The following is a 71216-nucleotide window of genomic DNA, read 5'->3' as shown; positions in this document are numbered from 1 at the left end:
CAGTGGTTAGAGCGCTCGCCTCGCAAGCGATAGGACCCGGGTTCGATTCCTGGGCAAGGCAAAACCTTAAGCAAGTTTCCTTACTCCACACACCTCCGTTTACCTAACAGTAAGTAGGACCCTGGTTGTTAGTTAATTGATGGATCACTTTCTAGGGGTAATAATCCCTTCAAAATAAGCAAATAAATACATAATAATTTGGTCACTCAATACCTACTACCCACAAAATGCAGTGTATTCTGTGAAGCGCTTTGAGATGTCTTGACAATGTGATCAGTTGCTATATCAAATGCAAGGATTGTTGTTATAAATTCAAACTTCTAGTAGTTTATCGGATATTGTCGGTCGTGATTAGTTGGTAAATTTGATCATATAATAAGTTTCTCTCGCCCGGTGTCCTGACCAACAATCCCCCAGGTACGATTGGTCACTCACGCAATGTGGCTGAATGTGGGACCTTGCTGTGCCTACAAAGACACAGTCACTACACTTTACTGTAAACCCTGTGAAGCTCTTTGAGTTGTTTCCATGACGCGATAAGTCTCTGTATGTATCAACGGTAATGATTATTATTATGAAGATACTTTTACATTTTCATGCATAATACTAACCGAATCTTAATAATTGTGCCTCCGAGGAGTAAACACATGACGCTATACTTGGAAAAAGAGAACTTTCTTTTTGCAATGGATCTTTTGTGCCCAATAATCGTACCGAACACTGTCAGTTACAGACATTGTTAAAGGCTGATTGTGAGTGAACAGTCAGTCACTGCGTGCCAGGATATGGGGAGAGGGGGAAGTCAGCTGGCCCCATTATTTTACAATAAATAATCCTGAAAATAGCCAGCGTTTAGCTGATGGTGGTGGTGCGTGCGGGGGGGGGGGGGGGGGGAGTGGGGGAGAGAACGTGCTAAACAGTGAGCTGCCCTTTTGTGAAGTCTGATGAGGATCAACGTAAGTGTCTGCTGGAAAGTTTTTATGAAATATATGTGATAATAATAATATTTTGGTCACTCAATCCACGGCTGCTTGTGGGGACGCTGCTGTGCGCAGTCGGCTGCCGCGTTTCGCCCACAAAATACTCAGTCAATTCACTTTACAGTATGTTCTGTGAAGCGCTTTGAGACGTCCCGGTGATGTGATGAGGCGCTGTATCGAATGCAAAGATCATTGTTATTACAACACACGCAATGCGGTCGCTTTAGTCCCAGACTTTGTTGGTGTTGAAGAAACTGAGATTGCGAGTGGCCAAACAGTGACTTTGCTGGAGCGCGAGAGAGCGCGACAGACAGCAAATGGGAGTGAGTGTGGTGTAGAGTGATGTCCCTCTCCAGCCCCCCCTCTGCTCCCCCCTCGGTGAAGTTTCGATGTGATTTTCCGTCCAGTTTTCAGGCGCTTTTATAAAACCTTCCCCAAGCTGCTCTGGTGGTTGCTGTGGTTTCAAGTGAAGAGGTTCATTTCCTGCATTTTTGTCATTCCCTGGGGTGGGGAGGGAGGGAAGAGGGGGGGGGGGGGGGGGGGGGGGGGGGGGGGGGGGGGGGGGGGGGGGGGGGGGGAGAGGAACAGTCATTAAACAGTCCAGCAACAAATCCTGAAAGGAAGGGGGTGGCACCAGAGAGTGAGAGAGAGAGAGAGAGAGAGAGAGGAACGAGAGGAGAAAAATGTGATTTGTTGTTTTTTTTGTGTGAGTGTGTGTGTGACTGTGAGTGTCTACTTGAAGTCGGTTCGGATCGCGGTGGGTGACTTCGCAGATAAAAAGGAATCGTCCAGAGTGAGTGAGTGAGTGAGTGAGTGAAATCGGATCGTGGGAAGGAGGGAGGGAGGGAGGGAAGAGAAAAAGAAAGAAAAGAGGGAGCGAAGTCAGCTCGGAGGAAGAAAGAGAGAGAGAGAAAGAAGAGAGAGAAAGAGAGAGAGAGGGGAGGAGTGACCCCCCCCCCCCCGCCCCCCCCCTCACTCCCTCACTGTTCCCCTCCACTTCTCAGCGCCGAGTGAGAAAAGAAGGAAAAGGCGTCGGGATTTGTGCGCAACATTGTAACTCCCCGAACAGAGGGGAAACGATACACTGTTGCGATGTGGGAACAGGAGAGTGACCGCCGGTGAAACGGTTACATTGTAACAAAGAGAAGCGGTTTACATTGACGCGAGAAACCGTGAAGGCGATACATTGTTACAAAGGCGGCGACTGATGTGCGCTCTCGACGTGGCGACGGCGATGTGGGTGGAATGATGTCTCCCCCCGATCCACACACCCACACACACACCCACACACACACCCCCCACCCCCCACACCCTCCAAAACCGGTCGATCGCTGAGGAGCCTCTGTCGTGGGTGAGTCTCCCGATTCTTCATTGCTGTCACCGGGGAGAGGAGGAGGAGGAGGAGGAGGAGAGGAGGACTCTTACCGGCGTCTGTCTCTCTCTTTCTCTGTCTCTCAGTCACTCACTCAGTCATTCACTCGCTCTCAGTCTCTCACTCTCAGTCACTCAGTCTCTCACTCTCAGTCTCTCACTCACTCTCAGTCTCTCACTTTCAGTCTCTCACTCGCTCTCAGTCACTCACTCGCTCTCAGTCTCTCACTCACTCTCAGTCACTCACTCGCTCTCAGTCTCTCACAGTCACTCACTCGCTCTCAGTCTCTCACTCTCAGTCACTCACTCGCTCTCAGTCTCTCACTCTCAGTCACTCACTCGCTCTCAGTCTCTCACTCTCAGTCACTCACTCGCTCTCAGTCTCTCACTCTCAGTCACTCACTCGCTCTCAGTCTCTCACTCTCAGTCACTCACTCGCTCTCAGTCACTCACTCGCTCTCAGTCTCTCACTCTCAGTCACTCACTCGCTCTCAGTCTCTCACTCTCAGTCACTCACTTGCTCTCCTGTCTTTTGTTTGCCTTTCATTAAGTTGCACAGACATATTCAACAGTGACTTGGATATTTTCAGCACAGAAGGGAAGGAGCCTATTCTGCTGCCGCTGTGTCAATAATTCCTGAGCAACAATCCCCAACTAACATTGGTCATCACCCAATGGCTTTTTGTGCACAATTGTTGCTGCACCGTTTGCCTACAAATACACAGTCACTCCATTTCACAGTAACATCCTGCGAAGCGCTTTGAGACGTCCTTCTGACACGATGAGGCGCTAAACCAAATGCAAAGTCTCCTGAATCCCACTGTCTCGCTCCTTCCTCACTTTCCATTCATCCATTTACTTTTCTCCTCAATCATCTCTTCCCACCGTGAGGTTCCAGTTTTACCGCCTATCGTGGAGGGTTTATTGTGTGCGTGTGTGTGTGTTGGTGGGTGGGGGGGGACACTCTGGTGCCCCTCATTGCCCACAAAACACAGTCACTACACTATACATTAGTATATTCTGTCAAGTGCTTTGAAACGTCTCAATGACATGATCAGGTGCTATATCAAAGACAAGGATTATTATTATCATCAAAGGCAATTTACCTTTTGTCCCCAATCAAAGGGAGTTGGGGTTGAGTTTCAAGGCTATAATATGTTAGTTAAAGTCTCTTGATTGTTATTCCAAACCACAGCGACGAGGTTGAGTAGATTGACAGAAGTTTGAGATCAAGTTACCCTCTTCAGTAATCCTTGCAATAATAATCCTTGCATTTGCCTTATCACGTCATTGAGACGTCTCAAAACGCTTTGCAGGATACATTATAAAGTGGAGTGACTGTATTTTGTGAGCGAAAAGCAGCAGACAATTGCGCACAGCAGTGTCTCGCGACCAGTTTAATGCTGGTATTTTGGAATTTACTTGCTTTTCATTTCTTATATTAATAAAATAAGAACTTGATAGAATAAGACTAAAACTTCTGGAAATTTGGGTGCTTTTGGGGAGCGACATGGTCGCGAAGCACTGAGAATACACAGACGCCTTCACTGACGCTGTCAGAGTTCAATGGGAGAGTAAATTTTGAGGACGATTTACAGGGAAATACACTCTGCTCACGCGCCTTTGGTAAATGGGATGGAAGTCCATGTGCCCAGCCGCCAATCTGATACAACCTTGTAAACTGCTGTCAGATAAGCTCCTGTGATTTGGGTTCATAGTTTAAAAATAATATGTGCTGTTCTTGTGAATGTTTTTTTAATACGTAGGTATGAGAGGATGGCTGCAGCCTTGTGTGTGAGATAATTATTATAATAATAATCCTTGCACCTTTTCGTCTCGTTGAAAGGTCCCAAAAGCGCTTCACAGAATACACTGTACAGTGTAGTGACTGTGTATTTTGTGGGCGAAAGGCGGCAGCCAATTGCGCACAGCAGCGTCTCACAAGCAGTTGAGGATTAGAGTAACCGATTTGATTTGGGGGGAGTGTTGGCCTGGACTCCAGGGGAGAGAGAAGCTCTCTTCGAAGAGCATCGCGGGATTTTTAACGTCCTCGGTTTAACATCTCAATCGAAAGGCAGCACCTCTGACAATGCAACACACCCACCCACCCCCACCCCATCAACCAGCGCTGTATTGGAGCGTCATCTTAGGTCTACGTGATTCCAAGTCCCAATGTGGGGCTTGAACCCAGAACCTTTTTGACTCAGAGGCGCGAGCTCCCACTGCGCCAAGCCGACACAATAAAAAGAAATTGGCAGCTCGGTGCGGGAAATAACACCCTGTGATGCATCATCGTCCAGACAATTTACACATGGAACGGGAGTCAGGAGATGGGATATTGAAGGTGTCGGAGCTCATGAGAAAATGAATCAGTAACACGCGGGGAGGGTGGGTTGGGAACGGATACTGACAGACGTTTAGTATTCAGGGAGCGCTCTGGTGATGACAGAGGGAGGGGTGCGCGGGTAATGTCCTTAGCGCAGACTGGTTAGGACACGGTTACATGACTGATTGATTCCACACCTGGTGCCCTTCATTATAATAGAAATAACATACATCAATCATTGTCATCAATGGTCGGGCCTTCAGCCTCTCTACCCCCACCCTTTGGAGCTCTATCCCGCATTCCCTTCGCCTCGCTCCCTTCCTTGCCTCCTTCAAGGCCCGACTCAAGAGCCTCCTCTTCAACCGCGTCGTCGCCCACCCTCCTACATCCCCCCCACCCCACCCTGCCCTTCCTCCACCCCTCGTGATCCCAATTCCCTGCTCGGGTCCAAATGCCCGACTGTCCAGGGCCTCGGGATGCCCTCCCCACGTGAATGGCGCCGTGTGACTGTCATTTGTTGTAGTTGTAGTTGTCATTGGGATTCTCCAGTAGGATGTCACCAAGGCAGGAGAGAGGTGGGGACATTCTTGTCTCTGGGCCAAGAGGGTGTCATGTCTAGGCTGACACTCCAATGTGATGCTGAGGGTGGGGTGGGGGAGCGCTTTGTTGTCAAAGATGCCGTCCTGCGGATGAGATGTTAAGCCCCGGTCCCATCTGTACTTGTTCAGACAGACGCTAAACATCTCGTATTCCGATTAGAAGCGAGAAGGGAGTTTCACACAGTGGTCCTGACTGTGATAAACTGAGTGTTTGTGAGATGTTGCTGCGCAGAAATTGTTAGCCTCCAAAAACAACAGCCGCCACCTCAGCGGTAATGGCCTGCAATAATAATAGCAACAATAATCCTTTCATTTGATATTGTGCCTTATCACGTCGATAAAACAGCAACTGGAGTCCTGTAGCATAGTGGTTAGATCGCTCGCCTCCCAAGCGAGAGGACCCGGGTTGGATCTTAGACAAGTTTCCTTACTCCACACGCCTCTGTTTACCTACAGTAAGTAGCAACCCGGTTGTTAGTTGATTGGTAGATCGCTTTCTGGGAGTAATAATCCCTTCAGTCACTCAATCCATGACTGTTTGTGGGACACTGCTGTACGCAATTGGATGCTGAGTTTCGCCCACAAAACATACAGTCAATTCATTTCACAGTGTATTCTCAACACCGTGATAAAGTGCTACATCAAAAGCAAGGATCAATATTGTTATTGAGATTATTATTAAGTTCTCTCTAAACTGTATTCCATACTGACTGTGGTAAGCACTGGGAGCTGTTAGACCAGTCACCTTCAGGGAGATTGGCTCAGGGACTTTTGGTTAGACAATGGCCAACTCAGATGATCCAATTTCTTTGGTATGTTTGCCTCTTTGTTGTATAATTTACATACCTGCCAAAGTTTACACTGAGGTCTGTGAAAGAAGTTAAACCTGTTGATCACACTGTCTCTTTCTCTCTTTCTTCCCCCCCCACACCCTTCACATTTGTTTAGAGTGGCATTTGCATCGGGAGTCGATCCTGCCTGGAATCGCTTGTGTGACTGAGCAGACAGACTTGTGTGTAGGGGAGCAGAGCCAGGCTCTACACAGGCATGCCCTATCCACAATAGCCGAGGAGGAAGGCACGAGGAGCCTCGCTGAGCCAGGTACCTAATCCCATCACTTGCCAAACCCTGAATCTCAGACAGGTCAGGCTGGGCTCTTCAGTGTTTTCTTTGATGCTGGTGCAAAAATTTGCTTAAAAACCAAATTGCTCTCCTTGCCAACCTTGCTAGCTCCACCTGCCCTAAGCTCCGTCTCATACTAAAGTCATTTCCCCCTCACCTCTCTCCTCTCAGCTCCATGATCCCAATTGGCATTGAAGTGTTTCTGGGGATGATTATCCAGTCAACGATGCTGACGTTATTATTGAGCACCTATATTACTATGTAGATGTGGAGTCCGGTAGCGTATTGGTTAGAGCACTTCCCTCACGAGCGAGAGGACCCAGGTTCTGATTCCTGAGCAGGGTGTAACCTAAGGCAAGTTTCCTTACTCCACACACACTTCCTTACTGTTTACCCAGCAATAAGTAGGAACCTGGCTGTGAGTCGGTTAGCAGATCACTTACCAGGATTAATAATCCCTTCAAAAAAGAATGTGGTCACTCAATGCACGACTGTTTGTGGGACGCTGCTGTGTGCAATTGGCTGTCGCATTTCTCCCACAAAATGCACAGTTACTACACTTCACAGTATATTCTGTGAAGTGCTTTGAGGTGTCTCAACGACGTGATAAGGCGCTGTATCAAATGCCAGGACTATTATTATTTTCTTTGAATCTTTAGTTGGGTTAGTCGCTGTGTCTGGCCAATTGCAACACAACACTCTCTCTCTGGTCTATTGCAGTGAAGCTCTGTCTGTCTCTCTCACTTTGTGAGGTAGGATCCTGTACCCTTGATGTGGGTTAATAACACCCAGTGATTCATGTGATGTTAACAGCAGATCAGAGAGATCCTGTAATGACACTGTGAATCAGAGCGCAGTGGCTGGATGTGATTTTGAACGAGCCACGTGGTAACCGAGGGGTTTGGTTTGCCAACAGGGCGGGATAGGGATGGGTTTTTTTTGTAGGAAGGCGGATCTCTCCTCTGTTAACATTTCGCCGCCTAGAATAAACATCTCCCTTAAATTCTTCCAGAGGTGGAACCGCATTCCTTAATAAAGTTGCTCCGGGGCTGTTTGTGCGGGTGCTGGCGGCTGCATTCGTCCACAAAACACAGTCGAAAACTAATTGACAGTATATTTCTGTGAAGCGCTTTGAGACGTCTCAACAATGCGATGAGGCGCAATGTCGAGCGCAAGGCGTGTTATTATTGTGGAAGCTGCTAATCTTGTGCAACTTCTCTTTTCTCTACCCCCCCCCCCCCCACCCTGGTGTGCAACGGAAGACAGAGCCCAGGACGAGTTTGACCCCGATGTGCGCGGCCATCGAGATTCTCGCTGGTGGCCAGGGCTGGAGATGAGAAACGCGGATGAGGGAGCGAGCGGGACGGTTCTCCAGCGCCTCCTACAGGAGCAGCTACGCTATGGCAACCCCACGGTGGGCTTCCACCAAGCCGGCCCCGGCAACACTCTGCCCTTCGGCGCCAGCGGGAGCTCGGGACCCCTTTCTCCCCCGCCCGGCAGCGAGAGTCTGAGCCAGGATGAGCGTCAGGTGGTGATGGTGGTTCCTCACCAAGCTCGGCAGGAACCTCAGGGCCAGGAGCTGCAGGTGGACAGCACCGTGATGGAGACCCAGCTGCACGTCCCGACCGGCGAGGACCTCCCCACCTACGAGGAGGCCAAGGTCCAGTCGCAGTTTTTCCGTGGACAGCAGCACCCGGGGGCCGGCACGGCCTACTTTGTGACTGGGATAAACCACAGCCAGAAAGCCAGGACGGAGGGACGTCCGGTGGTGCAGAGGGTCAGCGCGGGGAAGGTCCATCAGGACGAGGGGCTCCGTGAGCTCAAACAGGGCCACGTGCGCTCGCTCAGCGAGAGGCTGATGCAGCTTTCACTCTCCACCAACGGCGTCCAGTCCCGATCTCCCGCCGTGAGCGTCGGCCCTGGGGGAACCTCGCCCCAGCCAGCCGGGGGCTTCTATACCGTGACCCGCGTCCCCTCAAAAGGGGCCGACCCCCGCGGACCCCCGCCCGAGTACCCCTACAAGAGCCTGGCCTTGCCGGCCCCCAAGCCCGCCCTCGCGGACCACGGGCGCTTTTACAACGAGATGCGGCTGGGACCGGCAGCGAACTCCGTCAAACCGACCCCGACCAACTGTCAGCAGCATCACCGCCCGGAACCCCCCGCCCTGAGGTACCAGCTGCCCCCGGAGTATGGAGCCGTGAGGTAAGCCGTGAGAAGCCATGGGCCCAGGGGAACCTCGCCCCAGCCGGCCAGGGGCTTCTACACCGTGTGGGGAGGTGGGGGGTGTTGGTGTTGGAGAGACAGAGGAAATTTCTACTCTATGGGGGTATTGTGGAGTCCTGTAGCTCAGCGGTTACAGCACTCGCCTGGCGAGCCAGAGGAGGGTGAAACATTGGGCAAGTTTCCGTACTCCACACTCACGCCTCTGGTTACCGGCAGTCAGTAGGAACCCGGTTGTTAGTCGATTGGCGGATCACTTTCCGGGGTAACAATCCCTCCGAGAAACTGCTGTTTGTGGGGACGCTGCTGTGGGCAATTGGCTGCTGCGTTTCGCCCACAAAATACACAGTCACTCCACTTTACAGTATTTTCTGTGCTTTGAGACGCTTTTGAGAAGTCTCGAAGACGTGATAATAACAATACTTGATCGCATCACGTCGTCGAGACGTCTCAAAGAACTTTGCAGGATTTTTGTGACGTGTAGTTACTGCATTTGTGATAAAAGGCGGCAGCCAATTTGCACACACACAGCAATGGCCCCATAGACAGTCATGAAGTGAATGATTAATTTTTTATCTTGTGTATAAAAATATAATTATTCACCTCCTTGCCGAGGTGACGTGATGTCTCGGCATGTCTAGTCTGGCTGGGAAAAAGCGTCTCCCTCTCTTTCTGTCTCTGTCTCTGTCTCTCTCTCTAGGTCTCTCTCTCTCTAGGTGTTTCTCTCTCTCTCTCCCTCTCTCGGTTTTTCTCCTTCCTTCCTGTAGGGAAGCATCTGGCTCCCCACTCAGAGCCTGTCCTCAATGACCAGTCTGGAATCAGGAAATCCGAGACAATATTTAAAGGCAACTTTTTTTCTTCATCGTTGTTTATATCGCCCTTCCACATCCTCCTTGTCCGCATCTGAGACGAGCGGAGTTCAGTCCTGGCCCCCACACCCCCCACTGAGCTGTCCTGGGAATGGGCTCCCTAAGCCTTCCTTCAAAACCACCCACCCCCTCTCTCCCGCCCCCCCTCCCCAGTGCAGGAAGTAAAGCCAGAACCGTGGGAATCCTGTAACTGAGTACGAGACAGAATAGTCCTGGCTGCGTGGGTAACATTCCTCCAGAGCTCTGTAAATCAGTTTGTGGGTTGATTGATTCCTTTTTTTAGTGTGTGGGATTGTTTTATAGACCTGTACTTAATATAATAACAATAACACTAACAATAACAATAATAATAATAACAATCCTTGCATTTGATTAGTGCTTTTATCAAGTCATTGAGACGACTCAAGAATTTAACGTAAAGTGGTTTGACTGTGTATTTTTACTTTTTGGGTGAAACATGACAGCCAATTGTGCACAGCAGTGACCCACAAACAGTCGTGGATTGGGTGACCACATTGTTTTACCGACCCCCACCCAGAAAGCGATTCAGCATTCGACTAACCGGGTCCCTACTTACTGCTGGATAAACAGACATGTGGAGTAAGGAAACTTGCCGAAGGTTTCGCTCTGCCTGGGAGTCAATCCTGAGTCCTCTCACTTGCAAGGCGGACACGCTAACCACTATGCTTTATGTAAGAGTGGGGAGGGAAGGTGATGATGCATTGAGGCGGTGAATTCCACATCCTCACAGCCCTCCGTGTGTGACCAAATCCTTTCTGATTCATGTTAAGCCCTAGGTGGGGAACAGAAACGTTTACAGAGCCCTTGTGACCTGCTGAGTGTTGCGTTCTGAAGTTGCTTTCATTATTATTATTAAGAATAAGTTTCAATTATGTGAGTGTGTGCCAGTTTAACTGGTCCTGCAAACTTCCTGTTTGGGAAATTCCAACCACTCTCTAGTTGGGTTGCTCCTGGGAGGCAAAGCAAGACACTCAGTCACTCAGGACTTTGCCTGTGTGGAGGTGGTGAGGGATGAACGTCTAAAGGAGTCAGAACGTAGAGAGGTGGCTTGCTTTCCCAGTGTCCTGGCCAACAATCCTCCAGATCCATTGGTCATTCACTCATTGGTTTGTGGGATACAATCTCTAAGTGCTGTGAGACGTTTCGAAGTCCTGAGACGCTGTGAAAAAAATGTGGTGATGATTGACTGATTGATTGAGTGTTCTTTGCTCTCTCATCTAAACAGGCAGATGCAAGAGGGGCTATTGTATCAGCAGCAGCGAGCTCACCACCATAGCCAGACCTCCTCCCTGACATCGATGGGGTCTGGCTCAGCCACCCTGCCCCCTCCCTCGCCCAGGCTGAAGACCCCCCAGCCCCAGATCCTACACCCTCAGTTGCAGGCAGACCCTCTGGTCATTGTCTCACGGGCTCAGCAGATGGTGGAGATCTTGTCGGAGGAGAACCGGGCGCTGCGACACGAGCTGGAGGGATACTACGACAAAGTGGCCAAACTGCACAAGGTACAGAGCCATCGCCCCAGCGCTCGACCCCCCCAATGCTTACCCCAGGCTTCCAGACTGGTGTTTGTGTCCAAGCCCCCACCCCCCCACCACCTCATGGCCCATGGTGGCTAGAGAGGAGCTAATAGTGAAAAGCCATGTCTTCTCCTGTTGCACCTCAGCACAGGGAATCCTCTCACTCAGCTCTGTTAACCCTGCAAACCAAATCCCTAACGGGTAGGATGGTCCTAGCTGAACAAATAGCGGGAAAGCTTGCCAGGCTGTGGTCTCAATGGCAAGCTATGCGGGTTTAGCTGGTTAGAGTCCAGCAGGGAATCTGGGGTCCCCCCAAGCCTTGGCTCTCGCCAGCCTGCACCTAATACTCCCCAGGATTAGGTAAGCAGGATGCGTCTCTCCAGGGGGAGAGAGAGAGAGAGAGAAAGAGTGCGTTCCATTCCAACAATCTATCTCTGGGATTTCCATGTGTAAGTGGGAGGCCTGGAATTCTCAGTTGTGTCAGACACCCGGCTGACCAAAAAAAAAATGTTGCAGCTGGAGATGGAAATCGAGCGGGTTTCGGAGGAGTACGAGAACCTGGTGAAGTCATCCTCCAAGACAGAAGCCTTGGAAAAGGCCATGAGGAACAAGATGGAGGGGGAGGTCCGCAGGCTGCACGACTTCAACCGAGACATGAGAGGTAACGTCAGAACAGAGGCTCTCGTGTGGAGTAAAACACCGTCACGGAATAGCTGGATCGAATGTTTCTGTGCTCCTATCCCCCTGTGTAACTCATCCCCCAGATGACACGTTGAACCATCTAGGTCCTGTTTGGGTGGACTTAAAGATCTCCACTGTGCTGTTGGAAAAGAGAAGGGAGTTTCTCTGTCCCAATGTCCTGGGCGACAAACTCCACAGTTAAACTTTGTGTTTGTGCGCAAAACAGTAGCCGCAATTGTCTACAAAAAATAGTCACTACACCCGATCGCCATTCCCTGCAAAGCCGTCGAGATGTTCTGGATTAGAGGTGTTGTGTTGTGTGGTGAGGGGGGGGGGGGAGGAAGGAGTTTTTTTTTAAAGTGCGAGAGTCGTTAAGGTGAAGAGCTCAGAAAGGAAACTTGGCCAAACATCGCCGAACAGGTGCACAACAGGTGAGCTGTGGGAAAGAATGAGGTGTGGACTGCAAACCAGCGAGTGTTCATGTGATCTCACGAGACAGGTATTCGACGGGTGCGAACTTGTGGAATTGATTTCCCCGTCAGCTAATTTACTTATGTTTTCTCGTCAACCAACCTGCTCCAATATTGCCCAAGAATGTTGGCCACAAATTCCACTCACTACAAAGAACATAAGAACACAGGAATTTGCTGGGAGAAAGGTCCATCCAGTTTGCCTTCCCTCCAGTCCTGGCAGTGGCTTGACACATCGAGTCCCAAACTATACACTGTCTCCCCAGATAGTGAGTCAACGTTTCGAGTCCACGACCCTTCGTCAGAACTGGGGCATGTTCTGATGAGTTACAGACAAACTTGCATAACTCGTGTCATATATATATAATATATAATATATGTAGTTCAGGACTCGCTCTGCACATCTCTCGCCCTCACACGGGGTCTCTGTGGGAATTTCAGATCGTCTGGAGTCCGTGACCAGGCAGCTCGCTGAGAAAGAGTATGAGAGCTCGGAAGACAACCGCAAGACCATCGCTCAGCTCATCGCTCAGAGTAAGTGGGTCCCTTTAACCGCGGCTGCTTTCACCATCGCCATCGACGCTAGCACCACACCTGACTCTGAGAGGAATTGCGTGTCGCGAGGACATTAACCCATTGATTACAGCCTCCGTCATTGCTTAATTCCATCCGTCACTGGCTGCCTTTTCCAATCACTGCTCCTAAAATCCCCATCAGGCTGATCTCTCAACTTCAGCACATGGTCACACCTCACCTCCCCGCCTCGACTCCACTTTATCTATCTTCGTATCCCACCTGAAAACCTACCACTTCAACTGGGTCTATTGTCACTTCCCCCCTCTCCGCCAGCCCCCTTCTCTCTTTCCTCCCCTTCTCCCATCTATCTCTGTCTGTGTGAAGCATTTTGAGACGTTATCCTACGTGAAGACTCGGGTCACACAGACTAACGAGGCTCACGTTAATCTTCGATTTCCTGACAATCTTGTTCCAACGAGACAGAGAGAGGGTGAGAGTAGACTGTATATGAGAATACATGTGACAATATAAACCAGACCTGCCAAGTTTCAGAAGAGAATGCTGAGGTGTGTCTCCAATGGCTTTCAGAACCAGACAGACAGGACATTGTTGCACTAATAAACTCGTAATGGTGAAGATATTTACTGGCTTAGCCTTTGGACATTCTTGTAACGATTGCACAAAGCATGTGATTTACTCACTAGATCATTGCCGAGTGGCTTGTGCTGGTTCTTCTGACTCTCTCCCTTTCGGGGCCCTCAGCAACTGATCCCCACACAGGAAGGTCCGGGAGGTGAGGGTTGGATGGTGCTCCTGTTGGACCTCAAGAAACTTGACATTGGTTCTAAACCTGGGGCTCTCAATCTGTCCGTCTCTTGGGCGGCCGTTAAAGATCCCAAAGGACAAGGAGTGGGGTCTCCCAGTGTCCTGGCCAACGATCTTCGAGGTTAACCGTTCACCTCAATGTTTTGGTCAACAACCCTTAAATTCTTTCCTCTCCACTCCTCTTCGCTTGGTGTTCCGAATTGTCTCTGTGAAGAGAGACATTTGAGACATTCATCCCATGTGTAGAGCGCTGTATAAGTGAACGTTGCTCTACAATAAACCAAAGTTTTACATTGAGTTGTCTTGAAACAAACCTCATTGTTTCCTCTCGTCTCCTCTCCTGTCGTTCCTTCCCCCCCACACCTTCCCAGATAAAGAAAACCTGAGGGAAAATGAGAAGCTGGAGATGGAGTTGGGTGCCCTCCGGTCTACCAACGAGGACCAGAGGAGACACATTGAGATCCGGGACCAGGCTTTAAACAACACGCAGGGCAACGTGGTCAAAATGGAGGAAGAGGTAGGAGGAGGGGAGTGTGAGTGTGCGCGTGAGTGCACGTGCGTGTGTGTGTGTGCGTGTGTGTGTGTGCGTGTGTACACATGTGTGCGTGTGTGTGTGTGTGCGCGTGAGTGCGTGTGTGCACATGTATGTGTGTGCGTGCGAAATTCTAGACGTCCAGACCTTCTCGGCGTTTCACGTGTAAATTGGGGGCGAGTTTTGCAGTTTAGTCCCAAATCTAATTAGAACAATGAAGAAGGCAAAGAGACTCGCGGGGACGGCAGCTCGAGTTTATACATCACGCCCCTCACACGCGCGGGGGGGGGGGGGGGTGGGGGTAGCGTCCTGGGGCTTAAATTGGTGAAGGGTCAAGTTTTGCCCCAGGAGCTGTTGCTGCCCTCTAGTGGCTGGTGGCCAGCAGTACGGGGGTGGAGGAAAATCCGCTTTAGTCTGAATCTGGAGATTATTCTGTCTGAAGAGTTAAGATGGGGGGGGGGGGGAGAACGGTGACAAATCCTCTAACCCCCCCCCCAGGGCTTGGTTCGGAAGCTCGTTTCCCGCAGCCCCTTAAAAGGGGAAACGGCTTCCGAGTTCCCGGGTTTAGAGTCAGGACTTCGGTTGCACATTCCCTCCCCGTCCCCGTGAGCCGAAAGGAAGTTTCGCCCTTCCTGAGCACAGTGAGTGGCTTTGGCAAAGGCTGGAGTGAGGTTTCCACAGGCCTCGCCTCGCTCGCCCTTAACCCTTTCCAGACCACAGGTGTGACCCACAGGATGTTCTGATAAAGGGGTTATTTAACAATGCCCCCGTGTCCGTCAGCCAACTCCTGACGATAGCTGTCGAGCTTAACAGAGGTCATTGGGGAGAGAGGGAGGGAGGGAGGGAGGGAGGGAGGCTGCTTTGTCAGCTTGTTACTTGAGTCTCCCTTCCCCCTGTTTCTTTCTCTTTCTCTCTCTCTTTCTCCCTTTCCCCCCACTTTACTCCCACAGCTGCCATCTCCGTCTCTCGCTCTTTCTCTCTCCCCCACTCTCTTCCCACTTTTGCCCCCCTCCCCACCACCCCGCCCCTCTCCCCCTTCCCCTTCTTTATTCCCTCCCTCTCCCCCTTCACAGTCTTCCCTGTCTGACCTGTCTCTGGCTCTGTCTCCGGCTGCGGTCGTGACCTGTCTGTGTCTGTGCGTCTGTGTCTGCGGTTGTAGCTGAAGAAGAAGCAGGTGTACGTGGACAAGGTGGAGCGGATGCAGCAGGCTCTGGTGCAGTTGCAGGCGGCCTGCGAGAAACGGGAGCAGCTGGAATACCGGCTCCGGACCCGGCTGGAGAGGGAGCTGGAATCCCTCCGGCAACAGCAGGTACCAAAACACACAGTCACTACACTTCACAGTGCACCCTGTGAAGCTCTTTGAGACGTCTCGACGACGTGATCAAGCGCCGGGTCAAATGCGAGGATTATTATTGTTATTATCAAGGGATATGGGGCAAAGGTGGTAAATGGAGTTGAGGGACAGGCCAACTAGAATGGCGGAACAGGCTCAAGGGGCTGAATGGCCTCCTCCTGTTCCTAGGTTCCATTCCACCACCTTTGATTCCCTTGGGTTTGCGGCAGCGAGTAGCTGACCCTCCGCGGTGCTGTGCGTGACCTGCCTTCGCGTCCTTGCCCTCCGCCCTCACTGTATCGGTCTTGTGTGTGGGCAGCGCCAGGGGGGGCCGCAGATGGTGACGGGGTCGGAGCCCAGCGCCGCGGGCCTGCGGGAGATGCTGCGGGAGAAGGAGGAGAGGATCCTGGCCTTGGAGGCGGACATGACCCGCTGGGAGCAGAAATACCTGGAGGAGAGCGTGATGCGTCAGTTTGCTCTGGATGCAGCTGCTACAGTCGCGGCTCAGAGGTAAGCCATCGGGGGGGTGTGGGGGGGGTGACACACCATACAACAAAGACACGGCTGAGGAATTTTACACAGATTCACCCACCATCCCCACCAACCATCCCCCCCACCCCTCCCTCCTGCTCGGGGTCAGGCTCCACCACTGTTAAAGCGCTTCTGAGACACTGACCCACGTAAAGGGCTCTTGTGTAAATGCAAGTTGCGGTCGTTGTTGTTGACTCTTGGCCTGAGACTGGGTGAAATTTGGGGCCAATATTTTTGTGACAGATGTCACTGGTGTGGATTGTTCAGTGGTGTTGTGAGGGCGGGCGGGGGGGAGAGAACGCTCCCTATTCGAGCCAGGATAAACTGCCTGATGTTCATTCCCATTTCTGTTTGTTAATGGAATTCATCCCTGAATCCAGGCACAGGGAGGGAGGGAGGGAGAGAGGGAGGGAAGAATGCTGGCAAGCTACCAGGTTGCACACACATCTGCCAGGCATGTAATCTGTTTCACACACAGGACTGATGGAAGCCATTAGCTGCTGTTCATTCTTTCAGTGAATGATGTATTGTTACTGCAGTCAGACCACAAACAGTGCAGGTGACTGAATGAGCTCAGCCTTGTGAAAGGAGAGAAGCTTTGCCTTGGGCTGAGAGAGGGGGGGGGGGGGGGGGGGTTGGGGGGTGGTGGTGGGGGGGAAAGAACCAATGGCGTCACCAAACGGGACGTCAATTGAAGAGCCAGGAACGCTCAGCTATTTGGAGTACTTGGTGGTGGGGAGTTGGGAGTGGGGAGAGGGCGTGTGAGGGAGGGAAGGGTTGGCAGGCAGAAGCCATGGCATGAGTGAGCCCCATTTATGTAAAGACTTAAGCAACTGCTGGGTGTGTAGCTCATCGGAACAAAGCAACAATTAAAGTTTCTCTTTAATTTTTTTTCAAAGCAATTTTAAGTTTGGAAAAAGGCTGACAGGATCAACCAGGAAAGTAGATAAATGCTAACGCTACAACTATCTACTTAACCACAAAACTAGACTACTGTAGTGTGTGTGTGGGTGGTGGGGGCGGGGGGGGGGGGTGCGGTGGGAGGAAGAGATGACATTCTAGTGCTGTGTGGTTTGGAGTCAAATGTTATCACTAGTTTTGGTTACCGCATTGTGTTTGACGTTGAGTTCTTGCCCGTTGGCAGGGACACCACCGTGCTCGGTCACTCTCCAAACAGCAGCTACAATAATTCCCTGGAAGCACGGATTCAGAAGGAGGAGGAAGAAATCTTAATGGCCAACAGGAGGTGCTTAGACATGGAGAGCAGGTGAGGAGATAAGACAACTACCAACTGAGAAACAGCCTCCGAATCCGAAGGTTGTGGGTTCAAGTCTCGCGACAAGTCTCTGAGCTCACAGTCCAGGCTGACACTGGGGGAGGGCTGCCTCATCCTTTGGGTGAGATGTTGAGATTTTAAACCAAAAGTCAGTTTGCCTGTTCAGGAGTTAAAGGTCCCCCATAACACGATCGGAAAAGTGAGGGAGTTCCTCACGGTATCTTTACCAACAATCTTAGTGTTAAGGCTGTTCTGAGGCTCTGCTTGTGTGGCAGTTGGTGCCAGCACTTCTCCTGTGAAACGCTTTGAGATGTTTTGGTATTCCAGGCGCTGTATCAAATGCAAGGATTATTTTCTATTTCTTTTTAATGCCAGTGTTTAGTTCTTAAGCCAAGAAGCAATCTGTTCCTTGTCTTCCTTTCGATGCCATGTTATAATTGACGGCTGGTGCCACATGTGCTAGCTTTACTCCTAATTCCCTGCCATCTGTTACCCGCCCCCCCCCACCATGAGGAAGAGTCTAGTCTCCGCTTGAGCTGATTCCTCTGGGAACGAACCTATATCCTCACACTCTTAAACCAACAGTTTTCAAAGGTCTGAATTGATCTGGGAACCCGGATGTTAGTCGATTGGCGGATTGCTTACTGGGGGTAATAATCCCTCAAAAAAAAATTGGTCACTCAATCCATGACTATTTGTGGGACGCTGCTGAGTGCAATTGGCTGCCGTGTTTCGACAACAAAATACACAGTCAATTCACTTTCCAGTATATTCTGTGACGCGCTTTGAGATGTCTCGACGACACGATAAGGCGCTATGTCAAATGCAAGGATTATTGTTATTATATGTATAGACTTCATGTTCCCTGTGTGTGTGTGTGTGTTCCCAGGATCAAGACACTCCACGCTCAGATAATTGAGAAGGACGCTATGATCAAGGTCCTGCAGCAAAGGTCCCGGAGAGATCAGCTGAAGACTGAGCCCCCAACTGTTCTGAGACCCTCCAAGTCGCTGGCCTCGATAGCCAACGCGACTGCGGGGCTGCCCTCCTACCCCACCTCGCTCTCCAGTAACCGCATCATAGAGGAGAGGAAGGAGGACAGGAACTGGAAAGGCAGTTTGGGTAAGAACATTGTGAAGGATCTTAGTTAAGCTCTGCCCTCGCTGGGAGTTCCAGCTCTGAGTTGGGTGGGGGGTGTGGGGTTTGAGTGGACAGTCCAGGCTACTGCTCCAGCGCAGAGGGGGTGGGTAGTGGTGGGAGGTTGTGGGGGACTGGGGGAAGAGTGGTGCAATGTCAGTGGTGTTGCCTTTTGGGTTGTGATGTTAATCCGACGTCCCGTTGGCTGATTCAACCGAAGATTAATAATAATAATAATACTAGCATTTGGTATAGCGCCTAATAATAATAATAATTTGGGTCACTCAATCCACGGCTTTTTGTGGGGACGCTGCTGTGCGCAATTGGCTGCTGCGTTTCACCCACAAAATACACAGTCACTTCACTTTACAGTATTGGTGTGAAGCGCTTTGAGACGTCTCCACGACGTGATAAGGCACTGGTTCAAACGCGAGGATTATTATTATTATTATTATTATTATGTGATTTTATTAATTAGCGTATTTTTTTTGATATAAAAGGTTTCCTGCTGAACACAGATCGGAGTGAGTCTCGCTCGGCCTCGCCTGCCCCGACCACCCCCTCTCTCCTCTTGGCTCACTCCAAGACCGGCAGCCGGGACAGCTACACCCAGACGGACAGGGGTCCCGAGCAGAGCAAACCCGTGGCCAGCCCGACACTGACCACGACATTGCAGGGAGCGTGGCCTCCCAGTGCGAGCAGGCCACCCCCTGCCCTCCATGGTACACCCCGTGTGTGTGTGGGGGTGAGGGGTTGTGTGTATTGGGGGGTTGTGTGGTGGGGGGTTGTGTGTGTGGGGGGTTGTGTGTGTGGGGGCTTGTGTGTGTGGGGGGTTGTGTGTGTGTGTGAGGGGGGGTTTCGCCCACAAAATGCACAGGCAATTCACTTTATACAGGACTAGCTGTACCCTTTGCAAACAGTTTAATCGGCTTTCTCTCTCTCTCTCTCTCTCTCGGCATTTTATTTGTCAGTGAAAGGCTTGATCTTCGCTTCTTTCCTTAAGATTAAGAAAATGTGCTATTGGCCTGGTTGGCGCTCGAGTTCACACGCGATCCTCTGAACATCAGCCGTCGCCCTGAAGGAAAGGGGAAAAGTGTAGACAAGGTGCTGTACTGAGCTTCGCTGTGTTGTGTTTCCAGGGACAGATACCTTACCTTCTCTGGGAGGAGGAGCGTTTGATGTGAGGGGAACCCCTCCCCTCTTTGGGCAAGACCTGGCTGACGCCGAGATGGTGGAGATCCTGATTTGAGGCCTCGCTGGATCGGAGTGAGCTGGCGAACGCAGGGAATCTGGAGGTGGAAGAACTGGGAAGTCCAGGATTTTAGCACACACGAAAGGAGAAAGCGGGAGAGAAGGTTTCAAGTCGATAAAGGGAACCTGATCCTCAGCAAGCAGGGCTGAAGCTAGAGACCGGCCGAATGGACAGAAGGATGCATTACGTGTTATATTTACCTTTTTATTTTTAATTATACTTTAAGCCACACACACACACACTATATACACACACACACACTACACACACACACACACACACTATACACACTATACACACGCACATATATATATGGCAATTACCCAGCTTGGTCTTTTGCTGGCCAACCTCATCATGGACCAATTAATGACGACTTGCACTGCCTCTAACAGTACATTCCTCTCCCGATGCCAGTGGGGTTTCGGCTGCCACTGGGAAACAAGTATTATGTGCATGTGGACAATGGAGGCAGTTGGCCTCCTTACCTTAACTTACCCGAGGAGTCACGCTCCGCCATTGTCGAGCTCTCTGCTCCGCTACCCTGTGCGGGGGGCACTATATAAATGCTTGTTCTTGTCGCTTTCTACGGAGAAATATAGCACTATGTTGGCGGGACCGCTCAGGGGCTCTGTCCTAGACAGACAACTCCTCTCTCTCTCTCTCAGACTGTAACCAGCTCCGCAGGTGGAGCCATGGGAAAGGATTCTTCACGGAATATTACAACCGAATTTCCGAAAAGCGAAAGCTAAGCATCTCAGTGCTATACACAACTCAGAGCAGCTGCTTTGATAGATCTTTTACACACCCAGGTCTGTGTAATGGTCTGTATTTGGTCTGTATTTACACACCAGACGCCAGTGGTTTACACCCTTCCGGTTGACGTGAGGCGGGTGGGGCTGGTGGGGGGGATTGGGGGTGTTACAGAGAATGTATAGGGTGTTCACAAAGTCCTGGTACCCCCATGTGTTATTTTTTACACATTGCACTTACCAAACGTGGCAGAATGATGATAATTTGGACATACTTAATCGGATTGGGTACAAGTGTTTAACTGTATTTAGACCATCCAGAGGATTGGTGTGTGAGCGAGTGTGTGAATGTATGTGCGAGTGTATTTGTGTGTGTGTGAATGTTAGTGAGTGTGTGTGTGTTTGTGTGTATGTGAATGAATGTGTTAGTGAGTGAGTGTGTGTGTGATTGTGTGTGAGCGTGAGCGCCATCATTTTCACGGCAGATAATGATCCGTCACCATGTTTGATGCCAAATCTTCTGTAACATAGATGGATGGAGTGAGTGAGGAGGAAGTTACTGGTGCCAGACATTGTTAAACTCCACTCGTCTACAACAGAAAATAATGAATCGAAAGAAAAAAACACAGGGTTGGGAGGTAACACAACTTAAGAGGGTTTCCATACTGTCCTGCACATCAAAGAAACACACGGGGGGGGGGAATAGGGGAGGTGGGGGCCTGTGGAGGATGTAGAGGGGCTTTGCTAGTGTAGCCAGAGTGGGATGAATCCCTGTGTTACATCTAACTGAATTTAGTCCATTCCTCAGTCTTCTCTATACTGTGTCTATCTCCTGTCCTCCCATAATCTTGTGCCATCATCATCTGGTGGTGATGGTGTTCTGTTGTAGCTGGGGCAAAAGGGGCTTGCGGGGGAAGTGGGGAATTGGGGGTTGGTGGGAGAGATACAACAGAGTGACTGTATCTCAATTACCAACTGTCAACTTCCCGGCTTACCAATGTCACGTGGATGAAGCATCAGTTTATTTAAGAGAAAAAAAACATGATGTAGACACAAGGGAGAAGAGGTTACAGGAGAGGTGGACACTCGCGTGGAGTATAAACACCCGGCACGGACTAGTTGGGCCAAACAGCCCGTTTCCGTGCCAAATTGCTCTGTGTAACAGAAAAGAAAACGGTTTCGAAGGTAAGGCTGACTTCACAACGATTTGCCAAATTCTGGACGCTCTGAAATGCCATTGTTAATTAGAGTCGATCTCAGACTTTCGGGGAGAATTTCTCCCCCAGAAGGAAGTCTGGCCTCAGCTCGAAGGACTGTAGGCAGAGAGTTCTCTGGGCCACTTCTCTGTGGAATCGTGACGTACTCAGTGGATTTGGAGTCTGCCTTCCTAAACATATTCATGAATACGTTGACTTAGTCCATTGATGGGCATAAGGTGTAGGAGATTCTCAGTCTGCCTGTGCTGAGCCCCAAACTCATGTTAAAGCCAACTGAGAGTTGAATTGGAATGGGGACAGGGTGTGGAGGGATGGGGGGGGTGTTAATATTGTCGCTTTCCCAGCGCACACAGACACATCTCATTGATTACGGAATCACTCTCTCGGAATCACTACTCTTGACTAGAACTTGAGCAGATGTACGATTTATACAGATCAGACTTACGCAAGTTTTACTATGTGTATGTGTATGTATGTATATATATATACACACACACATGGGTTGTGTCTGTGAGGCCTGTTGCATTGCACTGCACTACTTGTCCTGTGTGTAAACCTGGGTTGCAGCCAGTGTGAATAACTTTGATTTTAACAAGACCAAGTCAAGGCTGTATATGGTGTTACGGAAACCAGACAAAAACTGCCCTAGGTTTCAAAACACAGGAAACGTGCGACATGAAAGCAGGGGAAGGTAAAGGGACTGAGGCCAGCCTCCGTCTGCCACGGACAAATATTTGTTCCTTTATTTGTGCACTTAACAACTAGGAAAAATAATCTTGTATTTACCTTGTGCCTCTTTTTATATATATATATATAAAAACACAAGAAAATGTGTCCTTTTTTTACTTTTATGTTGTGTACATACTGTAATCAGAAACTATTAGATGTTTAAAGCTGGCTTTGTGTGTTTTTTTTTGCTTTTAAATTAAAACCAATTGTATTTTGTATTTCCTCAGCTGTGTGTGTGATAGAGATGTTTCTGAATTATGTTCCAAATACACACTCTTATCTTATTCTCTTATCTCTTTCTCCACTACTTACGATCTCAATTCTCTGATCCCGTTAATCCGCTGCTGTTTCTCCCTCAGACTTGACTGGGAGTGTACAGAATTCCATTGCCAATACTAGCATTCCCAGAGGATAAGATGTTAAATGGAGCTCCCAGTTTGTGCCGACTCAGGTGGACATTAAAGATCCCTCTTCTATCAGATAAACAGAGGGATCTTTAATGTTCCTCTCTCTCTCCTATGGTATCCTGGCCAAACATTCCCTGTGCCTTGCGTGTTAGGAGCCCAGTCACCTGAGAGTCAGCCTTTCTTCTCTGAATAGTTTTGTCTTTTCCCCCGACTAACCTCAAATGTCCTTCCTCGACAATATCCTGCCCACGGAACTTGCTGTGCTCACAGCCTTTCCTTCTGCATTGTTCCCAACCTCAAAGATGCACAATCCAGCTGTTGACATCGCCTCCACCCCGTGGCCATCATCACATGGCAAGCTTTCCCGCTACTTGTCCAGCTAGGACCACCCTATCTACCCACTAGGGCTTTGGCTCGCTGGGTGAACAGGAGCTGAGTGGGATGACACCGCAGCCCCAGTGACTGGACGGCCTTTTCAGGTCCTGCCGATGAGCCGGGCTGGAGATAGAAGAAGAAATCTTGTGTCCCTTATTTCAGGTTGAGCTGCCCGTGGTTGTGTGTTGGACTCCTGGTTGTTTGGTTGCTACGGAAACCTTTCGGAGGGATATTTATTGGAAAGTGCTGGGTGCCAGGAGGGCTGAGGCAATGTTATCTCATCCAAGTCCAATCTGCCCAGGGCTGTATGAGGTTCAGATTGTTTGCCACATTTGTCTACCTAGCAGCACACTATACTGCATTTACTATTTGTATAAAATACTTTATAATAATAATCCTCGCATTTGATGCAGCACCTTATCAACTCGTCGACTGGTCCCAAAGTGTTTCAAAGAATATATTTGTTTCGCCCAAAAAATATACAGTCAATTCACTTTACAGTATATTCTGTGAAGAGCTTTGAGACGTCCAGAAGACCTGATGAGGCGCTGTATCAAATGCAAGAAGGATTGTTATTTTATGTTTTTTTGCTTCAAGTAAAAACCTGGGAAAACTGTGGTTCTGGAGCAAAAGCAGTGGGATATATCCCCTCGAATGTCTCCAGGGTGCTGTTGCTAAGCAGCGTCCATCTAAAGTTTAGGAGAAAGTCTGTGTTTAATTAAAGAAACTTTGTGAGAGGGAGTTTCTTGAGAGCTTTTGGCAGCAATTCGAGATTTTCCCAACACCGCTGCCCAATATAAAACTAGGTCAAACAACTTTCAAGGAATTGGGGATTTCTATACCTTAAGCAAAACTTCCAAAGTGCTTCACAGGATATACTGTAAAGCGAACTGACTATCGTTTGTGGGCGAAACGAGGCGTGATAAGGCACTTTATCAAATGCAAGGATTATTATTATTCTCGCAAGCTCCTGAGCACTTGCTCGCTCTTTCTCTGCGTCACCCTCTGTCACCCTTTATCCTCGAGTTTCTTTCTTCCTTCGTGCCTGAACCTGGTGATGTTCTAAATGGCCTCTCCCTGCGCTGTAAAATGCTGAATGACAAGGTGTTAAATTCACTGTTACATCATTCGGAGCCTCTCACAGGGGAAGCAACTGCTGAGACCTGTCTGGAACTACTAGCATTTGTTTAATCTTAACCACGATTTGACTGATAGTCTATTGGTTGATCGCTTTCAGGGAGTAACAATCCTTTAAAATAATAATTTGGTCGCTCCAATCCACGACTGTGGGACGCTGCTGTGCGCAATTGGCTGCTGATTTTGCCCACAAAATACAAAGTCGATTCACTTTACAGTGTATTCTGTGAAGCGCTTTGAGACGTCTCAACGATATGATAAGGCGCTGTATCAAACGCTCTGAGTTTGGGGAGAGAGGGAGTGAGCGAGAGAGATGGTGCCTCACCTGAAAGTATATTTGGACGTTGCAATTGGAGGTTGCAGTTCAGAGGGAAGGCCACAGGAGGGCACCTGGATGAGAGCTCAGGTCCACAGCACATCACCAAACGGGTGAGAGAGGAGCACAGACCTGGAATTCCTCCTAGCCTTAGCCTTAGCCACTAATAATAATAATAATAATAATAATAAGCAGGAAGTAGGAACCCAGTAGAGAGTCGATTGGCGGATCGCTTTCCTGGAGGTAGGAATCCCTTGAAAAAGAAACGTGGTTAATCCACGATTGTTTGTGAGAGTCATGTCGCTGTGCGCAATTGGCTGCCGCGTTTTGCCCACAAAATACACAGTCACTACACTTTACAGTGTATCCTGTGAAGCGCTTTGAGACGTCTCGACGACGTGATCAGGCGGTATATCAAATGCCAGGATTATTATTATTATGACAAACCACACACACACACTGATACACACAGTGGAAGAATTATTATATTGTATTAAATATAATTGTAATCCCAGGTTCACAACGGTGGGAGAAATGCCTGAGTGGGGCACTCGGGGAAGCCTGTCGTGAGGTCACAGAAGAGCAGAGGGAACTTAGCTCTGCCTCCAAGCCGCGCGGGACCAAACTTCACATCACGTCAGCCAAAACAGACAGAAAATCTATACTGTATTGTGTTAAATACTGCAATCGCTTGCGAGGGGGCGGAGAGAGAGTTTATACCTGGCTCTGCGACTGGAAGCTCTCCCTCTCTCTCTCTCTCTGTCTCTCTGTCTCTGTCGATGGTCATAAACCTTAGTGCTAGCGACTCGTACTGTACGGCTCAGTCACAGACCTGGCGTTTGCCCGGGTGGGGGCTGCTCAGTGCACTGGGCAGGTTGTTAATCAGCCCGTGATTTTATGGAGAAAGTGCCATTTGGATAATGAGGTGGGTCCATTAAAGGCAGCAGTGTGCCCCCCCAGGGGAAGAGGAGGTGAGTGGGCGAGCTGTCAGCCCTCAAAACATACAGTACAGGCAAACCACTAAAAGCCACAAGCCAACAGCGCATTCCGTCAATTCAGGCTTCAGCAGGTGGATATTATTTATTAACTGTCAAACCTTTAATGCCCCAGCGCTTCCCAGTTAAAAGGGAAAGTGTCTTCCTACCTTTCCCCCACAATTAAATTATTAAGAGTGATAATATTCATGCTTGCATTTGATATAAAGCTTTATCACATCATTGACACGTCTCAAAGTGCTTCTCAGATTATATATTGTAAAGTTAATCGACTGTGTAGTTTGTGGGCAAAACGTGTGAGTCAACTGCGCACAGCAGCGTCCTGCAAACAGTCGTGGATTGAGCAATTATTATTATTTTTTTTGTTGGACTTATTAACCCCGGAAAGCGATCCGCCAATCAACTAATGCCCGGGTTCCGACTTACTGCTAGGTCCTCCTACTTACTTTCTATGTGTGGAGTAAGGAAACTTGCCTAAGGTTTCACCCTGCCGGGAATCAAACCCGGGTCTCTCTCTCGATGTGATAAGGTGCTATGCAAATGCAAGTAACGTTACTTATAATAATAATAAAAAAGGCTTGTTATATTCATATTACTGACTGGATCGCTAAAGACAAAGGGCAAAAGCTACTCTTTAATTGGATTTGCTTCGGTGAATTTGTTTTAGGGGATCCGATGGGTTTAGACAGGAAAGATTTAGAATAATCCAATTAGAAGGTTTGAGAATATTGTAGTTCTATGTTTGGCGATGAGGAACCCGCCCTCTAATCTCCTTTGTGGGTTTGAAGGCTGTTTCACTAACCTGATAGAGGGCTGGGAGGGAGCCAGAGCACTGACCACTGGAGACGGTTCATAATCCGTGTGGCTACAATCCCGGGCTTGAAGCGCGGAGGAGGCGTGGATGAGCTTTATATCTGGAGTCCTGTAGCTCAGCAGTTAGAGCACTCATCTCACACGTGAGAGGACCTGGGTTCGATTCCCGGGCAAGACGAAACACTGGGCAAGTTTCCTTACTCCACACGCCTCTGTTTACCAGCAGTATAACAATAATAAAGTTGGTCACTCAATCCACGGCTGTTTGTGGGACGCTGCTGTGCGCAATTGGCTGCTGCATTTCGCCAGCGTTTGGCCAGAATGTGCAGTGAATTCACTTTACAGTATATTCTGTGAAGCGCTTTGAGGCGTCTCAACGGAATAAGGAGCTATATCAAATGCAAGGATTATTATTACCTCCAAGTGAATTTCTTTGGGAAAGAAAAACAGCTGTGAAGGGGCTGCAGTCTAGGTGGGAGAGCATCATATCACGAGGATGTGAGTTTAGTGGTATTGGGTCTCCGTATATGATTTAGTTATTAAATAATAATATTAATAATACGTGCACTTTATATAGCTGCCGTGTTCGTCTGCAAAACACACAGTCTCCGTACTTCATCAACAAAATGTCTCTCACTGTGAAAGGTGCTGTATCAAATGCTAGGATTCTTGTTAAATTATGAATGTCTTTTTATAAAGGAATAATTTTATTTCTTCTCGGTGAAGCAAAGCATGCTGTCAGTGGGGGCGAGAGGTGTGATAAATCCTATCTGCTGCGTCTTGGAGGATAATAATCCTGGCACTTAATATAGCGCCTGTCTAATCATGTTGTTGAGACGTCTGAGAGTGCTTCACAGAATATACTGTGAAGTGGATTGACTGTATATTTTATGGGTAAAACATGGCAGCCAATTGCGCACAGACCAAATTTTTTATTTTTTGGAGGAATTATTACTCCCAGAAAGTGATCCATCAGTCGACTAACATCCAGGTTCCTGCTTACTGCAGGGTAACCAGAGCTGTGTGTGTGTGGAGTGAGGAAACTTGCTTAAAAGCCACAGGTTGCGGCTATCAATCCCAACATGGCTCGGTCATTGATCGCGTGAGATTGCATTGTCATAATGTATAACATCAACACAGAGACCACTGTAAAAGGAACGACTCAATTCGCTTCCCAACCACGAGACCGGTTAGAAATGAAGTGATCAATATGTCTGTATGGAAAATATCCCAGTTGTTACTGACCAGTGTACAATAATAATGATGATGATCCTTGCACTTGATCCGGCGCCTTATCACGTCATTGAAATGTCTCAAAGCGCTTCACAGGATATATTGTAAAGTGTTAGTGACTGTGTATTTTGTGGGTGAAACGCGGCAGCCAATTGCGCACAGCAGCGTCCCCACAAACAGTCGTGGATTGAGTGAACAATTTTTTAAAAATTATGGTTTATGATAGATAGGGACCGGGAAAGTGACAGGAAATGGGAGTCAGGCGGACTGGGAGGAACAAAGCCGTCAAAAAATGGCCGAATGTACGGAGCGGTGAGGGGGGCTTTAGCCAGCGCTTGCTGGAGATGTGACTTGTGCATTGTGTGCTTGTCAGCATTGCTTTGCCAAACCGTGGTGATGTTTTCCCCTGTGTTACCAATAAGTCTCTTTTATTGAAAATTCAATGCGAGGACTGGAGTAATCCTTCAACAGAATTAAGAAGGCTTAAATGGGTTTAGTTAATGAGATTGAGCTGCCTTTTTACGGGTGTTTGGAGGAGTCATACATTGTACTACACAATTGTTGTGAGAACAAACACCTCAGACACTGGGGGCAGGGAATGCTCCCGCTCAGCTCCTGTTAACCCTACAAGCCAAAGCCCTAATGGGTAGGTGGTCCGAGCTGGACAAGCAGCAGGAAAGCTTGCCAGACAGCACCAACAGTCGACCAACACCTGAGTTCCTCCTTACTGCTGGGTAAACAGAGAGGCGTGTGTGTGGTGTAAGGAAATTTGCCCAAGGTTTTGCCCTGCCCGGGAATGGAACCCGGGTCCTCTCGCTTGCGAGGCGAGCGCTCTAACCATTAAGCTCCGCATCATAATAACTGTTCAACCTGTGGGACCCAGGAAGAAGAAAGAAGTTGAAGCAGGAGGGCAGGAAATAGCTCTTGAAGGAGCTGAGTTATTGAATCTGACGTGTGACACGTTAATTATCACGGCTGCTACACGGGATCACGGCAGTTCAAAGTCAAGCGAGGACAGAGAGCTGATCAAACGTGAGGGGAGGAGGAGAGGGAAGTGGGAGACGAGCTGAACTCTTTGAAGGAGACATAATTCATCTGACTGATAAAAATTGGCATTTAAAAACCTTTGCAAGTCAGTTTGAGAGATGCGGATATCAATCGGAGATTTTTTTCTGCTTTTTTTTTAAAAAAAATTATTATTTATCAGGCCTCCGCGAGTCAAAACTGCCTCCCGTGGGTGTTTATTAATACAAATCTGTAAGCGGTAATTTTAAATAAAATGATAAAAATAATCCTTGCATCTGATATACCTGCGTTGAGACGTCTGAAAGTGCTTCACAGGATATACTGTAAAGTGGAGTGACTGTGTATTTTGTGGGCGAAACGCGGCAGCCAACATTGGGAGAGAGAGAGAGAGAGAGAGAGAGCGTGAGAGAGAGCAAGAGAGCACAATAGGGAGAGGGCCAGAGAGCGCGAGAGCGAGATTAGGAGAGCGTGGGAGGGAGAGAGCAAGACTGGGAGAGCGCGGGAGAGAGAGCTTTGCACACAAAAAAAAGTTGCCACAGGGTGAATCTTGAGGATTGTCGGCCAGGACACCAGGAGAAACTCCCTTCTCTTCTCCAATAGCTTTGGGGAACTTTAAACACCCACCTGCACAAGACGGGACCTCGGTTTAACTCGGTCTCTTCCAAAGGACGGCGTCTTTGACAATGCAGGACCCCACACCCCCAGCCTTCCCCCCACACCCCCCCCAACTCACAAAGATTGAACTGTAACATCTGCCAAGACTGTGAGCTCAAAATCCAACATGTAGGTGTAGCAGATGGAGGAACAGAAGAGAAAGTCCCAGATGATGTTTCGTGCCTCATTGTGTGTGCAACATTGTCCATCCAGCATCAACCTGCTAAACAAAGTTTAGTTTCAGTCACTTGGAAGATTAGATCAAACAACAAGCTTCACTCTATCAATAAATACATCATTTTTGTGCTTTCACCTCGTCAATGTACACCAGAGGAACTGCCTATCTCTCTCCCCCCCCAAAGTAGCATCCTGCGTATCTCTGTGACAGAAAAGATCGCTCGTGTTCGGAACCCTGCATTAGGAAATTAGGTGCTCAAAAGGCTTTCTGGTGTCCCACAGACGGTTTCTGTGAGATTACTGGAATATTCCTCATCGTTTGCCAAGCTGACAAACTCTTAGAAGCTCAGCGTGTATTGAGGCAGACACCAGGGAGAGAGCCTGGTAATTACGGTGTCCAATGAATTGATTGGTTGAGTACAAAGATGAGATTTCACGAAGAGACAGGAGAAAAGCACATCAAAGCCACCCAACCTCATCCAACCCCTCGAGCAGGTCTAACAGACTAATTCCTCAGGAATGGGCTCTGTATCGAGCTGATTTGTAGTTTGGTTGTTAAAGGCTTCTCCACACTCACAGCTATTTTAATCCTGTATTCGAGCGGGAAAAGGTGTCTTAATCAACTCCTGTAACCCACCTGGGCAAGTGGGGGGACGTCTCGCCCCTAACTTCTCCCACCCCCCAGCCCACCCCCAGGACCCGGGTTCGATTCACGGCCACAGCAAAACCTTAGGCCAGTTTCCTTCCTCCACACACACGCCTCTGGTTACCAGCAGTAAGTAGGAACCCGGTTGTTAGTCGATTGGCAGATCGCTTTCCGGGGGTAATAATCCCTCTAAAAAAATTTGGTCACTCCATAAGACCATAAGACATAGGAGCAGGAGTAGGCCATTCGGCCCCCTGAGCCTGCCCGCCATTTAATAAGATCATGGATGATCTTCTAACCTAATTCCATTTACCTGCCCTATCCCATATCCCTTAATCCCTCTATCCTTTAGAAATCTATCAACCTCAGTCTTGAATATGTTCAAGGTCTGAGCATCGACAGCCTCTGGGGCAGAGAATTCCATCAACTACCCTCTGAGTGAGGAAATGTTTCCTCAACTCAGTTCGAAAAGGCTGACCCTTAATCTTGAGACGATGACCCTAGTTTTAGATTCTCCAGCCAGGGGAAACAATCTCATGGCATCTACCCTGTCAAGACCCTTAAGAATCTTATAGGTTTCTATAAAATCACCTCTAATTCTTCTATATTGTAGAGAATATAGGCCTAATTTACTCAACGTATCCTCATAGGCAGAACCCCCTCATCCCAGGAACCAACCTAGTGAACCTACGCTGCGCCCCCTCTAACGTGAGTATGTCCTTTCTTAAATAAGGAGAACAAAACTGCTCACAATATTAATCTACGACTCAATTCACGACTATTTGTGGGACACTGACTTGCGCAATTGCCTGTTGTGTTTCACCTACAAAATAAGTAGTCAACTCACTTTATGACATATTCTGTGAAGCGCTTTGAGATGTCGCAACGATGTGCTAAGGCGCTGTATCAAATGCAGTGTATCATATTATTATAAGATAATGAAATCAGACAATCTGCCATTGAGCCGTTCAATGCCATTCAGCCACTACGCCCCGAAACTTTGGAACATTCTTCCTCAATCCATCCTCCTTGCCACCTCTCTCCCCTTTTTCAAGTCCCACCTGATCCTCTTCGACCGTACTTACGGCCACCTCCCCTCCCCCCCAGCTCGGAGTCAGGCTCCGTCACTGTTCAGCCCTCTGAGATTCTGCCCTGTGCCTGTGCTATATAAATGCAAGTTGCTGCTGTTGTTGTTACTGAGCAGAAAAGCAGTTCAGAGACGTAGATAATTGTTAAAGGGATATAAACAAGTATTAGGTTGTGACTGTCTGGTTAGGGAGTGTAAAGCCCGTTTCACCAGCCCAGCCTTGACCTTGTGCAAGTCACAGCTTAAAATACAGTGCGAGAGCGTCAGTGACAATTGATGGTGATGGAGACAGTCAAATACAGAGCAGAGCATCCTCACATCGCCATTACCTGTCCATCATCCTCACACCTGGCAGCAGTGAGAGCAGGAAAGGCTTTACCGTGATGGACAAGTATTCAGTTGTTCAGGGGTGAACGAGAAGCTACCTCGACTGATATTCTCGACTCGGTTCAGCTGCTTCTATCACTGCTGAGTTCTAGTAAATGTGCCCCAGGCACATAGCCTGAAGCCCACTTTCTGCTCCGTGACTATCAGTCACTACACTCAACAGCAATTATTGTGCAGTTAAGATTTGAGATGTTTTCAGTGCGATAAAACGACGTCCTCCCGACGTAAAAGGCGCTATATCAAATGCAAGGATTATTATTATTATTATTATTAAACTAATGCAAAGATTAAAACAAAGATTAAATGAATGTATTCCAAGTTCACTCAGAGTATTAATTCCTGGGTCTAGACTTTTCTGATACGAATTTCATATCAATTCTTAAATTCAGTTACATTTGAAGCCGGTTTTTCTATATTTTTACCAGAATCTACAATTACTGAAGACGGCATTCAAAAGATGAAATTTAACTCTTACCTCCCCATCTGCCCCCACCTTTTTTTTGGGTGGAGAAAAGAGTGGTGGTATGGGGGGGATGGGGGTGGCGGGGGAGTAGGTTGTGGAATGGACAGGTGGAGGGAATAAATGAAGATTGACCAGAGCAGGATGTCCGTGTTTAGTGGTCAGTCTGAGCTTAACTGAATCGTCTGAGAACATTGGTAAAGGGAGCGGACTGGAAGCTCTTAAGCTGTGGGAGGGTGAGGGCTCTGGATTCTGGTGGTGGAGATGAACGCAGTTTGATTAGTGGTTTTTCAGGCATGACCGCTGTAAGTCTGAATCCATGTGGAGTTTGACAACACACTGAGGCAGTGAGCTGAGAGCTGAGGTATTGGAAGCCATGGTTGGGTGCTCTGTGAGACACCGCTCTGATCTGACCTCGGGACACATCACCTAGTTATCATCAGCGCAGTTGCTCATTGATCCCAGATTCCACCTGAATTTCACCTGCCTCAGACATTTCCTCCGAACATCTAAACATTAGCAACAGGCTGCCAAGTTCACCTACAAATACACAGTCGCTCTACTTCACGGTAATGCCCCGTGAAGCTCTTTGGGGCGTCCTCCCAATGGGAAAGGTCTTAGACCAAATGCAAGGATGATTATTGTTATTAATAATAAAATAGCCCATAATAATAAGCCTTGATACAGTGCTTTATCACGTCCTTGAGACATGGGCGAAATGCGGCAGCCAATTGCGCACAGCAACGTCCCATAAACAGTTGTGGATTGAGCGACCAAATGTTTTACATTTTTAAAAATAGTTTTAATATACATACACTTGTAGATACAGCCTGTATAAAGTACCTAATTACCCACATCATTCCTAATGTAAATACAGGAATTTATGACGTGGGCAGAGCGAATATCGGCTCTCTGATGTTCATATTTCAATACACAACATAAAAATCCTGCAGGGGAGGAAGAACAGCACGCAGAAAGCTTAACCATTTGTCACACTGAGCCAGCTGAAGTTTAGGAGCACAGAGTACTTACTGTTCTTTCCGTGGGAGGAACATAAATTGATATGAGGAACAATCCAGGAAGGAAAAGATTGGGAGCCTAATTTCTCAGCTGAATAAATAACATTTGAGACACAACAACTTGCATTTATACAGCACCCTCGGGAGTGAATTGACTGTAAATTGTGGGGGAAATGTTACCGTATAATATAGTGACCGGGTAATTTGCAAGCGAACGAGAAAAGCCGATTTACACAAAGTAGTGTTCCACAAACAATAGTGAAGTCAGTGACCGATTTCATCCGAGGGGATCGTCAGCCAGGACACCAGGAGAAACCTGACGTGGGTTTTGAATCAGCTCTTCTGCCTCGCAGGCGAGAGTGCTACCAGCTGAGCAAGGCTGATATTGACAAATCCGGTTAGAATTCCCATCGAGACACAGGAATGCGGGCTCGGAGATCGATGGGACCGCAGTAGGTAGGAGTGACTGACGTGCGGTTACAACTCGCCATGAATTGGTTGCTCTGAAATGCTGCGTTCACGGAGCAAACCTAGACCCAGGTGGAATTTCATCCCCAAAGGATGGTTTTTGTATCCGCCCATGAAAGCACCATTCTTTCCTGTAACAGACCCGTGCAAAGTGTTTGAGCTAATGCAGACTCTTTCGCTGGGGAGAGAGGGAGGGAGGAGAGACCGTGAGTCCATCTGCTCATCATTGTTCATTCAGCATGAAGTATATTTGAAAAAGCAAGAGGAAGATAATCTAACAGTGCACTGATGCGAAAGGGTGTGAAAGTCTGTCCTCTTAGAGAGAGAGCGAGAGAGAGAGAGCGTCTCCTGAAAGGACACAAGCCAATGGAACCTGGTCTTTACCCGACCCACACAGACGAAGGCCATTCAGCCCATTGCATCAGTGTCGGCTCTTTGATAGAGCAAACCATTCAGTCTTATTTATCTGCCTGTTCCCTCCCCCACCCTATCCTTGCAGTTCATTCCTTTTTACAGTATCGATCAAGTTTCCTATTGAAAACACCCACTTGCTGTAGGCTTCACCTGCCCATTGGGTCTAGATGTTCCCTGAAGCCCAAAGACCTCCTTTCCTCCTGCCACACCCCAACTCCTCGTTATGAGGGTTTCGTCCACAAAATACACAGTCAATTCACTTTACAGTGTATCCGGTGAAGTGCTTTGAGATGTCTCAACGGGGTGATAAGGTGCTAAATCAATGGAAATATTATTATTATTATTATTATTATCATCATCAACCAAGGCTTCCTTCCCTCCCTCCCTCCCTCCCTCTCTCTCTCTCTCCTTCCCTCCCTCTCTCTCTTCCCCCTTGCTCTACTCTGTATTGAAGGTCTACAGAAAAATAGCCAAGTCTGTTCCTGAGAAGATAGCTGTGACCTTTTCAAACCGGGCAAACAGCAGTGAAGAGGTTCGAATGGACCTGTAAATTCTAGAGATTAGAAATCTATCAATCAGTTGACCTTTTAGCAATTGAGCATTTTTTTCCCAGGGCTCCGATGGGTCAATATCTATCCAGAGAGAAGCAAAGATTTTTAAACTGTAAATAGTTCAGCTTTGTCAATAGCTGTTGTTTATTTTCCACTCAGCTATCTGTCTGCCACACTCAGAAACCCATCGCTGCGCTTAAGACTCTCCAAACCACATATGCGTGGCTTGAGGACCCCAGAGTGTGCGTTGGGTGGGGGGAGGTGGGCAAAGGGGTAACTGCCAAACTGGGGGCAGGGCAGGTCAGGGAGGGGGACATGGAGCAGGCCAGACCCTAGTGATGGTGAGTGGAGGGGCGGGAAAGGAGTTGAAAGGTACTATTGGAGGCTACATGAATGCACAGTCAGATCTGGAGAGATCAGTGGTATTATTTCTGCTCTGTGAAGCACTGAGGTGTTTTTTAAGCAATGGGTAAGAGGTGACACTCCATCAAATCAGTCTCCACAGCGAGTCTCTCAGGAGATGAAGTACAGAGATCGCTGCTCGCGCTAAAGCCCACACCGGGCACCAGGTGTTCTGTTTTGGGGATAAAGACTTAATTTGCTCATGCATTTTCCCGAAGACAAAATAAAAAGTGCTGAGGGAACCAGAAGCCAAGCATTAAATAGGCAGAAATGTACTCCGACTGCAGCCCGATAATAGGGTCATAAAGAAGCCAAGATTAGAAAGTTTGGAGGATGAAGGCAAAGATAATCTTCCTTGAGTTATAAACACAGGGTGGCAGAGAGCAGAGCATTTCCCTACACAGCTCCCATAGTGTGTAGTGGTTAGAGTGCTCGCCTCGCAAGCGAGAGGACGACCGGGGTTCCATTCCCTTCGGCAAGTTTCCTTAAACCACACACCTCTGTTTACGCAGCAGTAAGTAGGAACCCGGTTGTCAATCGATTTACGTGGGTAATCGCTTTCCGGGGTTAATAATACCTCTAGAAAATAAAAATGTGGTCATTCAGTCCATGACTGTTTGTGGGGCACTGCTGTGCACAATTGGCTGCCGTGCTTTGCCCACAACATATACAGGCACTCCATTTGATTCTATGAAGCACTGTGAGACATCGCAACGACAAGATAAGGCGCTATATCGAATGCAAGGATTATTATTTTATATTATAACACAGCTCACTGCGATGGCATCACCCCTTTAACCTCATCAGAAACAACAGCGCTGGAAAGGTTGTGGTAGATTTGCTGACGAGGTACATGATGGCGTTGCTAGTGGTAACCACTTGGTCTATGATGGTTCTCCAGTCATTGTGTCTGTAAGTGTTCAGTGTTGGTTTGGAGTAGACCCTTCCATCGAAACAAACAGTTTTTATTTAATCAGGTAAATGCAGAGCAACTATTTCCACCGGCAAACGAGTCACGTAAATTTGACTCTGTTACAAACAAAGGGAAGAGGTTGTCCTTGGGGAGCGAGGGAGTCGAAAGGCTGTTGCTCAACTTTTGCTGAATCTTCACAATCAGCCGACGGCAGCAGATAATGCTGTTGCCAGAGCACTGTGCGATATTACAAGAATGGTATAATAATAATCATTAATAATAATAGCCTGTGTTTACATAGAGACGCCTGCGACAATAACCTACGTAGCACCCCTCACGCAGGGTGGCGTCCCAGAGTGCCCTCTCGCTTGCTCGCTCGCTCGCGAGGCGAGTGCTCTAACCGCTACGCTACGGTGTTGGGAAGGCAGTAACTATGGGGTTGAAAACAACCTTACGCGCTTCACGCGGCGGCTCGAGTCGTGTCGAGGGGCGGTGGACGGGTCAGATGCTTATCCCTGAGCCCAGGACGTGATGCATTGTTTTAATCGGATTCACCCGAGACCTCGGAGACGTTGGCTACGGTCAAAAGGGCATTGCGTGTCCCCTTTCGCACGCCCCTCGCTCGCTAGCTCGCTCGCTCGTTCTCCTCTGCCCGAGCCCACTGTCCGCCCAGCAGCACAATTACGGACGTCTCAGCCTGCTGATGTATTCGTGCGTGTCACTGGAGCACAATAATAACCTGAGCTAATGTGCTCAAGCGGCAACGCTTCATTTAAGTGCAAATTCATGTCAGCGCCGCCAGCTTCATTAACGCCAACGGGAGGTCAATGCATTTTCAAACAAAGAGCTGGAGCACCGGCAGCAGCACAAGGCATCACAACTGAGGCAGAATGGGCCTCAGCCGCGGATGTAATTAACGGCAGATTCCACGAGGCTCGGTCTCATGCTCTCTCACCGCATGTTACGTCTCTGAGACAATTCAGTACCTGCTGCGAAACCACCACCACCCCCCACCCCCCCACTCCACCGCCCGCCCGCCTCACCCACCCTCCCACCCTCCCCACCACCCCGCACCTCAGCCCCTCGCGTCTGACGTATATCTCTTTGGGATGTTAACCCGAGCTCCCGTCTGTGCCTGTTCAGGGGTTGTAGACGTGAAAGAACCCTGTTGGGGAAGAGAAGAGAGTTCCTCTCTCTCTTCCGGTGTCCTGGCCCCGATACGAGCCCTCGCCCCCTTCCCCCCCCACCCCACGTAAAATTGACCCTTCACTTCATGGCTCTTTGTGGGACCTTGCCCAGTGTGTGCGCAAATGCACAGTCACCGCACTCGACAGCAATCAGCCGTGAAGCGCTTCGTAACGTTTCGATGTTACGAGCGCTGTATCAAATACCAGAATGGTTATCATGACGTATTGTCATTGTTCCAAAGGAAAGGTAATGACTATAGCAGCTCCCGAGTCATGCACCAAATACTGCCAATCACACAGTCACTGCGCAGCGAATCCTGTGAAGTGCTTTGAGACGTCCTCCCTGAAGTGCAAGGCCTGTATATCAAATGACAGGATTATTATTATGTTTGCTGTACTGTACTGTGCAGTGGGGGGGGGGTTAGCTTCAGGCTGTGCGCGCGACACCCAGTGACAGACGGCGAGTACCACAGTAACTGTGTTGAGAAGGCTGATTGGGTGGAGGTTTGAGACACAACGTTTGAATGATTAAGGTCCTTGACTTTGGTGATTTGTCAAAAGACCCCGGTGTGATGTGGAGGTCAAACGGCAGCTTCTTGGCCCCTTGAAGGTTCCTTAAGATTTCTTTGACTAACACAAGGATCATTTTAGAAGTCAATTTGCTCCATTACTCCCAGGAAGAGATGTCCCATCACACTCTGGGATAGGGTGACCTGGGCCTCTGTAGCAGAGCTGTCTCCAGCAGCTCCCAGATCAATTTAAGGTACGTATTTGCCAAAAAAAACAAGATACGTGACCTACTCGGTTCCTATGGCAACCTTTGCTAATAGCAACAGGCCTGGAAATATCCCAGACAATAAGCAGGTCTCGTTCCACAGCGGCTCTGGATGGAGGAGGATCTAACACCCTCTTCAGCCTTCGTTTCCTCTAACAAATCCACTTCATCAAATTGCATGCGGAGTTGCTCCTTTCATGTCAGGAGGGCGTCTCAAAGCGCTTCCCAGGATTCACTGTAAAGTGTAGTGACTGTGCATTTCAGAGTTGAACGCAGCAGCCAATTTGCGCAGATCAATATCTTGCAAACGGCCAAGAGGTGAATAACCAAGTATCGGCCAGGACACCGGGAGAGAGAAACTCCTTTCTCTTTTGCAATAGTGTCAAGGGATCTTTAAAGTCTCTTCCCCCCGTATCAGGGTCAGTCAGAAGGTTGTGGATAAAGCCCCTTGTCAGAACTTTATATAATCCAGGCTGTCGCTGCAGTCCAGTGCACTGCTCTAGACCCAATCTGCGGCATTAAGGTCATCTTTAACCCTATCCAATGCTTTATGCTGTCCTTCGGATGAAGGATAGTGGATGAGTAGGGGGGATGGGATAGTGGGTGGGGGTAGGGGATCGAGAGGATTGGGGAGAATGGGGAGAGGGGAGAATGGGGAGAGGGAGAATGGGGAGTGGGCTAGGACTAGTTGACGGTTTCCCAAGTGGTAATTCTGTAAATTTCTGGCGAATCAGACGGTGAGCGGGTAGGTGAGTGGGTGGGCGGGGGTGGGGGCGCGGCGAAGGGTTATGTGAAACCATCAGGCAGAAAGTCAGCCGCTCATAGCTGCTAATGAACCACTTGATCTTTGGCCCCGAGGGTTGGCACATTATATACACAGCGTCTAAACACTGAGCGGTGGGGAGAGCAACGTCAAATGCTTCACTGAGACCAGTCTGAGCAGCAGACAGGTCCACCTCCTTCCTCCAATGAATGGTGTGTGTGTGTGAAGTCTCTAAAATGTCCTTAAGTGCTGTAGCGTATCGGTTAGAGCACTCGCCTCGTAAGCGAGAGGACCCGGGCACGAGGGTGAAACATTGGACAAGTTTCCTTACTCCACACACACGCCTCTGTTTAACCAGCAGTAAGTAGGAACCCGGGTGTTAGTCGATTGGCGGATCACTTTCCACAGGGTATTAATCCACTTTACGATATAATCGGTAAAGCGCTTTAATTCTTAATTTCAGCCTTTATCCTGAAATCCCAGGAAAAAAAGCTGCTCGCAAATGGAGGCTGGGATTTAGGATTCAAGAAATGTTTCCACAAACCTACGCTCTCACTAATTTCAAGAGGCTCTCAGGCTAAGACGGGGCGGAATTGTGTGCCAGTGGCATTCCACACTCCAAGTACGGTAATCTATCAAGATCCTGTTAAATCCCATCTAAACAAAAGCCAAATACAGTAAGTGAATGGGAGAGCAGTGATACTGTAGTAGATGTCAGTGAAGTCTATCTGAAAATTCCCCCCATTCCATTACCATGTAAACTGTGCTGTCATTTCCAAACATAGGTTCAGCTAAAAATATCATAACAACGTGGTGCAGTTTTCATCCCCGCAAATACTTTACCTCTGCCCCTCTTCGAACTAAATCAAACAACGCTGGCGTTTTTAAAGGCTTTAAATCTAATCTGTGACAGAGAGAGGATGGAGATCATATTGGCCTAGAAGTGCTTTCCTTTGTGGTGCAGGGAGCGAGCCTGGAGATTTGAGAGAACACAGTGTCTCATCCCTCTCTCTCTCTCTCTCTCTCTCACACACTCTCTTTTTCTCTCTCTCTCTCTCACGCACGCACAGATTGTGCATTTAACGGAGACGAGAGGGGGAGTGGGAAGAGTCTTAATTGTCAGCCGCCTATTTCTGCTCTGGATTTCCAGCTAACTTACAAATCATTTTTCTTTAGAATTTAGAAAGGTGGGATTGGCGGCTAGACTTTGCGGTGAACGAAATATGAATTGAGAGGATTCGGGAGGTGGGCCACAGTGGGGTTGGGGGAGAGGGGAGGAGAGGGGAGAGATGTTTTTGCTGAGGCCTAAGACCTATCTTTTGGATGTGCTTGTTGGTCATTTTCCCCCCCCTCAAACAGGAGCGACATCGTCCAAATAAGGAGAGACATCTTCTTTCTCAGTGTGACAGTCTGTTACAATAATCGGACGCTTTTGTTCAATTACGGGAACATGTTGGCACAGAGGATTGGAGAGAGAGTATCATAATCGCTCTCTCCTCAGTGTATATGTAAACCCTCTCCTCATTGTAAACACACTCTCAACTCATTATAAAACCTTGTCTCCTTATTTTAATGGTATTTTGTCAGTTCTTCCCTGCGGCGCTGCAGAACAGGATAATGGGAAACAAAGGGGAACGGTAACACCATCCGAGAGAGACAGAGAGAGACGGAGTGAGGGGGGAGCATTGGCAATCTGTTACCTTGTCCGTTGCCATCAGCCTGGCATGCTAGACTCGCCAACAGCTGTTAATTCAACAGGAGGTGGTAGCTGAGGGTTTTTGGGGGTCAGCCGGGTGTCTGACCCATGTGGAAACCCATCACCGTTGCTTAAGAGTCTCCAAACCAAACTGAGAATTCCAGGCTTCCCACCTACACATGGAAACCCCAGAGATAGATTGTTGGAATGGAACATGCACTCTCTCTCTCTCCCCGGAGGGACGCTTCCTGCTTACCTGATTCCGGAAAGTATTAGGCGCAGGTTGGCGAGAGCCAAGGGCCGGGGGGTGGGGGGAACCCAGAGTGTGTGTTGGGGGTAACTGCTGGAGTCTAACCAGCTAAAACTGCATAACTTGGCATTGATATCGCTGTCTGGCCAGCTTTCCCGCTGCTTGTCCAGCTAGGACTACCCTCCCCGTTAGGGCTTTGGCTTGCAGGGTTAGCAGGAGCTGAGGGGGAGGATTCTCTGCCTCCAGTGACTGGTCGGCCCTTCCAGGTTCTGCTGATGAGCCAGAAATGTTGGAATCGAGCCACATTCCTGTTGCCAAACATGTCACCTTGGAGCCAGTTCAACTCCGAGGAGCCCCCGTATTGAACATTAAACTGCAGTCAGCTGGTTGCAATGCTGCAGAGGTTTATGACTTTATTAATTGACAATTCCTGTGAAATGTAAAGGATGACGAAAATTATTGATTGCATGTCGCATTAAGATACATAATGGCATTTGCTGTTGCTGAGAAATTGCCCATTAAGCCCAAAACCGAGTTTATCATTAAGACAATTTGTGTTTCTTCACGATGAAGAAACCAATTTTGCAAGCTTATTAAACGGTCATTTTAAAGGAGTATTTTCAAGTGTCAGGGCCCTGGTTTATATGGATGCTCAACAGTCATCGGCTTGTTACTCACATCTAGAGAGATGGAATTGCAGTCTACAGGAGAGGAGGTGGCATGAAAGTAATGGCTGAATGGTTTTCTCATTGGATTTGCCAAGCAAGAGCCTTTAAGGTTATTCTGTTAAATGTAACGTAAAGGGGGTGGTGGTGGGATGGGGATGGGGGGGGGGGTGAGAGAAAGAATAAGAATGTTATTCTCTATCTCCCCCCATTATGTTTAACAGTTCACACTCAATATTCCACAGTTGTAAATTCCCCACCCCATCTCCGTCCCCACCCCAATAATAATAATAATCCTCACATTTGATACAGCGCCTTATCATGTCTTCAAGACGTCTCAAAGTGCGTCACAGAATATACTGTAAAGTGTAGTGACTGTATATTTTGTGGCCAAAGCGCGGCAGCCAATTGCCCATAGCAGTGTCCCACAAACGATCGTGGATTAGAGTGACCAGTTTTTTTTTGAAGGGATTATTATCCCCGGAAAAGCCATCCGCCAATCGACTAACAAGCGGGTCCCTACTGACTGCCGGTAAATGGAGGCGTGTGGGTGGAGTATGGAAACTTGCCTAAGGTGTCGCCCTGCACGGGAATTGAACCCGGGGCCTCTCGCTTGCAAGGTGAGTGCTCTAACCACCGAGCTACAGGACTCTACAATGTATTGCCAGTCAATCGACAAGCTCTCCCGAGGCTCCTTGCCTGTGAGACCACTTTATCTTCAAATTTATTTGAACACAGAGTAGGGCTACAATATACTCTGAAATCCAGTCTTAATTTGGAAGCCACTGTTTGTTTCCGCAGTTCTTAAAAAAGGCAGCAGCCCCCAAAATAAGAATGTCTCCTCCGATTCTGGTTCATCTTCTACTGTAAAGCTCTGGCTCTCGCCGGCTGAGACTGGGTGGGGGGAGGGGGGGGGGGGGGTGTCAGGTCTGTGAAGTCCTGTCCACAGTGAATGAACGACTCCATTGTAGTATATTGTATTGTTGGCAAGAGAGTGTGTGTGTAAGAAGTACTCGTTGAAAGATTGCTATCGATCTCTCGGTGTACAGATCATTGGAAGGCGTCCCAAGTCGTGAGCTTATTTTTATCGACGTCCAATTAATCAGGACAACAATCGATCTTTCCCGACCGGGCTGCTGATGTCCAAACGCACTGACACCGACTGAATCAACAGGTGTTAGGAGTGTAATTATTGCGAGCTGCTTACTGACAACAGGCCCATCAGCACAACGACTCAACAGACTGCTAATGAGTGAGTATTGAGGAAGATTTGAGACGTTAAACCTCACTCCCCGTCTGCCTGTTCAAGTGGACGTTAAAGATCCCGTGGCGCGATTCGAAAAGAGAAGGGAGTTTTTCTCTCTCTCTCTCCCGGTGTCGTGGCCGACAATCCCCCAAATAAAATTGGTCGCTCGCACCACAACTGTTCATGGAATGTTCCTGTGTGCAATTGGCTGCCACGTTTCACCCACAAAATACACAGTCATTCCACTTTACAGTGTACTCGGTGAAGCGCTTTCAGATGTCCATCCGAAGAGGCACAGAGGAGATCTAGGTTTAACAAGAACAACAACAAATTCCATTTGTGTAGCGCCAGGGGTCAGTCTGCAAACGCCGTACAACAGGGCCTCCTCTGGTAATGGAGGGTTGTGTGTTGAGGGCCCCAAGTCAGCTTCACTCTTGTTACTGTTAGAGGAATAACAGCCGATTCACAAATCACTGAACTCTGCACGTCGCTGAGCCAGACTCCGGGGGGGACATTGAGACAGGACGTGAGCTGCAGTAAATAGACCAGAGACCGAGAGGTTCATTTCCCGCTAATGGGTTTGCCGGTCAGCCCTGGGGTCGTTTTCAGCAGGCGTTTAACCTTCATTAACTCCCCAGATAACCTCAACAGCGACACACACTTTAACCCAGCCCTGCTCCAGCCGTCAGGGAGTCTGCCGCCTCATCACTGGGAAACCGCAGGAATTCCACCCGAAGCTTTTCATCCAAAGGAGCAAAAAGAGCATAAAAATACTCTGTAAATTGTAAAAAGATTCCACCGAAAGACCTGTGTGTGTGTATGTGTGTGTCTGTACAGGTGTGTGTGTGTGTCTCCATGTATGTTTGTAAATACACCTGTGTGTGTGTGTGTGTGTGTCTGTACAGCTGTGTGTCTCCATATGTGTGTGTGTGTATGTGTGTATGTGTGCCTGTATGTGTGTGAATACACCTGTGCGTGTGTGTGGTTTGTTATAATAATAATTTTTGCATTTGATATACCGCCTAATGACAGTGTTGAGACGTCTCAAAGCGCTTCACAGGATATACTGTAAAGTGATTTGATTGTATATTTTGTGGGCGAAACGCAGCAGTGAATTGCGCACAGCAGCGTCCCACAAACAGCCGTGGATTAAGGGACCAAATTTTTTTTTTTTTTTGAGCAATTATTACCCCTGGAAAGCGATCCGCCAATCGACTAAAAACTAGGTTCCTTACATACTGCTAAGTCAACAGAGGCGTGCGGAGCAAGGAAACTTGCCTGAGGTCTCACTTAATTATCACTGTTGATTATTTTTAAGTCACACTTTTCTCTGTGTTACTTTTAAAAAAAAGTTTCACCGATGTCCTGTCACTTGTTTTGATGGACCAGATATCCAGCAAGTGCTTTTAGCCTAATTATTTTTGGGGCACTGTACATCTATATGTAATGCAGATTCATTTCTACACCAACAACAACACAGCCCTCAATGGCAGCTCATCTGATTATCCACTGGGTCAACGAGGGGCATGTTTACTGTCGGTTGAGTCCTGTTTCCCTCTCCTCCTGGAGTCTGGCTCTGCCACGTATGTGAAGGCTTTATTGAGAGATGATGGTAATTACCCGCATTAATATTTATTCGGCAAACGCCACCCAGCAGAATAGAAACAGAAGTCTTGAGGCAGAGCCCAGCCCCACTGCACGGCACACACATGCTCAGCTCTGATTCCCTCTGTTTCTTTGTAAAAGCAATTCAGCTGAGGTGTCCAGAAACAACTGAAGTCAATGTCAATCATTCTCTTTATATTTCCAATGTACAAAACTCGAGGCTTCACATCGGACAACGGGGATATCATTGACTGCAACGGAATCAATTATTCCCATTGTGACATCCATCATCAGTTCTAACTGCAGCGTGCAGCTCTGTCATACAGATTATTTCGCTGGTACAAAATGCAACCAACTGAGCGTTAGACAGATGGGATTGTTCCTGGAGAGCTACGCTGGCAGCCACCAATCCATTGCTAGTACTGGCATGTCCCAGTGCCGTGGCCCAGATCTGTTCCTGCGTTCCAGTACATAAAATTCCTTATTATTAATAGTAATAATAATCCATGCAGATGATTTAACACCTTATCACGTTGTCGAGATATCTCAAAGCGCTTCACAGGATACACTGTCAAGTGGATTGACTGTGTATTTTGTTGGTGAAATGCGGTAGCCAGTTGCGCACAGCAACGTCCCGCAAACAGTCGTGGATTGAGTGACCCAATTTTATTGGGGGGGGATTGCTGGCCAGGACACCGGGAGAGAGAGAAACTCCCTTCTCTTTTTGATTAGCGCCGTGGGATCTTTAATGTCCACCTGAACAGACAGACCTCGGTTTAACATCTCATCTGAAGGACGGCACCTCAGACAATGCAGCCCCCACTCTATCTGAGACTATATGATTCCGAGTCCTGATGTGGGGGCTTGAACCCACAAGTTTCTGACTCAGAGGTGAGAGCGCTACCCTTGCGCCAGGCTGACACATTAAATTTGACTGGAACTCAACCTTATATCTGATACAGCGCCTTTCATATCAATGTGCTTCACTGGATATACCAGAAAGTGCACTCACTGACTGCGCATTTTGTGGGCATCGGAGGGTGGACACAAACAAAGTGGTGTCCGTGCGTGGGGAGCAGTTAATATTACTGCGGATATTTAGTTATCTCTGGAATCTCCATGGTGTAGGTGGGACGCATGGAAATCTCAGTTTGGTTTGGAGACTCTGAAGCAACAGTGATGGGTTTCCGCACGTGTCAGATGCCCGGCTGACCAACAAAAAAGCAATTAAAAAAACAGACACTGAAAAACAGACGCGGGGCATTAAATGGTTCCAACATGGTTAGTGTCAGGCAGTGTCTTGAGAAGCTCTGACCATATTGTGACATTAATTAGGGTTGTACTGATCAGCTTCACTGCTTTGATCCAATGGCTCCACAGCTCCACAGCTCAGTGTTTCTTGGAAACTCTGCGACTGGGGACCCAACCCCACGTGGCAGAAGATGAACACACACCGCCCGCAGTATGTGAAGGCTTATTCCCACCGGATGATAACTCAGTGACGAGTGGCTCAATTGAGGGGAACTAATATAAAAAGGGTCTGCGGGAAAAAGAGTGGCTTTGGACTCAGAGTTGATGGCCTTGCATTTGATCTGGTGCCTTATCATGTCGTTGAGGCAACTCAAAGCGCTTCACAGGATATATTTGTAAAATCGAGTGACCGTATTTTGTGGGGGGGAGGAAAGCGACATAGGCTCCAATGGGCTAAATGATCCCTTTCTATGCGGCAATAAGCAGAATTCTATATTACAGTATGTGTTATGCCCCATGAAACTCTTCCACTCGCTCTGCCTTAAGCACCTGTCTATTCCAGGGTCACATCTGAGTGCCATCTTTGTTAAAACCTACGCCGTATCTCTCGCTCCGACACTCACTAACTTACGTAAAAATAATAATCCTTGCATTTGATATAGCGCCTTATCATGTCTTCATGCCTTATCATGTTTCCAGCGCCTTGGGACGTCCTCCCGACATGAAAGGCACTATACAAATGTAATCTTGTTGTTGTTGTTCTAGACGTCTCAAAGCGCTTCACAGAATACACTGTAACACGAATTGACTGTATATTTGTGGGCGAAACGCAGCAGCCAATTACGCACAGCAGTGTCCCACAAACATTCGGGGATTGAAGTGACCAATTTTTTTATTATTATTATTTTTTTCTTGATAATCAGGCGTGCGAGTGGAGTAAGGAAACTTGCCCAACGTTACGCTCTGACCTGCCGGGAATCGAAACCAGGTCTCTCGCTTGCGAGGCGAGTGCTCTAACCACTGGGCTACAGGACTACAACTTCATGACTTCAACATGTACACTCTCTCTCCATCTCTCCCTGTCTATGACATGGAGCTTCTAAAATGGTGGGGAGAAAGAGTGAAAAGACCTCGCCATAGACTGAATCTCGCTGGTCCATCTGCATTCCGCTGTGAAACTGCCTCAAATGAAATACATTCTGCTGGTGATTTACCCCATAATTATGGGTGACCTATTCATCCAAGGCATCAAAATCATTGGCCAATCCTGGGCTGGTTTTCAATTCCGAGCATTAACTAACGTTCTATCTCCAATTCTTTAAGCATCTGCTCTGTTACTTTTCCCCAGAACCGTTGCACGCAAGTCATGCTAGGTCACGGATATTAATGAGACAACCTCTCTCTCTGGCTTTTGAAAGCTGCCTAACCATCTGGAATGCTCTTGTATTGAATTAATCTGCTCTCTCCTCTGTTCTCCACGCGCTGCGGAGGGAACATTTGTTTACATTATCCAATCAAGTCTGACAGACGCTTTTAAAGAGGGACTGCGTCAGTCTCACTTGTCGAACCATATTAAATGCTGTGAAAGATCCCAGTCGTCCTTGGCTTGCCCTGCTCGCTAGGAAACTGGTCAGAGATCAGTTGCTACCACGATTGTAGAGAAGGGGGCGGCTGATGGAATAATGAGGATCACTCCCCATTATAAAACGTACCCAAAACAACTTTTAACGCTGCAGCAGCCTATCGGGGCAGAATGTTTCGAAGTGTTTCTTCGAAATTACTCTTGCACGTAGTGACTTTTTTTGGTAAGTCAATAGTGAGGGGGAATTTCGTGCAACTATTGCTGATGAGAATGTGATCGAGTGTTGCGGAGGGAGCCTTCACTTTTCGGTTTTAGATGCTTAGACTCCAGCAGTTACACCAACGCACACTCTGAGGTCCTCCAAGTCTTGGCTCTCGCCAACCTGCGCCTAATGCCTTCCGGGACTAGCTAAGCAACAACAACAACAACAACAAGATTCCATTTATAAAGCGCCTTTCACGTCAGGAGGACGTCCCAAGGCGCTGCACAGTTGGGTCATGACCCGAGCATTGGGGGGAAATGGTCAGGGTGAGGGGAGGGAAGGGAGGGAGCGAGGAGGGGGGAAATGGTCAGGGTGAGGGGAAACAAACAAGCAGGATGTGTTCCTCCAGGGAGAGAGAGAGAGAGAGAGAGAGAGAGCACATTCCATTCCAACAAACTATCTCTGGAGTTTCCATGTGTAGGTGGGACGTCTGGAATTCTCAGTTGGGTTTGGAGCCTCTTAAGAATGATGGGCTTCCACATGTGTTAGACATATGGCTGGCCAAACGAACCTCCCCCATCCTTTCCTCCAATGTCCCTCATCATCATTAACGCAGAAATAGAAACATCTCACAATAGAGGTGCTTTTTTCCAACACACACACACACACACAAACAAAATACTGCACAAACAAATCATTTTAAAGCATATTTCCCGCAGGAATGCTAAGCACGGAGGCTAAGGAGTGAATCAAGAGATAAGCAACACACCTGGTTAAACAATCAGCGTGCTCTCTGGGGAGGTGCTGGTTGTGTGTGTGCATATTAACAATTTATTCTAAAAGCACAAGGTGATGTGGTGATAGTTATCAGAAAGGCACGCTGTGTAATTATGGCTTTGCAGCAACATTGGTGACTCAGTGTTTGCAAACGCTGGTGCTTCTGACAGTTAAAAGCAACAAGTGTCATCTTATTAGTGCGTTACCTTAACGCATCCTTGGAGGCCAAGACACTAAAACTCCTACACAATCACATCCAAAGGTTTCCTTATCCGGCTGCTAACAATGGAAGCACTAATAATCCTTGTATTAGATACAGCACAGGAAGTCGTCTCAAAGCGCTGCATTGTCAGAGGCGCCCTGTTTGGGAACGAGACGTTAAACCAATCCTCTGCCCTGTTCAAGTGGACCTTGCAGAATCCATGGCACTATTCGAAAAGAGAAGAGTTTCTCTCTCCACCTCTCCCCCCCCCCCCACCCTGTCCCCTTCACCCCACCATCCCCACTTTCCCTGTGCTCTCGCCAACAATTCCCCTGATAAAAAAAATCAGTCATTCACTTGATAATAATAATAATAATCCTTGCATTTGATACAGCGCCTTATCACGTCTTCGAGACGTCTTAAAGCGCTTCACAGGATACACTGTAAAGTGAATTCGCTGTATATTTTGTGGGCGAAACGCGGCAGCCAATTGCGCCCAGCGACGTCCCCACAAACAATTGCGGATTGACCTGATCACGGCTGTTTGTGGAGACATTGTTGTGATGCAAATTGGCTGCCCGTTCGTCTCCAAAACCTCCAGTCAATGAAAGGAGCCGCATCAAATGCAAGGCTTATAATTAATACTCTGCTCGGAAGTGTCTTGATGGGAGCAGTGCTCCGTGGAGAAACAATAAAGATCTCAAAGGATCAGTTCTTGTGACTGAAGATGGATCTCAGACCTCAGCTTTACGAAACATCGCAGAGAAATTTAAGCCATGATTTGGCAGGCACTCGCACAATCAAATATTAAACCGCTAAAGTCCCGTGGGACCTATCATCGCGCCTTGGCCAATGCCAGCGCTCTGTGATTAATTTGGCTCTTTTTTAAATCATAAATATACCATGAGAATTAATTGGATGCTGTCTCTTGGAAAACCCTGAGTGAAAAGTATATCCCTTTGTGTAGTAAATCTTGAGTGCTCACCACTGTGAATGCTTTTAGGCAGTGTGATGGTCGGGGTGTCGGTAAACACTGTGTACGAGAGACACACAGTCCAACGGTGATTGTTAGCCACTACTTTCCATAGAGAGACAGATGTAATTTATACTCTGCACTTTACAGGAAGCGTTACACACAGAAAGGTCCCACACACAGCCATGAGGTGAATAATCAATCTATCTGGAGAATGGATTGTCTACAACAACAACAACAAATTACATTTATATAGCGCTTTTCATATCGGGATAAATTCATTAAGATACTATACAAATTCAAGTCCTTTCTTTTCGATCCACCCACAAAATATACAGTCAATTATAATAATATAAGAACAATTCACCTCACAGTATATTCTGTGAAGCGCTTTGAGACGTCTCGAAGACGTTATATCAAATGCAAGGATTATTAATTTTTTATGAGACGACTGCATGGCTCTGAGTTACAACACTTAGGAGTAAGTGGGATCCTTGAAGCATTGTGCTGGCATCAGAAGGCGATAGCTTTTTGTTCCAGTTACACACACAGTACGTCACAGGCTCAAAAGCCTTTCATACCTTCTTCCGATGTTATTATTAAAGACGAACCTGAACGCCGGAATAAATCAGCAGCCAGTGCGACTGAGAATACATCTGAAACTGTAATAATGACAGTCATTTCCAGATGCCATTAAGAGAAGGAATCGGTGCTTTTGTTGCGTGTAATGTGAGACGTCTTGATGACGTGATAAGGCGCTACATCAAATGCAAGGATTATTATTATATTATCACCATGAAACACTTCCAAGGGCCTGACAAAGATTACTACCAAGTGTTGCCACATCCTTTTCTTACGTAGGCAGGCAGGGCGGGGAGTTGGGCACACGGCAATGTTCCAGAAACTGCTGTGAGGTTCTCAACCCCCATTAACCTGGAGGATGATGATGGTCAGGTCATCGGAAGGAATTCTTTATTCCCTTAGTGTCGATAGGATCCTTGAAGAATCACAGACATGGTGACAACTCACCACATCTTGTTGATCATCGAGGTCATCAAGTCCATTCCTTCACAAGATTATTAAAATATATTTTCTGCTCCACTATTGGTCTGTCGTTGCCCAAAACAGTTTATTCAGGCTCACACTCCATTGCAGTGCTGAGGGGAGCATTGCATTGTCGGAGGTGCCGTCCTTCAGATGAGACGTTAAACCCAGGTCCTGTCTGTCTGTTCAGGTGGATGTTAAAGATCCCACGGCACTATTTGTAAAAAGAAGGGAGTTTCTCTCTCCTGGTGTCATGGCTGACAATCCCCCAAATAAAATTGATCATTGATTTTATCACTGAGACATTGATGTGCGCAAATTGGCTGCCGCATTCATTTTAAAATTAGCATCAAGGGCGGTTAGAAGTGAGATAAGAGAACATTACTTTACACAGAATGTGCTGCGAATGTGAAACACACAACCTCAGAACAGCAGAATTAATTGAGATACTTATAAAGGGAAGCAGACAGGTAGACACGAGGGAAATGAGGGGTGTGGAGGAAAGGTGGGAAAAGACTTGACCTCCGCTAAGCAGCGCAGGAGAGATGGGATGAAGGAAACTTCTGACCTCTCATCTCTCTGAAGCACAGAGCACCAGAGGCTGCATCTTTGCATCGGTCTCATCTAATTCGTATTAACAAAAAGCTGACAATCCATTTAAGGCACTAATTCAATCACAAAGCTCTCCAACAAACTGATGAATGAGTTCAGCCTTATAGACTGAAGGTAATATTCCGTGTCAAGCCTAACTCAGGGAGGATGGAGTCCGCTATATTTGATCGGGCAAACATGGGGGAGAAGGCCAATAAAGAGGTTTAGAGGGAGTGGGGAGAAATGGGGAGGATTAGGAGGATTAGGAGAGGTGAGGCTCATATACAGTATAAACGCTGGCATGGATTAGCTGGGCTGAATGGCTAGTTTTAGAGCTGTAGGTTCTGTGATTTTCTTCTATTATCATTGGAAAATATCTCCATCCACACAAAAGGAGAAACTGGGCTGTGAGCACTGAAGGCACAGAGGGAGACATGGGGGATGGAGAGGGACACAGGGCTGTGGCGAAAGAGCTGGAGGGAATTCAGTGACAGATAGGAAACAGAACTAGAGCAGGAGCACAAAGGCAGAGGAACAGAGCCAGAGCGAAATAACTCGATTAAAATCACAGGAAAAAAAACAACGAGAGAGGCACAGAGGCAGAGAGGAGAGAATGAAACAGATGTAGGAACGTAGGAACAGGAGTTAGCCATTCAGCCCCCTGAGCCTATTCCGCCATTGTATTAGATCATGACTGATATGTACCTTAACTCCAATTACCTGCCTATGCTCCATATTCCTTGATACCCTTACCTAACAAACATCTATCCACATCAGTCTTGAAGGTTTTAACTGATCCAGCATCCATAGCCTTTTGATTTGTTTTATGACACTAGTCAAGCACTATTCTAGCCATTTAAACAACCACTGTGATGTAACAATCATTTTGCCCACAATATACACACTTTACAGCAATTCCTGTGAGATCTCCTCTCGACATGAAAGTCGCTACATCAAATGCAAGGATTCTTAATGATGCCAAGATCCCACACATCACAGGCAGAGCCCTGACATCTCACACTCTTCCGCCCTGCACTTCAGCCACTGTCTTTACTACATTAGTTGCTTCTGAAGCAGAGCTTGGAACACGTAACCAGCTCCTGCCAACGTCAGTGTCAGTGTCACAACACCAAGCACACAGCCCTCGACCTCACACACTGAACGTAACTCTCTGTTGACACAAATATTGCCCGTGTCTTTTCCCTGATGCTGTTGGCTCTCCAAAGCCACCGTTCCAGGTGACCAAAAAAATAAATGTTCTTGATTTACATTATTGTTATTATTACTGAGTCCTGTAGCTCAGTGGTTAGAGCACTCGCTTTGCAAGTGAAAGACCTGAGTTCAATTCCAGGCAGAGGGCGAAACCTTGGGCAAGTTTCCTTACTCCACACAGAGCCTAATAATAATCCCTCCAAAACCAAAAACAATAATAAATTGGTCATTTTCAATCCACGACTGTTTGTGGACATTGCTGTGCGCAATTGGCTGCTGCGTTCGCCCACAAATATACAGTCAATTCACTTTACAGTATATTCTGTGAAGCGCTTTGGGACGTCCTCCTGACGTGAAAAGCGCTATATCAAATGCAAGGATTATTATTATTATTATTATTATTGATTTATAAGCTTTGCATTTGATACAACTCAAAGACGTCTCAAAGCACTTCACAGAATATACTGTACTGTAAAGTGAATTGGCTGTATATTTTATGGGTGAAATGTGGCAGCCAATTGCGCACAGCAGTATCCCACAAACAGCCATGGATTTAACACTGATTTAAAACCTAGACTAGTGCGAATGTTCCACAGATAGATTGTTGGAATGGAATGCGCATTCTCTCCCGAGAGGGATGCATCCAGTTTACCTAATTCGGGAATGTAATAGACGCAGGTTGACAAGAGCCAAGGTTTGGGGACCCAACAGTGCGCGTTGGGGGAGCTGCTGGGATCTAACCAGATAAAACCGCATAGCTTGCCTCATTCATATGCAAAGCAAGAAGAGGCAGTATTGAAATAAATGCAAACCGCTAACCAGGAGGTGACCTCTTGTAACTTAAGTGCTCACCAGGTTACAACACCTCAATAAGTCACGTTGCATTAATGTTCTGTTTTACCTCAATCTGGTATGACTCACAAAGATGCAGAGTGAGTGCAACTGCATTTAATTCCATTACAAAAACCTCTGTTCGGTTTTTAAGCCATCACAACATTCTAATTATATTAAAATATAAATCTGTACGAAAAAGCAAATCACTCACCTGCCTTTTGTTCCCCTGAAGTTCTTGAAAGGTTTTGAGTCTCTGCCCAAGTCTGTTATACACACAAACACACAGATTATTGCACACAGCAAAAAAAAATCAATCACAGTTCAACATAAATTAGTCTTCAAGCAATAGGAAATGTGCAAGGCACAAACAGGAGAGAGAAAGATAGAGAGAGAAATAGAGAGAGTGAGGGAGATTACCGCTGATTTCAAAAAATTTAATTGAAATCAACTTGATTTTAGAACATTCTCAAAAACTAAACTCGAAATGTTTTTTTTAATTAAAAGAAAAATGATACAGAAAAGGCTTTATACCTGAGTTCACTCGATTTTATTTAAAAAATAATAATTATTATTTGGTTGTTCAACCTATGATTGTTTGTGGGACAATAGTGTGTGCAATTGGCTGCCGTGTGTCGCCCACAAAAAATATACAGTCAATTCACTTTACAGTACACACAAAACTCAAAATACTGCAGATGCTGGAAATCTGAAACAAAAACAACACTTTCCTTTCTCCACAGATGCTGCAGATCTGCTGAGTGTTCCCACCGACTTCTGTTTTTGTTTCACTTTACAGTATATCCTGTGAAGCGCTCTGAGACGTCTCGAAGACGTGATAAGGCGCTATATCAAATGCAAGGATCATTATTACATATATATATCAGAGTTAATATCGAAATGGGAAAATGTGCTCCCTCCCTGTGTGTGTGTGGGGGGGTGGGGGCTACTGGTACAATACTTAATATAGCAGTGTTTACTGATTCTGTCCTGAAACCCACTCCAACCCTTTGTCGGTTTAACAGAAGAAGATAGAAAGAGAAAAAATCTGGGGAAAGAGAGAGAGAGAGAGAGGATACATGGATAGATAGAGAGAGAAAAGAGGGGGTGTTGGTAGAGAGAGAAAATGAAAAGGAGAAAGGTGAAAGAACAGAAGAAAATAGAGAGAAAATAACCTGGGAGATAGAGAGAGGAAGAGAGAATAGAGAGAGAGAGAGAATGAGAAGAGAGAAAGGAAAAGAGACAAAGAAAGAAGAAAGATGTAGAAAGAGAGAGAGAGAGAGAGAGAAAGAAGAATGGAACGGGAGAATAGAGGAGGGGAATAGAAGAGACGATTTCACTGGTCCCAATGAGTTGCAACACAGAGAAGGCGATGTGTTAGTTACAGCGATGGGTTGACACACACACACAGATCCGTGTGGGACTGAGCCAAACAGCACAGCCACAGCATCCACACAGACTGCGGGTGTGTGAGTGCGGTGTGAGTGTGTGGGGACAGCATCTCGAAGTGTGTGTTGTGTTGTGTGTTGTGTGTGTGATGGGTTTTGCTGAGGTTGGGCTGTGGGATGGGAGGAACACTCAACCCTTGGACTTGTGTGTACCAGTTTACATGGGCAGTTATTGGGGAGCAAATGTCACCACCTGCACTTTCTGAAGGATGTTTAGCCCTGAGGGTTTTACCCCAATCGTGTTGTATTTTTTATGTCCACTACACATATGGTATATCTAAATGCATAATCCAATGGATCTCCAAACCCGAAAAGTTTATGCACCCAGTGGTCAAGTCAAGACGTGAATTTTAACAGGATTTTTTTTAAAAAAAATGTTTATTTTACAACCACATTCCAAGGGAAAGAGTGAGTTTTAATTCCATCCTTGGGCTCGGAAAAGAGGAGGGAGAGAGAGAGAGAGAGAGAGACAACAGCAGCTGACTGCCTGGTGAATGGGAAATGTCGAGGAGGTAAGTCTGAATCATATTTTTATTTGGTTTCGTTGTAAAATAATGTTATTAACAATAATATATATATAGAGAGAGAGATTTAGAAAAAAATACCCTTGTGTTATCTTTTCTCTTAAGGTGAAATCTTAGCGTTGCTTTGCTTAGCCTCATTGCAACCCCCCCACCCCCCCACCCCACACCCCCCAACACACACACACACACCTCTTGAATGATAATAATGATTATTTGAGAAGAGAGGGAGAGGGGGACTTGAGATAATCCATTTGTGTCGCATTGCAATTGTAACACGTTGTGCAGACAGACAGACAGACACAGAGAGAGAGAGACACACACACACACACAGCAGAACAGGTATGTGTTGTTGTGTACAATTGATCCATTAAAAAAACACACACAGGAACTTCCAACAGAAATGGATTGGGGGATGAGAGGAATGCATTGATTTTCCTCCCTCTCCCCCCCCCCCCCCACACACACACACACAGACACACACACACACACACAAGGGATTGGAAGACAGGCGATTCTGGTGTTTTGTATCGTGTAGGTAGGTGTGTGTGTGTGTGTGTGTGTGAGGTTGGGCCGAAGGGGTGAAGCTAAGCTGAGATCAAACCAATATAAAGTAGGCATTGAGGGAATTGGATGAGTTTTGAGGGCTGTGTTTGTGTGGGAGCGCTTCGCACATTAATGCTATCGTGTGAGGTCCGCTTTGCCAATGCATCAATGGGTTAATGGAGAGAGCAGTGATGGACATCATTGTGTGTGTGTTGGTGGTGGTGTTGGTGTTGAAGGGGAGAGAAATAATGCAAATAACAGTATGGGACCTGCCTGGTCTGGGCTGTCGGGATCTGGATGGTTGTGCAGTGTATTCGTGTCATCTCAGGGAGATTTGGTCAGTCTGGTTGTGTTGATGCTTTTCCAATCCTCTGTGACATGTTGACACGAGCAATACTCTGAGCCCTAGGATTTAACTGGAGATTGTCTGCAGTCTGTGGGTTATCAGTCCATGTTTCTGCAGCATTCTCTCTCTCTCTCTCTCTCATCCTCCCCACTGGCGTATTGCATTCACCAATTTGACTGCATTAATCGCCTGTAAATGCGAGTAAACATAGTTGGGGTTCACACCTGCAGGTGGGTTGGCAGTGCAGGGACTTGGTTTTCTGTGTGGCACTGATTTCAGCCTTTCTGCACCAATGCAGATGGGTTTCTGGGACCTGCCTGGTTTCCTCAAGTGGGGTTTAGGTTCAGGCTTTGGCTGAACACTTTAATGAGAGCCAATATTTATGCAGCGGTAGTAATAATATGCAGTGTGCACACAGCTGCCATTATGACCTGTGGTCCCAGGGCTGTGTGAGGGACCATCTGGAGCTCACAACATGCTCTGAATGCATGAGTTACCCTTGTGGATGACGTAAGGAGGAACTGGCTTCATTTCTACTGTGTAGGAAACGCCAGGCAATTGGGAGATTCCCAGCCTGTGAGCCTTAGGTCCACCCAATGGGTTTGGTCTAACCTGTGGGACTCCCAGGACAACAACAACAACTCGCATTTATATAGCGCCCCCTCACACAGTAGCGTCCCAGAGCGCTTGATAGATAACTTTGGTTGGAAAGGCTAGAAAACATGAAACTTACAGTGGAGAGACTCCACACCCCCATCGTCCTGAGCTAGAGGGAATCCTGGCGTCCAATTTTCAGATGGTCTTAACCCCCATGAGGTTAACCACATGCAGAACATTGCCAGTTGGGTTAACTCACCCACCAACTAATGTGTCTGTGTACAGGAGGAATTACAGGTGCTCTTAATTCTGCAATCAACCATCACCCATGCCATGGCACCTGGATGCGTTTGCGCTTGATTGACTAGACCCGCAAATTTTGCAGTTAGGTTGTTAACCCAACCCGGAAAATAGACATAATCGTTATGAACGTGGAGCTTGGGTGGAAAATCCGCTTTTCTCTTAAGTGTGTTGAAGAGCGAGACCTTGCGGGTGGTTGAGAAGATTGTCGTCCCACAACATTCTCCCAACAATTTTTATAGGATCATTTAATTATCCTCCATTTGATAAACTGCTGCATAAAATAGCTCGGATCCAGACGAGCCAAGAACATGTTGGAAATGCATCTAAATAGTATCATTCCCGAAGGGAAACTGAGAGAGTTAGTAGGAAGAGAGAGTGACTATAAAGGAAAGAACTTCTATTTTTTTAAACGTCTTATAATGCTGCAAAATGCTTCCCGGTGTTTAAACCATCAAGTCTTGTGACTTTTTTTTGTAGGGAAACGCAGCAAGCAATTTGTAGACAGCGTAAGTCGTAAGAAAAAATGAGGTGAACGAGTAAATTATTCTGGAGGATTATCAGTCAGGACAATGGGCGACTGAATCGCTAAATCAAAATCCACAGCAGGGTGTTCACAAAGTCCTGTTACCCCCTTATTTTTTCTCCTGCTCTACAGCGCACTGCAACCTGCGGAAGAATGATGATGATGATGGTATTTAGAACTAGTGTACTTGATTGTATTCAGTACAAGCGTTTAACTGTATTGAGATGTCCAGAGGATCAGTGTGTGTGTCATCATTTTAATGGCAGATAATGATTCATCGCCATGTTTGGTACCAAATCTTCCATAACATGGACGGAGTGACGGACGAGGAAGTTAGTGGTGACAGGCAGACATTGTTACACTCGACTCACCTGCAACAGAAAATAAAAATTCATTGTAAGAAAAAAAAACAGGAGGTAACAGGACTTTATGAACACCCTGTACAGTCAAATCGTCTCCTTACAAACAGCTGTGGCTCATGCTGTTCTGACAGATAGCTTCTCCTCCGAATGAACGCTTGGTTACTGGCCTGGCTGACTCACTGAGTTGCAGGTAATAATAATCCTTGCATTTGATACAGCACCTTATCACGTCTTCGAGACGTCCCAAAGCGCTTCACAGGAGGTGCTGTAAAGTGAATTGACTGTATTTTGTGGGCGAAATTGTCTGGCGCAAAGCTACAGGTTTGGACAGTGTAGGTCAGGTCTGCGCTGACTTAGCAATGCCTTGAGTGGGCTTGGAGTGTGCGAGGGGGGCTCCGGGTAGGCAAACAGGTGTTGATTACAGGTTCTCGTAAACAGTGAGACTGAGACACTGCGTTCTGATCAGGTCGGTGGCTGAATAATAACACTGCATTTTGAGACACCTGATGCCTGAGGGAGAGAGACTTGCTGTTCAGCTGACGTTAGAAAGGCTGGTGTGTTGTGGTTCCATTCCTCACATCCATTTCCTGAAGGGTCAAGTGCCTCCAGTTCCGTGGGAGTGGACCTGGGATATCACTGATCGCTGGATGGGATCCTCACCCCTGTGGAACGTGGATTCCTTTCTCTGGAATCCTGCTAGGAGACGTGTTAATAAGAAGTTTCTCATCATGTTACAACGTGATCCGATCCTAACCAACGTGTTGCTGTGGTGCAACACTCTCGAGGACGTGTAATCCATCACACAGCACATTCCCAGGCACCTGTTACCCTCCCGATATAAGTGAGCAATGCACAAGCACTTACGTTTGCTTCAGGTATTACTGGGAATTAAGGGGCAGAATTTAATCTTCTGTTAATTTCTCGCATCCATCATTCCACGCCTGTCTGTGGGGACGTCGCTGTGCGCAATTGGCTGCCGCGTTTCGTCCACAAAATACACAGTCACTCCAATTTACAGTGTATCCTGTGAGGCGCTTTGAGACGTCTCGAAGTCGTGATCAGGCGCTGTATCAAAGGCCAGGATTATTTTTATGCTGATTATGATAACTAATGACCCTCACCTTTCCCTCTCCCCGTTTATAAACCAGCCTCGGTGCCACAATGAGCAATGGCGCAGCTTTACTACAAAAAGGTCAACTACTCGCCCTACATAGACCGTATCCCGCTACAGATTGTGCGGGCGGAGAACGAGCTGTCTCTGGAGGAGAAAGCTTACCTGAATGCGGTGGAGAAAGGCGACTACGCCAGTGTCAAGCAGGGCCTGGAGGAGGCCGAGATCTACTTCAACATCAACATCAACTGCACGGACCCTCTGGGCCGCAGTGCCCTCCTCATCGCCATCGAGAACGAGAACCTGGAGATCATGGAGCTGCTCCTCAGCTTCAGCGTGTACGTGGGCGATGCACTGCTCTACGCTATACGCAAGGAGGTGGTCGGGGCCGTGGAGCTGCTGTTGCGTTATAGAAAGCCCAGCGGGGAAAAGCAGGTAACGCTTGGCAAAATTCTACACCGCCTTAAATCTTACGGCCGTCTCTACCTGTTCTCGTCCCACTTTAAAACCTACCTCGTTAGAGTTCCCGTAGCCTAGTGATTAGCGCGCTCGGCTCGCGAGCGAGTGGACCCGGGTTCGATTCCCAGGCGGGGTGAAACATTTGGTAAGTTTCCTTACTCCACACGGACGCCTCTGTTTACCGAGCAGCGAGCAGGTAGTTAGTCAATTGGCAGATCACTTTCCGGGGGTAATAATCCCTCCAAAAAAAAAAATGTGTAAATGGTTTTCCATGGGGGTATGGACGGATAATTGAAGAAGGTATAAAACTGGGGAGGGCGCAGGGTTTAGAGTCAGAACGCCGTTGATCATTTCTGAGGAAATAAAAGTTAGGGTTTGCTTTTCGAACCCGCTCTTAAATTCTCTCCAAACGCTTCAAGGAATCGATGTCACCGACAGGTGAACTTTTCGATCGTAAGTTGATATGCTGGATATGTTAGAAACTATCATAACATTCTTACAATAACGCGGGGAAATGTTCCTGGTGAGGCGTACTCTATCTCAATTGTCTTCTGGCTTGAAGTAGAGCAGTGGAACATCGATTCTCTACTTTATGGTGAAATGCCACGTAACTGAACTGAGTCATGGCTCCAATGTACGACTGTCAGTGGAAACAGGATTCACAGCGCTGTGCTGTCGCAGATCTCCTCAGTCGCTCTCGCTGACAGTCAGTGGGAGGCTGACTGGTCAGGAGGACATCCATCTTGAGAATGGGTGATATCCCTTCTGCACCATGGTTTGCAACGGCACGAAGAAACCATTCACCAGATTCCACCCCCTCCCCGCCAATAGATCGCCGTTAGTAAACAATAGGGTCTTGCACCAATTTAATTGCAAAGCACAGGGATCGCTGCAGTTATTCACAGGAACAGACGTTTTCAGGGCAGAAAGAGTTCTGGTCGACACATCGCTGCCACCTCTCCTGTGTTACTACGTCAGCCTCCAGTCGTTTATTAATCCCATTTCTCTTTCCCCATATCCACTAATGTTCTTAAGCACCAACACAAACCATCTATCCAGATGGATAGATAAGATACATACACGTATGTACATATATTACACACACACGCACCCACACATCACATACACACGCACACACACACATTACATACAAAACAACAACAAAATTACATTTGTATAGCGCCTTTCAAGTTGGGAGCACGTTCCAAGGCGCGCAAACACACACTAACACACATTTCATACACACGTGCACACATACACGTTACATACACACGTGCACACATACACATTACATTATATACTCACACATTACATACATACACAAATACATACACACGTATACACTTACATATATAACTGTATTTTGTAGGGTAACACAGCAGCTAATTTAATTTGGAGCGGTCCCACACTAATCCATTTACACTGGAGAGCTCTGTTTGGTAGCGAAATCGATCCCTCACTCCATGGCTGTTTGTGGCACGTTGCTGTGAATGCATTAGCTGCTGAGTTCGCCTACAAAATACACAGTCGTTGCACAGAGCATCGCTTTCGGTGAAGCAGCTCGAGCTATCCACGTGATGTGAAAGGCTCCGTTAGTATCATTGCCAGCAGCAGAGAATTGGATGAGTGGAGAAGTGGAGGATCTGTGGAACAGAGTGTCTGACTCCTGCTAAAATATTGGTGTATTTTCAGTTTTGTTGGGGTCAGGAGTGTCAGTCACTGGGAATTGAATAGTTTAGGGATTGCAATTCCGGGGGTCGGGAAAGTTGCCAGCAGATACAAACCTGAGATTGGAAAGGTTACTATTTTTACTACATACCATAACATTAGTCATTAGCCTCAGTTTACGCAAACCCTCAAGAGAATACTAAATCACTTCTATTTATACATGTAAAAATTAACATCTCCGAGCACTTTGCATACTATAATAGATTAGAAACGAGGGTGAGGGCTGCTTTGCCAGCAGCGTTGCATTTGGATTTGAAACTGCATCGTATCACCTTGGCAAGATGCTTCAAAGCGCTTCGCAGGATTGCGTTGTGAAGTCTAGTGACTGTGCGTTTTGTGGGCAAATGCGGCGGTCAATTTGCGCACTGCGACGACCCGCTAACAGTTGACGAGCAGCTGATAGATTCGAATTTTGTGGGTAAATTAGGGACGAGGGAAAAGGAATATAAACCAGGAGAGAGACTTCACGTTTCTCTGTAAACAAGCGTCCTTTTAATGACTACATGAAGCACAAGGCCGACGGAATCTAAATCAATAACGCAATCAAATACCGCGATGGAAATCTCAAAATAGCTAATGTGCTTTGCGCACAATAAAGATTGCTGTTATATAGGAAAAAGTAGCAGAAAATCTTCACTGGGACCCATTTAAGAAACAGCTTCATGCTGTCGGTCGGTGGGCGGCTATACTGAAAGCAAATGGGTCTTCTTCATCTGCTCTGACCTTGTGTGTTCGGTGGCTTGTCCTTGTTTTGACCCTCTTGATCCTCACGATGCTCCTCACTCTCCCTCTTGTCTCGGGCAGGTCCCTCCTTTACTGATGGATGCCCAGTTCTCGGAATTCACTCCCGACATCACGCCCATCATGCTCGCTGCCCACACCAACAACTACGAGATTATCAAGCTTCTGGTCCAGAGGGGGGTCTCCATCCCTCGTCCCCACCAGGTGAGGTGCAACTGCGTGGAGTGTGTGTCCAGCTCGGAGGTGGACAGCCTCAGGCACTCACGCTCACGGCTGAACATCTACCGGGCCCTGGCCAGCCCCTCGTTGATCGCCTTGTCCAGTGAGGACCCCATCCTCACCGCCTTTCAGCTGGGCTGGGAGCTGAAGGAGCTGAGCAAGGTGGAGAACGAGTTCAAGGCTGAGTACGAGGAGCTGTCCCAGCAGTGCAAGCGCTTTGCTAAAGATCTGCTGGACCAGGCTCGCAGCTCCAGGGAACTGGAGATCATACTGAACCACAGAGATGACCAAAGTGATGAGTTGGACCTGCAGAAATGCCACGATCTCGCCAAACTGAAGCTGGCTATCAAGTACCACCAGAAGGAGGTAGGAATGCGATGCGGTCGGGTCTGCCTGTGATGTAAGCAGATTTCCCCCCCCTCCCTCCAACCCCTCTCGCCCTCTCTCCCTCCCTCCCTTCACTCCCTCCGCCCATCCTCGAATATGCTCCATACTCTCTTTCCAAACATTACAGTGTGTTCAGCCTGTCTGCTCAGATCTCATCTATAATCGTGCTGCATTCATGTCGGCGATGCTGTCTTTCGGACGAGATGTTAAACCCGGGTCCCACCCGTGTCTGTTGAGGTAGATGTTAAAGATCCCAATACAAACGTTCAAAACAGGAGAAGGGAGCTTCCTTCTCCCGATGTCCTTGCCCAATGATCCTCTATGCAAACTCGGCTGGTGGGACCTGAATCCCTCCGTCTCTGGTTGCGAATCGACTGGATATTTTGCTTTTCCCCAAAAAATTCGTACAATCTATTTGCCTTATGGTGCGCGGCGCTTTGAGACGTCTCAATGACGCGACAAGGCTCTGTATCGATTGTAAGGATTAATATTCAAATGGATTTTTTCTGCCCTCTGCTCTCCGCAGTTCGTGGCTCAGCCCAATTGCCAGCAGCTGTTGGCCACCCTGTGGTACGATGGGTTCCCAGGCTGGCGTCGCCGACACTGGGCTGTCAAGCTCCTCACCAGCTTCACCATCGGCTTCCTGTTTCCGGTGCTTTCCACCGTGTACCTGGTGGTGCCGAAGAGCCGGCTGGGACTGTTCATCAAGAAACCCTTCATCAAATTCATCTGCCACACCGGCTCCTACCTGACCTTCCTCTTCCTCCTACTGTTGGCGTCTCAGCACATCGCCAAGACGGACCTCCACATGCAGGGCCCTCCCCCAACCATTGTGGAGTGGTTGATACTGCCGTGGGTTTTAGGTAATCCTCGTTGTTGGCTTTGCTCCCCTCCCTCTTCCGAACGTTCGGAATATAGCGGAATTTTTTTCCGGCTCGAAAACAGGCCGTTCGGCCCATTGAGTCTGCGCTGGTGTCTCTCTCCACATCAGCCACTGGTCTAATCCCACTCTCCTTGCTCTTCCCCCCCACCCCTCTCCACCCAATACCTACACTGTTTGATATTTCTTCTGGTCAAAAACGGCAGGAAAAAAACCCAAAACAACTTTGCACGTTTTTCCACCTGAACTCCCCTTTAATTCCATTTGTGATGGTCTTAAAGGTGTGCCCCCTCCTGGCGATCAATGGAGAGATCTGTTGCTGTTCAGTTATGAATGGGAACAAGCCATGTCTGGGCACTGCTGGCCAAGGGGGTGGGGGCTGCGGCTCGGCAGCTGATGTCCTATAGAACCCCGAGCCTCCTTGCCTCTTGTAGACGTACACAAAGGTGATCTTTCCTTCTCAGGTTTCATTTGGGCCGAGATCAAAGAGATGTGGGATGGCGGGTTCAACGAGTACATCCACGACTGGTGGAATCTCATGGACTTTGCGATGAACTCCTTGTATCTGGCCACCATCTCGCTCAAGATTGTTGCTTACGTGAAGGTGAGTGGTCAGTGTATGGACCTGCCTGGCTTGCTTGAGAGGTAGCACTCGCTGCTTTGGGTCGGGATGTTGAGCTCACAGTCTAAGCTGACGTTCCAGCGCAGTGCTGGGTGGGTGGGGGGGTGTTGGCGGGTTGGGGAGAGGGGGCTGCTTTGCCAGAGGCACCATCCTTTGGGTATGACCGATGCCCCATCTGTGCCCTGTTCAGGTGGACGTTACAGATCCCGACAATCTCAATCTGCCATTCACTTTAAGACCATTTGTGGGACAAAAATTGTCCCGTCTACACACCACTCATCAGCAATCCCCCGAGAAGCGCTTTGGGATATTTTGACATATTAACCATAGAAATACAAGGATAATTTCTATTATTATTTTCCCTCAATCCTTCCGCCTTGCTCCCTTTCCCAAGACCGCCTGAAAACCTTCCTCTTCGATCGTGCTTACAGTCACCTCTCCACACCCCCCCCGCCCCCCCCGGATCGGAGTCAGGCTCTGCCACCGTTAAGTGCTTTGAAACACTACTCTGTGTAGAGGGCGATATATAAGTGCAAGTTGTTGTTGTATGAGTCCAAAGGGGCTTCTTTATGCATACCTTCCTCATGATAATAATAATAATCCTTGCATTTGATGCAGCGCCTTATCACGTCACTGAGACGTCTCAAAGCGCTTCACAGAATATACTGTAAAGTGAATTGACTGTATATTTGTGGGCGAAACGCGGCAGCCGATTGCGCACAGCAGCGTCCCACAAACAGTTGTGGATCGAAGGGCCAAATTATTATTGTTTTTTTCTTGAGGGATTATTATCAGATGTGTGTGTGGAGTAAGGAAACTTGCCCAAAGTTTTGCCGGGAATCGAACCCAGGTCCTCTCGCTTGCGAGGCGAGCGCTCTAACCACTGAGCTACAGGACTCCATTTGACGATGACTTGATACCTTGTGCTTTTGTTTTCAAGTATAATGGCTCCCGGCCACGGCAGGAGTGGGAGATGTGGCACCCCACACTGATTGCAGAAGCCTTCTTTGCGATCGCCAACATCTTCAGCTCTCTGCGCCTGATCTCCCTGTTCACCGCCAACTCCCACCTGGGGCCGCTGCAGATCTCCCTGGGCCGCATGTTGCTGGACATCCTCAAGTTCCTCTTCATCTACTGCCTGGTGCTGCTGGCCTTTGCCAACGGACTCAACCAGCTGTACTTCTACTACGAGACCAGCGCTTCTGAAGAGCCGAATAACTGCAAAGGCATCCGGTGTGAGAAGCAGAACAACGCCTTCTCCACGTGAGTTAGCTCACTCGCTCTGAGCCAACAAGTTTGGATTGAAAACCATTAAAACTATTGGTCCTTCTTCCACTGACCCAAGTGGGTAAGAGTCCCACACTCAAGTGCAGTACTGGGCACTTAGAGAGTGAGCCATTGGTAAACCCTTGCCAGAGGGAATGAAAAGGAAAATTCTACGTCAGAGGAGTCAATCCCTCAGCGAAATGTAATCAGAAAGATTAAATTAGCTCCGGTTAGTGAATCAACAGGCCAGAGCCTTTCACACACGTCTCATTACACACCAGGAGTTCCACTCACTCAGCCAGGTCCCCACCCAATCTCTCCGCTCCCACTCACACCCACCCACCCCCCCAATCCCTCCGCTCCCACCCACACCCACCCCCTCTGCTCCCACCCACCCAGGTTTAATAAGATAGCTCCGTCAAGTGTACGTTTATCAGGACTTCAAGGAGAGGTTTGAGTGAGGAAGTCCATTTCGTATATTTGATTCCATTTTTCACTCCCCATGTCAGTCTGTGTTTCTTCCCTTGTCCCCCCACATCTCCCCTACCTCTCTTTTCTCTCTGTGTCTGTCTCTCTCTCCCCATGTCTCTCTTTGGCTCTCATTATTTCTGTACCCATCTCTTTCTCTCCGTGTCTCTCTCTCTCTCCCCAGGGCCTCTTTGTGCCCCTTGTCTCTCACTCTTTGTGCCTTGCTCTCTGGCAGGCTGTTCGAGACCCTGCAGTCGCTCTTCTGGTCAATCTTCGGGCTGTTGAACTTGTACGTGACTAACGTGAAGGCTCGGCACGAGTTCACAGAGTTTGTTGGGGCCACGATGTTCGGGACTTACAACATCATCTCTCTGGTCGTCCTCCTCAACATGCTGATCGCCATGATGAACAACTCCTACAAGCTCATTGCGGTCAGTCCTTAATAATAATCCTTGCATTTGAGACAGCGCCTTATCACATCATTGAGACGTCTCAAATCGCTTCACAGTACACATTGTAACATGAACTGACTGTATTTTGTGGGAAAAATGTGGCAGCCAATTGTGCACAGCGATGTCCCACAAACAGTCGTGGATTGAGGGATTATTAGCCCCGGAAAGTAACCCGCCAATCGACTAACAACCATTACCGCCCCTATGTATTGCGAGGTAAACGGAGGCGTGTGGAGTAAGGAAACTTGCCTAAGGTTTTGCCCCATCTGGGAATCGAACCCGGGTCCTCTCGCTTGCGAGGCGAGGGCGCTGACCACTACGCTACGGGACTCCACGACTTGGGATCAGTTCTATTTGGTAGAACAGAAAGAGGGACGGGGAGATGTTGATATTAATGTGATATTTCCCATGTGTGTAAATCAAAGTTATTATTTTTATTACGCTATGACTCCTGACATGGGGTGGGGGGAAGGAGAGGGGCTGGTCAGGTGTACAGGAGACAGCAGTCAGGCCAGGGGAAAACACTGTCTTGCGTTCCGGCTTCGATCAGTGCTCCGGCACACACAGGGTTAAGGTCTCTGACATTATTTCACGGCTCACTGGCTCTGTACCAAACCCAGTGACATTTCAGAGGAGGATGATATACCTTTAGGTTTGGGCTCAGTCTTGGCCAAGTTCTCTTCTGAATGACTGAACATTGCTGACCTGTCACTCTCTCCCACGGTCACACAGATGAGGAACCTAATAATAATAATAATCCTTGCATTTGATAGAGCGCCTTATCGTGTCGTTGAGCCGTCTCAAAGCGCTTCACAGAATATACTGTAAAGTGGAGTGACTGTATTTTGAAGGTGAAACGCAGCAGCCAATTGCGCACAGCAGCGTCCCACAAACAGTCATGGATTGAGTGATTTTGTGGAGCAATTATTACCCCCCGGAAAGCGATCCACCAATCGACCAACGGCTGGGTTCCTACTTACTGCTCGGGAAACAGAGGGGTGTGGATAGACGAGAGTACAGAGTTCTCTGATCAGCATCGCTCCTGTGATTGTCATTTCCAGGACCATGCGGACATTGAGTGGAAGTTTGCGCGGACGAAGCTGTGGATGAGTTATTTCGATGAAGGAGCCACACTGCCGCCTCCGTTCAACATCATCCCCAGCCCCAAGTGCATCTGGTACCTGGTCAAGTGGCTCCACGCTCAGGCCTGCCCCAAGAGGTGCTCCGAGGACGAGCAGAAGAAGCACGAGAACCTCCGAGAGTTCACAGTACGTTTCATTTCAGAGCTCGGCAGCTTCATGTCACCCACCATTAAGCGCTACCCCTCTCCCTCTCACGCCAATTAGTGACCAGTAAGAATCATAATAATGCTTGGCTTTGACATAGCGCCTAATCACATCATGTGACGTCTCAAAGAGCGTCACAGGATCCACTGTAACGCGGATTGACCGTATTTTGTGGGCGAAACTCGTCAGCCAACAATACTTGCGTGTGATACAGCGCCATTCCCATCGGGGAGACATCTCAAAGCGCTATGTAGGACTTACCCTAAAGTGTGGGGATTGTGAATCTGTAGAAAAAATGTGGAAGCGCACAACGACATTCCTCCCACGTGAAATGGAAGGGTTAAAATGGATGGATTCTTGCCTTTAGTCACCGGGGCTGACATGGTGGGGGGGTGGGGGGGGAGGGGGGTGAGGAACAGTTCCAGAAACCATGTTCAGGGATTGCGTTCTCAGCAAAAGAAATTCTGAAAGTTTTTAATCATTTGTGGCCTACAGGAACGGCATGCAGATGACTTGATCCAGAACCAACATTACCAGGTAAAGTGGAGTTGCTTCACATCAACTCCTGGAGGGAGGGAGGGTGGGGGTGTGTATAGTTTGCGAAGGGAGAGAGTCAAAACTTGGCAATTCTTGGTGTCAGCCATCTCAGGTGCAAGCTCGTATCCCACTGCCTCTTTGCAGTGCTCGTGAACAGCCCCTTCCACTGCTTGTCTGTTTATCTTGAGAGACAGAGACACTTAACCTTCAGTAACTGTGGAATAACAGTTGGTAAAGGCCTAATGTGCGACTGAGGTCTACAGCAAAGCTCATTTGATCTCCGATCTATGCTGGGTTGACTTATCTCAGCCAGGCCAGCAGCAGGGGTGAAGCAAATTGGCTTCAGATGATGAGTTGGGGTGGTGACTGGGGGAGGGAAGAAGATCAGGGGAGATGGTTGTCACTTGATAAGTAACTTAATAATAATCCTTGCATTTGATAGCACCTTTCCTGTCTTCTAGATGTCTCAAAGCGCTTGACAGAATATACTGTAATATATACTGTGAATTGATTGTATATTTATGGGCAAAATGCAGCAGCCAATTGCACAAAGCAGTGTCCCACACCCAGTTGTGGATTGAGTGACCAAATTATTATTAGTAGTATTTTTTTTTGAAGGATTATGTAGAGAATAAAGACGAGGCAAAACTAAAGTCCAATTCTATTTAATGTAAAAAGCTCATAAGTCAAGTTCCCGATGGGTGTGGGCAAGTAAGTACAATTGATAGATCCACCAAAAAAACAAGACTACCAGTTTATAAGTCTTCTGTCAGGTTTTCACTACGGAGGCTTCCTTCAATGTTCAAGCTTTCAGTCTTCCATCACCAGTAGATATTGTCTTGGAGACCCGGTCTCAGAGGGCCCCCGAACAAAGGGTTGAATGGACTTTTATGCTCACTTACATCCAATCATTATTGGATCACATGGCCCAAATCACACTGGGTTCACGTGAACATCTCATGGTGTGTCCGTGCAGCAGCACCCACATATTGTCCTTGAGACACTCACGTTACCTTGAGCGTACGTGCAGTAGTCCACATCTTGTCCTTGATTGCCACTCAAGATCACATGAGTGTCTGATGGGTTTCAGTCTGGTTGCCCCCATACTTAACTTAAAAGTTGACCCTTTTGCAATATCTATTATGATTCTAACATTATACAAAAAGTATAAATTCTAACAATTATTATCCCCAGAAAAGCAATCCGCCAATTGACCAGGTTCCTTTTTACTGCTAAGTAAACAGAGGTGCGTGTGGAGCAAGGAAACTTGCCCAACATTTCGTGCTGCTGGGACTAGAACTCAGATCTCTCACTTGCGAGGCGAGTGCTCTAACCACTGAGCCACAGGACTCCAGATGGTTCAAACAAAGCATCTCATCGTTTGAAAAGATGTTGCGGTACTAATTAGCAACATGCAGTGACAATGACAATCTTAACGCTTTCTCTCTCGCTCTGTGTGTGTGCGCCGTGACAGGAGGTTATTAAAAATCTAGTCAAAAGATACGTGGCAGCGATGATCAGAAGTGCCAAAACCGATGAAGGGCTGACAGAAGAAAATTTTAAGGTAAAAAAAAGTTACACTTGTGTGGTGTCTCCATTTGGACGAGTGGATAACATGCTCACTGATTGACAGGTGATCTACAAGAAGGGAATTTGTTGGCCTGGAGATTGGAGGGGGAGATACAATAATAATACTTACGTTTGATAAAGTACCTTATCGTGTCATTCAGACGTCTCAAAGCGCTTTGCAGAATATACTGTGAAGTGGATTTGACTATTTTGTGGGTGAGACACGGCAGCCAATTGCACACAACAATGTCCCACAAACGGTTGTGGATTGAGTGACCAGATTTTTTTTTTTTTTTTTTTTTGAAGGGATTATTACCTCCAGAAAACAATCTGCCAATTGACTAACAACCAGGTACCTACTCACTGCTGGGTAAACGGGTGTGTGTGTGGAGTAAAGAAACTTGCCCTAAGTTTCACCCGGCCCCGGGAATCAAGTTTGGGTCCTCTCACTTGAGGCGAGCGCATTAACCACCACACTACAGGTCTCCTTAGTTTGATTAGAGGGGAGGCAACAATCAAAGGCTCTCTGGGTTTAGTGTTTAGAAATTCCTACCTCTGTCTGTGCTTGACTGTAGTAACTGGGTTTTGTGTGGCTACAGGAGCTGAAACAGGACATTTCCAGTTTCCGCTATGAGGTTCTGGACCTCTTGGGGAACAGAAAGTCCTCTCGCAGGACCTACTCGACTAGCAGTGATGGGGTGCAGATGGGGGATATGGAGGAGGGCGGAGCAGAGGAGAACAAGATCGTGTCCTTCAGCCTGGCAGGAGAGGCCAGCGACAAGAGGCTGAAGATGAACTCGTTCAGAGTTTCGGCCCTCATCAAGTCGGTATCGGGCATCGCGCTCAGCGAGGACAGCTCCAAAAATAACGGGCTGAGCAAGCAGTCGGCGGCAGTGAGGAACGGCAACTGCTTTCAGGGCAACAAGAAGGACTCGTTCAAGAGGTTGGGGCTGCTGTTCAGCAGGATGAACGGGCAGCTGGCCGAGCCCAGCCCCGAGCCCGTGGCCACCGTCTCTGACGGTTTGGTGCAGGCACACGGCATGTGGCAAGACTTCAAGTACTCGCAGATCTCTAGCCCAGGCGATGTGACCAGGAGTGAGGGCAGCCTGGACGCCGTGGGGCTCGTGCCTCAGGTCATCAGAAAGAACGGAATCGATAGCCATTGCCCTGCCAACCGTAGTGACTCCTTCCACTGTTCTTCCAATAACTGTGCCTCCAACAACAAACTGATCGACTCAGCCGATGATGTGTACAACTCGTGGGGCGAAGCCTGTGACCTGCTCATGACCAGCTGGAAGGCTGGGCAGGAGGACTATGTGACCACCCAGTTGTAACACACGCTCGTGTTCTCCCACCCACGCCCCCGGGTATCATTCCTGCTGTGGGAAACCTGGGACTGTTACCTATAAGCAATTATTTTTAAAAACTTCCGTTAAACATTTAAGTGTCACAGCTGATGCACAAGCACGTGCTTCCTGTAGATTAAAGGCCAAAAAACCCTTTGGTGTCGGGTGAATCCGTAACTGAAGGACATCAATAATAATAATAATACAATGAACAACTCCTACCAGCTCATCGTGGTCAGTCCTTAAAGTAATAATCCTTGTATTTGATACAGCACCTTATCGTGTCTTTGAAACAGTTCCAAGCGCTTCACAGAATATACTGTAAAGTGGAGTGACTGTATATTTTGGGGTCAAAACATAACAGGAAATTGGGCCCAGCAGTGTCCCACAAACAGTCATGAATTGAATGACCAAATTATTATTAGTAGTTTTTTTCCCCAGTGATTATTATCATCAGCCTAATTCCTGACCCTCTGGTCCTGCTGTGTATATGGACGGGTTAAAGTGTTTCACACATCCCTTTTGTGACAGATTGGATTGCTCGAGTAAAGCGTTATGGTGTTGTCCCTGTGGACACCAAGCACATGGTAAGTAGGATTCTCTCGACACAATTAGTTATAATTTTGAACATCACTTTCCTGCAGGGTCAGTTTTTCCCTGTGAACTTCAGATTAAACCCAACAGCCGGCATGTGGAGTGAGCGGCTTTGAAGTGAGGACAGATTGTATTTGATCTTATTTTTTGCTTCTGGAAGCCTCGAGCTTTTTTCTCTCTTTAACAGCACAGAGGGAACAGATCTGCTACTTTTCCACATGAAGAGATTTTTTTTTAGTCCAGGAGGGGGCAAGGGGACACACACAGTTTAGTCCCTCCACCTGGACTGAGAATGTCTCT

General features: G+C 47.7%; 2 protein-coding genes across 5 annotated transcripts in view; both read left to right on the top strand.

The window, feature by feature from the left end:
* The window catches only part of amot (angiomotin), a 22719-nt gene extending 2890 nt beyond the window's left edge, over positions 1–19829 (top strand). For all 3 annotated transcript variants that reach the window (XM_042340882.1, XM_042340883.1, XM_042340884.1), the window contains 12 exons: positions 6225–6377; positions 7661–8600; positions 10734–11010; positions 11542–11686; positions 12618–12710; positions 13889–14034; positions 15209–15358; positions 15702–15892; positions 17058–17180; positions 18079–18311; positions 18827–19048; positions 19466–19829. In XM_042340882.1, coding sequence (XP_042196816.1) covers positions 6225–6377; positions 7661–8600; positions 10734–11010; positions 11542–11686; positions 12618–12710; positions 13889–14034; positions 15209–15358; positions 15702–15892; positions 17058–17180; positions 18079–18311; positions 18827–19048; positions 19466–19575 — 2783 coding nt within the window. In that variant the 3' untranslated portion in view covers positions 19576–19829. The remainder of the gene's footprint in view (positions 1–6224; positions 6378–7660; positions 8601–10733; positions 11011–11541; positions 11687–12617; positions 12711–13888; positions 14035–15208; positions 15359–15701; positions 15893–17057; positions 17181–18078; positions 18312–18826; positions 19049–19465) is intronic.
* A 13519-nt stretch (positions 19830–33348) lies between these two features.
* Positions 33349–70554, top strand: LOC103178954 (short transient receptor potential channel 5). Of its 2 annotated transcripts, none has more exons than XM_007893976.2 (12): positions 33349–33461; positions 54455–54565; positions 58400–58797; positions 61354–61875; positions 62423–62759; positions 63241–63380; positions 64339–64661; positions 65368–65563; positions 66646–66852; positions 67366–67407; positions 68882–68971; positions 69576–70554. In XM_007893976.2, exons 3-12 carry the CDS (start codon positions 58420–58422, stop codon positions 70308–70310), a joined length of 2970 nt encoding a protein of 989 aa, XP_007892167.1. In that variant the 5' UTR covers positions 33349–33461; positions 54455–54565; positions 58400–58419; the 3' UTR covers positions 70311–70554. The 2 variants fall into 2 exon arrangements, with proteins under 2 accessions (XP_007892167.1, XP_007892175.1); XM_007893984.2 differs by lacking the exon at positions 33349–33461 and adding an exon at positions 44816–44831.
* The last annotated feature ends 662 nt before the right edge of the window (positions 70555–71216 follow it).

Source organism: Callorhinchus milii, unplaced genomic scaffold (genome assembly GCF_018977255.1).
Source record: "Callorhinchus milii isolate IMCB2004 unplaced genomic scaffold, IMCB_Cmil_1.0 Scaffold15, whole genome shotgun sequence".
NCBI lineage: Eukaryota > Metazoa > Chordata > Chondrichthyes > Chimaeriformes > Callorhinchidae > Callorhinchus > Callorhinchus milii.
This window is presented reverse-complemented; position numbering and strand designations above follow the sequence as displayed.

Bases quoted from the DNA above. Each gene is read 5' to 3' on its own strand.
- LOC103178954 (XM_007893976.2), top strand. From the start codon at position 58,420: ATGGCGCAGCTTTACTACAAAAAGGTCAACTACTCGCCCTACATAGAC. The intron at 63,381-64,338 runs GTGAGTGGTCAG...TTTGTTTTCAAG, and splicing joins AGATTGTTGCTTACGTGAAG to TATAATGGCTCCCGGCCACG. The intron at 65,564-66,645 runs GTCAGTCCTTAA...TGTCATTTCCAG, and splicing joins ACTCCTACAAGCTCATTGCG to GACCATGCGGACATTGAGTG.